At 46.0% G+C, this 69,561-nt stretch overlaps 6 protein-coding genes and 1 long non-coding RNA gene across 10 annotated transcripts; 4 read left to right on the top strand and 3 right to left on the bottom strand.

Annotated features, from left to right (window-relative positions):
• Nucleotides 1-1,587: 1,587 nt before the first annotated feature.
• On the top strand, nt 1,588-6,017 carry LOC120711473 (DEAD-box ATP-dependent RNA helicase 42-like). Of its 4 annotated transcripts, XR_005690300.1 has the most exons (4): nt 1,588-4,934; nt 5,122-5,382; nt 5,533-5,587; nt 5,687-6,017. XR_005690300.1 is itself a non-coding variant. In XM_039997017.1 (2 exons), exon 1 carries the CDS (start codon nt 1,689-1,691, stop codon nt 4,884-4,886), a length of 3,198 nt encoding a protein of 1,065 aa, XP_039852951.1. In that variant the 5' UTR covers nt 1,588-1,688; the 3' UTR covers nt 4,887-4,934; nt 5,122-6,013. The 4 variants fall into 4 exon arrangements, 1 of the variants encoding a protein (XP_039852951.1); XR_005690298.1 differs by having other exon boundaries at nt 5,533-6,017; XR_005690299.1 differs by having other exon boundaries at nt 5,122-5,587; nt 5,687-6,013.
• A 14,372-nt stretch (nt 6,018-20,389) lies between these two features.
• Nucleotides 20,390-22,827, bottom strand: LOC120713879. Its single transcript, XR_005691310.1, has 2 exons — nt 21,257-22,827; nt 20,390-21,172 (listed from the first exon to the last, which is right to left on the bottom strand). It is a non-coding gene; the product is annotated as an uncharacterized LOC120713879 (long non-coding RNA).
• A 946-nt stretch (nt 22,828-23,773) lies between these two features.
• On the top strand, nt 23,774-27,328 carry LOC120711472 (zinc finger CCCH domain-containing protein 56-like). The gene is made up of 3 exons (XM_039997016.1): nt 23,774-23,992; nt 24,328-25,281; nt 26,764-27,328. The coding sequence occupies exons 2-3, from the start codon at nt 24,477-24,479 to the stop codon at nt 27,045-27,047; spliced, it is 1,089 nt and encodes a 362-aa protein (XP_039852950.1). The 5' UTR covers nt 23,774-23,992; nt 24,328-24,476; the 3' UTR covers nt 27,048-27,328.
• Nucleotides 27,329-34,879: 7,551 nt separating this feature from the next.
• Nucleotides 34,880-36,609, top strand: LOC120713878 (AT-hook motif nuclear-localized protein 23-like). Its single transcript, XM_039999846.1, has 2 exons — nt 34,880-35,325; nt 35,416-36,609. The coding sequence occupies exon 2, from the start codon at nt 35,420-35,422 to the stop codon at nt 36,284-36,286; it is 867 nt and encodes a 288-aa protein (XP_039855780.1). The 5' UTR covers nt 34,880-35,325; nt 35,416-35,419; the 3' UTR covers nt 36,287-36,609.
• A 7,088-nt stretch (nt 36,610-43,697) lies between these two features.
• Nucleotides 43,698-49,585, bottom strand: LOC120713182 (vegetative cell wall protein gp1-like). The gene is made up of 5 exons (XM_039999187.1): nt 49,531-49,585; nt 45,149-45,224; nt 44,488-45,044; nt 44,155-44,317; nt 43,698-43,975 (listed from the first exon to the last, which is right to left on the bottom strand). Exons 1-4 carry the CDS (start codon nt 49,583-49,585, stop codon nt 44,211-44,213), a joined length of 795 nt encoding a protein of 264 aa, XP_039855121.1. The 3' UTR covers nt 43,698-43,975; nt 44,155-44,210.
• Nucleotides 49,586-56,232: 6,647 nt separating this feature from the next.
• LOC120711471 (protein LSD1) lies at nt 56,233-59,192 on the top strand. The gene is made up of 6 exons (XM_039997014.1): nt 56,233-56,394; nt 56,989-57,149; nt 57,538-57,651; nt 58,031-58,144; nt 58,598-58,707; nt 58,847-59,192. Exons 2-6 carry the CDS (start codon nt 57,092-57,094, stop codon nt 58,880-58,882), a joined length of 432 nt encoding a protein of 143 aa, XP_039852948.1. The 5' UTR covers nt 56,233-56,394; nt 56,989-57,091; the 3' UTR covers nt 58,883-59,192.
• An 825-nt stretch (nt 59,193-60,017) lies between these two features.
• Nucleotides 60,018-63,814, bottom strand: LOC120711470 (tobamovirus multiplication protein 2A-like). The gene is made up of 6 exons (XM_039997013.1): nt 63,248-63,814; nt 62,432-62,525; nt 61,856-61,936; nt 61,669-61,773; nt 60,552-60,755; nt 60,018-60,460 (listed from the first exon to the last, which is right to left on the bottom strand). Exons 1-6 carry the CDS (start codon nt 63,499-63,501, stop codon nt 60,374-60,376), a joined length of 825 nt encoding a protein of 274 aa, XP_039852947.1. The 5' UTR covers nt 63,502-63,814; the 3' UTR covers nt 60,018-60,373.
• Nucleotides 63,815-69,561: the final 5,747 nt, after the last annotated feature.

Genomic DNA, 69,561 nt, shown 5'->3' with positions numbered 1-69,561 from the left:
CAAACAAGGCCTTTAGGTGTTTAAAGTGTGCTGACAAGATAGTTAAGTTCTTCAAAAGGTGCTTAATGATGTGATAACGCTCTTTCTTTTTAAGCATGGGAACTCGTTGTTAAGCACCTTGCATTGTCAATTCGTTGTTAAGGAGCCATAAAAAATTCGTTGTTAAGCATGGGAACTTGTTGTTTTAGTTCTAATTGTACTATTTTCTGATTGGGCTCAATTCAACGCACCGATTCTTGTACCACATCACAAACGTTGCCGTTTTTCTGCCATAAATTCAAAGCCTAACGGCCCAAGCTTGTCCACCAGGCCCAGACGTTGACTTGCTGGTTCACAGCAGCAGGGAAGCCCAAAAGCCCAACATGAGGTAATCCAAATTAAGTTGCTAAGTTTTGAAGCTAACACGCATGCTCTCCATGTTAATAGTCATTTACAAAGGGATTAATCAATTTTGAGAACTCGTAACAAGGTTTGCAAGTTTAGTAACGGGTCAAAGATAAAGCTGTAACTTTATACACGAAGAGTGGATATTTTTGCTACATATCTAAATGTATTTATATTCTGTTCTAACAGGCCTTTTTGTCATAGCTGCACCGTGTTCCAGCAAAATTTGTCAAGGATATGTCTGCAAAATTTGTGCACTTGAACTCTATCTTCTAAAAAAGGCTACGCATTTGAGCCAAAGCAAGACAATGCATTGTTCAGACCTCAATGATACGTTTGAACATTCAGTACCAGAGATTAGAAGACACCATGGCAATATGGCATAAACAACTTCCAGACGAAAGCCTTTTATCATCCATTGTTTAGCACCATTCAAAGATTCAGAATTCTTCATCTGCATAGGCCTGTTTAACTTTCTATTTGTGTACACCACTCGAATCCGACACACAAAGGTCATGTTTGGTTTAGTGTCATAGAGTTTCTAAAACGAGAAATTTTTCATGCATGAAACTCAGAATGAAGTCTATTTACAAAAAATTTTTAGAGATAGGTGTAATTTTTCGCGATGAATCTAATAACAGTAATTAATCGATGATTGGTTACAGTAATCATCCTTTATTCATACAATCAAAGATCTCATTATATTCGTCAGTGTTCCTAGCGCAGGAATTTTGGAGTTGACTGTCTTTTTTTATACTCTAAACACTTCTGGACGACCAAACGACAGGGAGAATTGAGAGGTTTCTTCTGACAGACTCCAGACCGAACTCGGCGGCCTTATTTGGTTAGGTAGTACAAGTAGTCCTAAAAAAAGAATTTATACATGGAGGTCTAAACGAAGTCTATTTGTAAATTTTTTTCATAAATAGGTGTAACTTTGCACGACGAATCTAATGACAGTAATTAATCCGTAATTGGCTACAGTAATGCTACAGTAACCATTCTTTAATCGTGCGGTCAAAGACCTCATTAGATTCGTCTCGCGAAGTAGTGCAGAATTGTGGAGCTAGTTTTGCAAACTGCCTTCATTTAATACCCGTAATTAATAGTCAAATTTTCGTAATACAGCCCGATGCCGGTTTCCGCGGCCGAATTACTAGTGCCAAAATAAATCGTTTTAAGCAAAATTCCAGATCTATCCTTGACAAGTGGGGAAAAAATCGCAGCACGAAACGAAGCTCGCCACCACCAAATCCGGGTCTAGGGTTTCCGCCTCCCGAACCTTCCGCTCGCCGCCGGCCGCCATGGGCTCCGGCGACGACGAGCGCTCCAGCTCCAAGCACCACCACCGCGACAAGGAAAAGGACCGCGACCGCGAGCGCTCCTCCTCCCGCCACCACCGTGACAAGGACCGGGACCGGGACCGCGAGCGCGAGCGCTCGTCCTCGCGGCACCACCGCGAGGATGGCGACCGGGACCGGGACCGCGACCGCCACCGGGAGAAGGACCGGGATCGCGAGGAGCGCAAGGAGCGGGAGCGGGAGGAGCGCAAGGCGCGGGAGCGGGAGAAGGAGCGGGCGCGGGAGGAGAAGGAGAAGGAGCGGGCGCGGCGGCGCGAGGAGAGGGACCGCGAGGATCGGGACCGGTCGTCCAGGCGGCGCGGGGACGCGGACGGCGAGGACGACGAGGACCGCGACCGCGACCGCAAGCGCCGCCGCCGGTCCTCGCATCACCACCACCACCGCGATGCGGAGCCGGAGGCGGCGTCGCCCCGGGAGGAGGAGGCGGTGGACGACGAGGAGGCGGAGCGGCGGCGGCAGCGGAAGAAGGAGGAGGACATGGAGGCCGAGCAGCAGCGGCTGGATGATGAGATGGAGCGCCGCCGCCGGCGCGTCAAGGAGTGGCAGGAGAAGCGCCGCGAGCAGCAGCAGCAGGAGCAGGACGGTGGTGGCGCTGGCGGCACTTCCGCCGCCGCGACGGCTGAGGCTGATGGCGCCAAGGAGGGTAAGAAGTGGACCTTGGATGGGGAGGAATCTGATGAGGAAGGGGATAATGAGGGTGGCAAGAAGGCAGAGGAGAACGGAGGATCTGGTGACATGGATGTGGATTTGCCGAATGGGGGCGGCGATGCCAATGGCGGTGCTGGTATGGAGGAGGATGAGATTGATCCGCTCGATGCCTTCATGAACTCCATGGTGCTGCCGGAGGTTAAGAAGCTGGAGAGTGCTGCTGCAGCAATGGATACTGCTCCTGCCGCAGGTGTGGATGATAAGAATGGTAAGAACACCAAGGATGCTGTTAGTAATGGGGATAAAAAGGGGCCAAGGAGAGCGATGGGGAGAATAATGCAAGGGGATGATTCAGAGTCGGATTATGATGATGCTGACGATGAGGGGGCCGGAGAGGATGATGAGGATGATGAGGAGTTCATAAAGCGTGTAAAGAAAACAAAGGCAGAGAAGCTGGCAATTGTTGACCATTCGAAGATTGACTACCAACCGTTCCGGAAGAATTTCTATATTGAGGTGAAGGACATTACCAGGATGACATCTGAGGAAGTGGTGGCCTATAGGAAGGAGTTGGAGCTCAACGTGCATGGAAAAGACGTGCCCAAGCCAATAAAGACATGGGTGCAGAGTGGGATGACAAGCAAGCTCCTTGACACCATCAAGAAGCTTGGTTTCGAGAAACCAATGCCTATCCAGGCACAAGCGCTGCCGATAATAATGAGTGGTCGTGATTGTATAGGAATTGCAAAGACTGGATCTGGCAAGACTATAGCGTTCGTTCTTCCAATGCTGAGGCATGTCAAGGACCAGCCGCCTGTTGTTCCTGGAGATGGCCCTATCGGGCTTATTATGGCTCCTACCAGAGAGCTTGTGGTGCAGATACATTCAGACATTAAGAAGTTCTCTAAGGTGCTTGGCATCAACTGTGTTGCAATCTATGGAGGTTCAGGGGTTGCACAGCAGATTAGCGAATTGAAGAGGGGTGCTGAAATTGTTGTTTGTACACCGGGAAGGATGATTGATATCCTTTGCACTAGCAGCGGAAAAATAACCAACCTTCGCCGAGTTACCTTCTTGGTGATGGATGAAGCTGATAGGATGTTCGATATGGGTTTTGAGCCTCAGATTACTCGGATTGTTCAGAACACTCGGCCAGATAGGCAGACAGTACTTTTCTCTGCCACATTTCCACGGCAGGTGGAGATATTGGCACGCAAGGTGCTAACTAAGCCTGTTGAAATTCAGGTGGGTGGGAGAAGTGTCGTGAACAAAGATATCACACAACTGGTTGAGGTGCGACCAGACAGTGACAGGTTCTTCAGGCTGTTGGAGTTGCTTGGTGAATGGTATGTTAAGGGAAAAATTCTTGTTTTTGTTCACTCACAAGATAAATGTGATTCCCTACTAAAAGACCTGTTCCAGCATGGGTATCCATGTCTGTCTCTTCATGGTGGTAAAGATCAAACTGACCGTGAATCAACTATGGCTGATTTCAAGAGCAATGTCTGCAGCTTACTGATTGCTACAAGTGTCGCTGCTAGGGGTTTAGATGTGAAAGAACTTGAGCTGGTTGTCAATTATGATGTCCCTAACCATTATGAGGACTATGTTCATCGTGTTGGGCGAACGGGGCGTGCTGGTAGAAAAGGTTTTGCTGTGACTTTTATTTCTGAGGAAGAGGAGCGGTATGCACCAGACCTTGTTAAGGCCTTGGAGCTCTCTCAACAAGCTGTTCCAGAAGATCTGAAAGCTCTAGCAGATCGGTTTATGGCGAAGGTGAAGCAGGGCACAGAGCAGGCCCATGGTACAGGTTATGGTGGTAGTGGTTTTAAGTTTAATGAGGAAGAGGATGAAGCCAGAAAGACGGCAAAGAAGGCTCAGGCAAGGGAATATGGATACGAAGAAGACAAGTCTGATTCAGATTCTGATGAGGAAGGCGGGGTGCGTAAGGCGGGAGGTGACCTGGCAGCACAAGCTATTGCCAATGCTCATGCAGCTGCTGCTTTGGTTGCAAACAAGGCTGCAAGCAATGCTAACCAGCAAGTATCAGGAACTGCGGCAGTGCCCTTGATTCCTTTACTTGCTGCAACTAACCAACAAAATGATGAAGCCACAGCTCGTGCACTTCAGGCTGCAATGAACTTACAACAAAATCTGGCGAGGATACAGGCTCATGCAGTTCCAGAACACTATGAGGCTGAACTTGAGATCAACGATTTCCCACAGAATGCTCGCTGGAAGATCACTCACAAAGAGACATTGGCTCCTATTCAGGACTGGACTGGTGCTGCTATCACTACAAGGGGAACATATATTCCTCAAGGAAAAATTGTTGGTGCAAATGAGCGCAAACTGTACCTGTTTATTGAGGGCCCGACAGAGTCATCTGTGAAGAAGGCAAAAGCAGAACTGAAACGTGTCCTTGAGGATTGTGCCAACCAAGCTCTGAATCTTCCTGGATCTGCTCAAACTGGAAAGTATTCTGTTATTTGAGTTGCTGAGCAGACAATGGAATGACTGTGTAGGGACTTTCTTTAGAAGGTATGCATGATATTGATACCATTTTCAATAGGCTGAGTATTTAGCTACTCTCATAGTACCCTCTTATCTTACCTAACTGATACATTTCTCATTTGTCTAATATTGACTCAGACATTATTCTGTTCAATGCTATTTTTGCCTCTGTAGTTATGTACTGATGGTTTTCTGGATTTTTTTTTCTTTGCAGCTTATAAATGGGCACACCACAAATGCATTGATGGACTGCTACTTCCAATGTTCGAGTTGTCTACAGCATATAATTTTCTTTGCTAATTTTTTTATATGGCAGCTAATGGTTACTTGCTATCACATGGTTATTATGTAATCGTTGGGGTGTTTCAGCAACTTCTACTGACAGGTTTTGGTTACCTTTGAACAGAAGGCTTAGAACACTGGCAGTGGCTGGCCTGCTAGTGCCGTAACGCCAAGGAAGGCACTCAGCTTTCTGGTGCGGTTTTGAAAGTGATGGTTGTGTTATGGATACTGTTATTATTTTTCCCCTTGAAAACTGATCTTATTGTTTGCTTGCTTATGGATGCTATCCCCATTTTATGAGAGATAATACAAAGGTTGTGTGACTATGGTCTAATTAATCCAGGTGTCCATATTGATTTGCGTGTTGGGAAGCTGGGAAGCTATAGTTTTCTCTGTTGGTTTGGCTCTGTGAACCCTTTATTACTTGTGTGCTCTGATTCAAGTGTTTTCGTTTTGTATTTAAAAAGGTGCCGTGATGTTCTTGTTTTGGTCTTCAGATGCTGTGTTGTTACCACTGCAAGCGGAGGATCAGCTTAGGTATGTTTGTGAGCTGCTGCAGGTCGTGGCGATGGTGGTGGCTGATGCTGCTGGACTTCTGGCTTATATGATTACACTGACGTAGCATTTTTCCTTTTGGATCGTATCTTATGAAAGTTATTAGATGAAGGGTAACATTTGGTTTGTTTTCTGGAGCTTGAGAAAATGTGGATAACTTGGGGCCAATCTTACCATTTTATCGTGCTATAATGTGCTCGTGTGCTTGTGTAGAATATGAAATGATATGCTATGCTTGATTCCAGATAAGTGATGGTACATTACTTTCATCCATGACCAGTGCATCCGGGGAGTACCATTTCAGCAGTTCCATCAGATGTTTGCGGAAGTGTGTTTGCTGTGTTGCTCGTTGTGCTTCAATCTGCTAATGGTGTGAGAACCGCACCATACCCAAACCAAATTGTTTCTTTTTCTACTCACCAATCAAATCTCACCTGACCAAACTACATATCTCAAAAACCAAATCAAACCGATGTAGCGGTCTTTTTGAACCAAAACCAAACTGAACCGTAAACATTAGCTGGTTTCTACCGGAGAAATGATCGTGGTGCTGGTTGCTGCTCCTCGGTTCTCTCATTCTATTTCCTGGTATAACATCACGTTCCTCAAGAACCTGCGGGACACTCCTCCGCGAGTGGACCAGGACCAGCCCAGCTACAACCCCATCGTCCCTCTCACCACCGACACGTCGAACTGCTTCCGGGACCACACCACCACGTGACTCGTCTGCGATGGCCTGTGGAGGTTCTTACAACAGAGCACCGCGTGAGTTCTGACCTTCAGCTCGCTAAAGCCCAGTAAAGCCCAGACCAAACCGATCTAAACCAAATTTTCTAGCAAACCAAACCCAACCGAACTATTTAAAAAATCTCCCCATTTCCCACCAAACTAATAGCATACCAAGTGAAGCACAAACCGTTGGAACTGGTTCCACCCCAGACCATTAGCAGGTTGAGTTGTGCTTGGGGGTGGTAAAGGCTCTTAAAATTTGATTAGATAATCTAAGGTCTAAGGCTCTAGTCTTATACTATTTTGAGCTAAAAAAATATAAGGTCTAAGTTGGATTGTGAAGATACCACTAAGAGCTATGGTCCGTATTGAATGGGAATGAGTTAGCTCGAGTAGATAAGTATGCACCCAATTTTGCTGTTTCTTTGTCGTGTCGTATAATGTGCTGGTCCGCAATAGTAAGGATGTGAAATGGTGTTACTGAATCCTGATGGTACGCTTCGGGTGATCCTGAAGCGGAGCCTGTGGAGTATTGTTTCATCTGTTGATATGATCTTGCCGAAGCTATGTATGTTTGCCGTGCCGCTGCTGCTCTTTAAGTCTGAACTGTGTACTGTTATGAGAACAGACAAACAGCCGTCAGAGGCTGACTGGCCAGGGCCGCCCTCGAGAACCCAACGATACGCCATAAGGGCACATGGTCTGCCCCTCATCCTTGGCCTCCCCGTCTCAGCTCCATCACCGTCGGGCATAAGTGTTCGGCAGGCTGGAGCTAGAGTGGTGTGAGAGAAAGTAGGCTGGAGTTGGAGTGGTATGAGAAAAACACTGTTACCTGGCTGGTGGCCGGAGGCTGGAGTGGTGTGAGAGGGAATTACTATAGGGCTGGAGCCCTACCCACAAGCGGAGGAAGGCAATTGCAGGTATACCTGGGCATTTCTCGGGTCGGGTCGGGTTCGGGTCGGGCCGAAAAAAACCCGGTAGAAAAACTCATGGCCCGAACCCGCCCGTGGCCCGGCGAAAACACTAAAATGTTGGCCCGAGCCCGCCCGCAGCTCGACCCGACGGCCCGCGGGCCGACCCGCTGACCCGACGGTCACCCTAAAATGAGGGTATTAATGACTTCCTGTTTTTCCTTTTCAAACATAGCCATGACATCCCTTTTTATAGTGTAACGACCAACATGCTTATACTGAGGACAAGCTAAGCTAAGCATATTTTTAAATCCATATTCTTCTACTACTGTGAAGGGATGTGCACCTCCAAGCAAAAACATGGTTACTCCTGTTCTAACAGCATCCAAATCAACCTTATAGTTTTTAAGTGCTATTGATCCATCATCATCCTTCTCAGTTTTCAAGAAATAGGCTGCAGGGTGTCTTTTTGACCGGGCCGTCGGGCCGGCCCGCGGGTTTAATTTTCAGCCCGCACCCGACCCGAATTTTTCACCGGGCTGAAATCATGGCCCGGACCCGCCCGCCGTGTTCCTCGGGCCGGGTCGGGTCGGGTTTTTTTCGGGCGGGTCGGTCCGGGTTCTTCGGGTCGGGCGGCCCATGCCCAGGTCTAATTGCAGGTTCCGTTCCGCCGATGTTGGGCCGCAAGCCCAACCGAAATACCTGAAGCAGACCCATGGGCCGAGACCAACACTAATCAATCAGCTGGAAAGTGGATGGGCTGTGGGACAAACAGATTCCGAGTAGGAGGTGGGACAAACAGATTCCGAGTGGAGGCGGGTTTTTTTATTTTTTATTTTCGTTTTTTACAAAAATATATTTTCGTGTTCGAAATTTACATGAATATACCCCGGCCGCCCCGTTGCCGGGCGACAGGGGCTTATCCGCAAAAAAAGTCGATAAAAAATTGCGCCGAGGTCTCTAGAGGACCGGCCGCCCGGCAGCGGGGCGGCCAGCCCTCCAGGCCGCCCGGCAGGGGGCAGCGGGCCCTGGCCGCCCGCCTGCAGGGCGACCGGTCCCCCAACCATATATAAGGTGTTGGCTGCCCCTCACTCCTTCATTTGGCTCACTAAAAATCCAGAAAAAAAAGAGAGGGACAGGAGGGGTGAGGGAGAGGCAAAGCGGCGAAGCTCTGCCGGATTTTCAAGCCAGCGACTGTAGGTAACTAAAATTTTCTACATTTTATAAATAGATTATGTTGTAATTATTTTTTTGAAACAGTAGATTAGCAATCAGTTTAATTATTGTTAGGAGTGATTAGTGGTACATTTAGGTGCAGTTACTTATAGTGATTAGCGTTGATATAGTACATTTAGTGTTAGATTTAGTATTAGAAAATACTAGAACATTGTTAGAGAAGTATTAGAAAATCAAAAAAATTGCAATATAATAATAGAAAATTGTAGAAAATTGTAGAGAATTATAGAAACTATTTTGTTGAAACAGTAGATTAGCAATCAGTTTAATTATTATTAGGACTGATTAGTGGTACATTTAGTTGTAGTTACTTGTAGTGATTAGCGTTGATATAGTACATTAGCAATCTAATTAATTAATGTTAGTAGTGATTATTGCCAGATAAAATATTAGAAAGTACTAGAAAATTGTTAGAGAATTATTAGAAAGTCTTAAAAATTGCAAGATAATATTAGAAAATTTATAAAATGTTAGAAAATATTAGAAATTATTATAAAATATTAGAAAATATTAGAAATTATTATAAATTGTTAGAAAATCTTAGAAATTATTTAGGAAATATAAGGAACTATTAAAAATATTTAGATGTGTGTGATTGTATTGTATTGTTTTGATCTTACGTGGTAGGTATGGCCGGGGTTACTCCTGCGTTGCTGGACCCAACAATAGACTCGGGTCACCGGTCATTCTTTGCGAAGGTTCAGCACCAAGAACTAAACGTGCTGCGTCCACGTCCACCTGTAGAGTTGGTTCCTGTAGACCCACGATGGGTGCCCAGGTGATATGTCGTCTATTTTCTGTTTTTATCCGTTATACATTTCGTTATATAATATATTAACATTTGTGCACTGTATGATGCAGGCTGAGCGAGGCAGGTCTTCTCACTGTGACTCGTCTTGCTGAGAGTGCTTTGGTGAAGCTAGACAGGTCTCTACTTTCGGCTCTCGTTGACAGATGGAGACCTGAGACACACACGTTCCACCTCCCTTGTGGGGAGATGGCACCGATCCTGCAGGACGTTGCGATGTTGCTTGGTCTTTCTATCACCAGAGACGCTGTCGGGCCCCGCGTGGTACCTTCTACGTGGCTGGAGGATCTTGAGGAACGTTTTGCAGGTGTTGCCACCACGATTGATCCTGAAGATTTCAATGAGCATCCACAGTCGAAAGGCCCTTCCAAGTCATGGCTCCTACAGTTTCAGGTACAATTTCGTACAAAACGATGTGTTGATGTATATTATGGCTTTGAAATACCTCATGTGTTTCTTATTCTCAATGTTCGTACTTCATTGCAACCGGATCTGTTGGCAGCCGATGCTGATGAGTACAGCGTGACTAGATCACTCGAGGCATAACTGCTGTGGTTGTTTGGGTACATCATGTTCAACAACTCACACGGCCACTGTGTGGATAAGGTGCTTCTGCCCTACGCACAGGAGATCGCCGATGCAGATGAGGATGCCATACCCTTATATAGTTGGGGTTCAGCGGTTCTTGCATGCACATATCGTGGACTCTGCAAGGCATCACGGCAGAATGATAGGAATGTTGTAGTAACGTGGTGCCCAATTCTGCTACAGCTTTGGTCTTACGAGAGGATTGTTATCGGGCGTCCCATGATTGACCAGTCACCGTACAAACCGGATATGTACGGTGACACGGAGGACGACAGACCCACCATGGGAACTCTCTGGTACTCTCGACAGGTATGGACCCAATAAAAATTTATATTCTATGCATACTATGGTCATACATTGTTCCCTCAATACCTTTCTTATGGACACATAATTTTTATTTTTGCAGAAAACATGGGCACATGTACAGACTCGGCGGTCTTATCCTGAGTTTGTTGCCGAATTTGATCGATTGACCCCAGAAGACATTGTGTGGGAGCCAAAATACAGAGAACCGTGGCCAAAATGCAGATATGATGAGGACTACTTAGTGCAGATGTGCACCGACGGGATGGATGACGGTCGGCGTTTCTTCAAATGCCCACATGCATGGGTAATACTTGGTTGTTTTATTTCTTTATCCTTATTGAGACACCTTACATGAAATTTATTTTGCAGTCTTCAGATGCTCCAGAAAACTGTGGTTTTACCAGGTGGGTCGATCCTGCACCAATTGATTCAGTTCAGGAGTTCATCGAGTACCTCCAGATAAAGATCTTTGATTTGGAATGCAAGATGAACCATTACGAGGAAGTGAGCGAGGGTAACAAAGACGACGAAGATGATGATACCAGCAATGCTGCCGCTTCACAGGATGAACCATGCACTATTCCTTACTGCAACTGCCCTTGTCACAAGAAGAAGGGCCCTGCCCCTCCGGCACCACCGCCTGCACCACCTGCAATGGGTGGATACTGCGGAGAAGGCTCAACGCAGTTTGCTACGTGGGGGTACGGCTACTAGGACTACCTAGTGCTAGTGACCTGCTGCATCGTTGTGTTTGTTGTATTTTTTAAAAATACCTAAGACATGTTAGCTTAGTTTAGAATCTGTTTACCGTAGTTGCAACGGGTTCTGCCATGCCACTGCATGTCTGATGTGTGTTTCATTAACGTTGTATTATAATGTAATTCCTATGGTTTACATTGTGTAATGCAGTTTTTAGTTTTTAATTCTTACCGTTATATTTGATGTGCGGTTCACAATATTCTAGTCTCCTGAAAAGGTCCGAAAATATTAAAGGCAAGTTCGAAGATTCACTAGATTGCTTGTGCGTGCATGGCACCTCGGCGCCGTGATCTGTGGCGCCAAAATGTGTTATCTCGGCGCCACATATTACGGCGCCGACCCCAGGGTCTATTTCTGCAAAAAGTTACAAAAAAAAACACATATGTGAAATTCTTTCGCGAAAAGGGCTAAATTGTAAAAATTACGGCCGGTCGCCCCGCAGCCGGGCGGCTAGAGCCGGCCGCCCCGCTGCCGGGCGACCGGCCCCCAGGGACCTGCGCGCAATTTTCTCCGCGAATTTTTTTTTTCAAAAATGCCCCTGCCGCCCCGCTGCCGGGCGGTCAGGTCCCGGCCGCCCGACAGCAAGGCGGCCGGGGTATATTCCTGTAAATTACAAATCGAAAATATATTTTTGTAAAAAACGAAAGTAAAAAATAAAAAAATAAAAAAACCGCCCGAGTGGAGCTCGGATAGTCTCAGAGGAATCCGAGGGTGGTCTCGTGCCGTTTGAAATCCGAGTCCGATCCCTTTGCCTCCCCGTCTTCATAAATCAGGGCAGGCAGCCGCAGGGCAGGGCGCGGACATGGAGTGTGGCTGACGAGCATTTTAAGAAGGCATGAGCCTTTCAATCTTTTCCGCTTGGGACCTCGTCCCATGGCGGAGGGGCTGGTCGTCAAGAACCATGGACTAGCCGCTTTGATCAAGCTTTGCCGCCGTAAGTGCACCCCGTGCTTCACTCTGTTCATCTGCATCCAGCCAACAGGATTTTTGTCTCACACCAAATATGCACCAGTCACCAGCACCAGCCAGCCAGCAGTATTTTTCTCTCACAATAAATTAGCACCAGCCACAGCCAGCCGAACACAGCCCTTGCCTTTCATCGCTCACTCCCATCCCATCTGAATTACTACCAGGTTCCAGTCTATGATGATCGTGGAATTGGGGGTGGTCTTTGGTTGTAATCGGAGATTTACAGCCGTGAAATGACTGACTGAAAACACAAAAAGAGCATTCCACGCACATCTTTTGTATACAAGGAACTCTACTCTGCAATCTTTAACAATTGGGGGGTGGTCTGCTAATCAATCTTGGGCAACTTATGCAGCATGTCACCTTCATCGCATATCTGCAAACCCAGACATAATCCATCCAAGAACTCGACCACTGCTAGAGATCAGTAGGTAATTCATTATTAAAACGATAAGCATCCTTTCTTGTCCACCAGATAGTCCATCAAAGAGCTGCTATCTGAACTAGACGCTTGTTTTTTTTTCCTTATAGCATTATCAGCTAACCCTTGTACAACATCTTGCATGAATGACAGTCTATTGAACTTCACCTCGGACAAACTTAGCTAGTAAAGGGCAAGAAAGAACAAATGATGGACAGTTTCATCACATGTTGCCACACAAACTGCATTTTCAATCACCTTTCTACCATATTCTAATCAAATTATCCCTAGTTAGGATACTGTTCTGATGCATAATTAAATAAATACATTTGTTTGGGAAGTTTTTGAGGGAAAGCTTAATCTTGGCAAATGGCAATGCTCTTCGAGGGCATGCATGCCTTGATACTGCATCGTCAATTCTTATCTTTGTCTCACATTGGGGGCAGTTCTACTTGCCCAATTTTTATTCTGCTGGACTGCTGGTGATACAATCATGTCTCTTTCCATTGTTCCAAACCCTCCACTCCATCCTGAAGCCATCACGACTAACTCTGTCTTCTGCTGTTCCTTTGCAGATCCTCATGCAGGGGTTCATGATTGCTCTGTATGTCATGTACGCACAGTCCCTTCTGGTTCTGGAGAGGAATGACTTACCAGCAGCACTGGGGATAATTGCTTTTATGACGGTTTACTTCGCGGTGATCTGGCGATTCATACCATATTACAAGGTCGTCTTTCTCAAGGAGTATGCAATGGGCCCCCCCTGATGTGGATACCGGCAGTGAAATCGCATCCGAAAAGATGTCAACCCTCGTGTAATTAGTGTCCATTTCAGAAAATTCTTGGGTATGGTGCTGCTGCTGCTCTGCAGGGAAAAAAAAAAGCCTCGAGGCCGGGTTTCTGCGCTACAAACTGTTAAATCTGTAGCTCAGCTGCAGCGGCGAAACTTTGGTTTAGTAGTAGTATAAAAGAGGGAACGCCGAGTTAGTAATGTAGGTGCCCTCGGTAGTACCATGGCAGAATTTATTGTAGTAGTGTTCTGCCTTGACAGCAATGTTCCGTATGGTCTTGGAAAAAAGAAGAAATAATGTTCATGTGTATGTGCTTTGTTTGCTGTTGATTTCGTATCTATCCATAATGCATCCATCCATTCATTGGATTCCTTGTTATTTGTCTATACTACTTTAGATTTTTTGTTTCTGCACTAGAGTAACTATGTTCATAAGGTTTGGTTACAACGTTCCTGCTGGGGTTACCAGCTTACTCAAGTCCGCGCATTACAAAGCTTGACACCAACACAGGACGAAACAAAAGAAAAACAGCTTAAATCTCAGCGTCTAACTCTCCACGGCTTGTTCCAACGCCATGGACTCGCACCCACTCCATCAAACTTGATCTTGTTGTCTCCAGGCCCGGTCTGTCCTTCTCAGGAAGTAGTCCCCTCCACTTCTGCGAAAAGAAATCAATTTTGTGTAGAACGTCAGTCAGAGAAGCCGGAAATTTGTGTTCAATGGCCATTTTGTTCCTGTTGGTCCAAAGAGCCCAGGCAACAATGGCAAATTGAAAGAGCTTGAGATGATAGTCTTGGCAACGCAGAGGAATCCAGGATGCAAGAAAATCTGTTATATTTCGAGGCATTCTATCCCACCCAAGAGCCTCTTTAAAGCACCCCCAAACAAATTTGGCCACCACGCAGCCGAAAAGAATGTGGTTAGCGTCTTCTTTAACCAAGCACACTATACATCGCTCGTCCCCCCTCCAATGCCTTTTCTTCAGCGTTGCCCCCGACTGTAGTCTGTCTTGGAATGCCAGCCAAAGAAATTTTTTTAGCTTAAGTGGCATCCTGCTTTTCCAGAGTTTCTTCACCCTCTTATTGTTGAGCCCACTAAAAGAGAGAAATCTATACATGGACTTAGTGGTGTAGGCCCCCGTTTTTTGTAACCTCCAGATCACTTGATCTATGTGATGTGAGAGCTGAACCTCATCTAGAGTGGACATCAAGCTCTCCCATTCTGAGAGTTCATCTTGTCCAAAGGAGCGTTTAAAACCGATGTCCCACTCACCATTTACCCAATAATCCCCCACCAGGGCTTAAATCCATCTAGAGTGCACTAGAGTAACTATTGTTAGGGCCACTCACATACTCGAGTTACAGCTGAACCTCGTCATGTGCCACCCATCCTGGTCTCCATCTGAATTTTATCCATCCCATTGTTACCAGTACCAGCCTAGCAACATGCATGCTTGTCATTATCTAAAAAAAACATGCATGCTTGTCTCACGGGTTTCTGAACCCTTCATCTGGCTCAGGATTTTCCATGGAGAGACAGCGATTCTCCCATTTAGAGTGCCAGTACCTGGTCACCAAGCCTTGCAGAGTCCTGTTGCTGGGAAGAGTTGTGCTTAGTGATGAATTTTGTGGTGTGACAAGGGCAGATCATGCTGTTCATGCTCTACTTGATTGTGTTTTGACAGGGGCAGAACGGTCACGTACTGCCAGCCCGCTGCTTACAATGGAACTTCGGTTCTAAACACTCTTGTCAGATCATACGCTGTTTTGTCGATGGAATATGGAAGGGAAGCAGCTGCCTTAGATCCCCAAATTTTTACGGTGCTACAGTAACTTTGAATGTTTGACTACAAATTAGGAGTACTAGTCTATCAACCCATACTTCCGCACGGGCTAGTTAGAGATATCTAATAATTATCTATCTCACACTCTCTTTAATCAATTAAATATTCTAATTCAGTACTCCAAAGATACATATTTATCATTATGTAATTGTAATAAATGTGATAGGTTTAGTTACTACTCCCTCCTTCCCCGTTTATAAGGCATACACGTATATCAAGATTCAAACCTTCTCATCTTTGACCAATAATTTGACTATTAAATTTTTATTTTTATAATGCAAATTTCATATGATTGGATTCATAATCAAACATAGTTTACAATGATTATAAGTTTATAATCAAAAGTGATATAATATATGATAAATAAATGGTCAAAGTGTTGTTTAGAAGACCGTGTCATGTTCCACCATGCCTTATAAACGGGGAAGGAGGGAGTAACAATTTTTTCTCACTTCACATCACACTTCCATATATGTTTGATATGTGTTTAATTGAATATTTTGTTTGAGCTATATGAACAACATGAAAATTAGTATTCTTATTTCTTTTCTTATACATGAATATATGATGACAAACACATTATGGTTAGTATATTTATATAAATATATTGATAATGATAAGAATAGTAATTTAGAATTTTATATTGATGCACTTTAAGATTTTATTATAATAACATAATTTTTTATCTAGATTTGGGGTTCATTCTAACTTTTTATTATGTTATCATTGGATAATATATATAAAAATTTAGGGGGTTATTTGATATTATTTTTTAATGGCATAAGTGGGTAATTTATATGAACGTTAGGGGGTTATTTTAGATTAGTTCTTTATAATGGCAGATGTGGGTAATTTAGATACATATTTAGGGGTTACTTTAGTCTATTTTTATAATGGCAAATGTGGGTAATTTATTAAAAAAGATAACAGATTCAATGGCTACTATGATTAGAGTTGCCGAATTGATGGCCGGATGTTTCTGATTTTTGTGAGAATTTGTAGGATTTCTCTGTTTGTTTAGACTGTCCACTTAAGATCCTAGGTGGCTTCACCTAAAGGCTTCAAAAGGAGCCTCCAATTAGTAATAGTAAGATTAAATGTGGATAACTGATAAAACCCATTCCACCCCGGGTGTAATTGCAAGACGAATCTTTTAAGTCATGTTTAGTTTCCAAAAATTCTTCTACAGTACCCATCACATCGAATCTTCGGACATATGCATAAAGCATTAAATGCAGTTGAAAAAATAACTCATTACACAGTTTAACTGTAAATGACGAGACAATTCTTTTAAGCTTAATTAGTTGACATGTAAATGATAAGACAAATCTTTTAAACTTAATTAGCCTATAATTAAATATTAATTATTAAATAACAACGAAAGGTGTTATAGTATCAAAATCCAAAAAATTTCACGCACAAAAGAAAGCTGGGGGGGTGGGCGGTTGTTCAAGAGGGGCGGCTGCCCCGGGCCCAGATTCCAAGGGCCCCACCCCATGTATTCATACAAGCCTTAGGAAGCCACGCAGTCACATATAAGTTATGCAAGTTAGCTGGCTAAGCAGTTCCAACTTCAAAGTATGGGTAGATGAAATGCCCTTTCCTGAACTCCAATCGTCCTTTCCTATTGCCCTGCTGGCCGTCGGAGAATCGAGATCGCAAAGCGCCGAGCATTCGAGCGCGGCAAGCCGCAAGCACCGCCGCCGCGATGACTATACTGCAAAAATAATTTTTAGGGATAGATAAAAACATATTTTTAGGAGCGGATGCGGTATCCGCTTCTAGTTCTCGCAGCTAAAAATGTCATTTTCAGAAACGAGTAATGCACCCGCCCCTAAACATGATCTTTAGGGGCGGATTATGGCATGACCCGTCCCTAAAAATCGATTTCTAGGGGCGGGTCATGCCGTGGCCCGCTCCTACAAATCCTTGTCTAGAAAATTAAAAAAAATCAAAAACAACAAAAAAAATTTATCCTAGCCAACTAGCCATCACTACTAGTACTGTAGTGTCAAGCTATGATTTTTATCACTTGGGATTCGAACCGCCAACCTCGTGCGTACGTTTCTTACCACTATACTACACAACTATTTGTGACTCTATGGGGTATACTATTTTTTTATATTAACTCGGGAATTGATTTGTAGGGGCAGGTGACGCCATCACCCATCCCTAAAAATATTTTCTATTTTATCTGAAAATTCATTTAATTATTTACATATAGCAAAATAAAATAAAAAATGTGAAACTTCTACACTATGCTTATTGTGAACTATAGAAGAAAAAAATATGTCCAGTATATTTTAGTGTATATAAATGTTAAAATTGTGGAAAATTAAGGTATGACTTGAGTTATATGAAATTTAGCTATTAGAGAACTTATAATTTTTTTTACCACTAGATGGCCTTAAATGAAAAGGTTATCGACTACAAAGTTTTAGATCTCGTCATTTTCTATAATTTTGATATAAAGTTTGACTTCATCCGAGATCATATAAAAAAATTATAAATTTTTTTGCGTGGAACCATTTGTAGGGACGGGCCATGCCATCACCCGTCCCTAAAAATTCATTTGTAGGACGGGTGAGGCCATGACCCTCCCCTACAAATGTCACTATTTTTAGGGGAGGTTCATGGCATCATCAACCCCTAGAAATGCACTTTTTAGAGTTGGGTGACGCCATGAGCCGCCGCTGAAAATAACATTCATTTTTAGGGGCGGGAGAGGGAGTGACCCACCCTAAAAATGCTTTTTTAGGGGCGGGTCGGATGATACAGTAACCTCGCTTCATTTGTAGCAACGGGTGCAATTTTGATCTGTTTCTGAAAAAAAATCGAGATGTTCCTACGAATCGTTTTTTGTAGTAGTGAGCTTCCACGATAGTCGCTACATGTCGGCACCACGCGCGATGGCTGGGCGGTCAGGAAGCTAGGACGCACTAGGAAGGTTGGCGTGCTAACGCCGTGCCTGTTGGGAAAGCGTGGATTGTCTGCGTAGTCGCAATGTATAATGCCTTCTGATTGTATTTGAGTGTATTCGTTTTAAAAACACGTCAATTCAAGCAAAAAGAAAAAGAAAGGGGAAAGCTATCACTCACATGAGCGATTTGAGCCATCTCCTCACTCGAATTTTTTTCTCTTCAAATCCTCCCTTCCTCCCTTTCTTCTCCAACTCCGGCGAGCAACTTTGGCGAGGTTAGGATTCGGGGTTGCTGGGGGGTGCCGCTGCCCACTGCTGTCGGTGTTCCGACCCGGGGGCCTGAATCCCAACTAGTAAATGCTGCGTGTTTCCTCGTCCCAGATGATGATGCAAGAGGCAACACAGTAACGCACGGTTTTATCCTGGTTCCGGCCGCGGGGCCGTACGTCCAGCAAAGGGGGTGTGCGAGGGCACTGTATTATCTTGCACCCGGAGTGCTTGTAGTAGGGGATACAAGCAAAGCGAGAGAGGGAGGGAAGCTCCCAAGTCTCTGCTAGGAGTGGAGTCGGTTGAGGTGAGTGCTCAGTAGTGCTGAGGCCTTTCTGAGGGAGAAAAACCGGAGAACCTGCTGCCCACCCCGCCTAAGGAAGCCCACCTCCTCCTTTTATAGTCACAAGGAAGAGCGGTGCACATGAGTGGGGATATGGAAGTCATCGTTTCCCCTTAAATCGCGGGGGTATTGTGGTCGAACACTATAGAAAGTGTACTGTGGGAAGGCGGCGCGCGTCGTTGTCGTCCTGGGTTCCGTCCTTGGTCCCGCGAAGATTGCGCCGGTCGTCCTGCAGTGTCCCGGCGGTAGTAATGGCGTGGGACGGTCCCGGACCCCCTGGTCGGAGTGTGAGCGTGCACACTAGAAGGTCCGGGAGCGCGTGGAAGTCCCGGACCCCACAAAGGGGAGGTCCGGGGTCCTGCCCGTGCGTGCAGAGTGCCCCTCTCGGAAGGACACGTGACATCGCCGGACCCCTTCCCCAGCAGGAGGTGAGTCCGGATGGTTGATGTCGGCAGAACAGCAACGGGGGCGGCGCCAGCTTGTCTTGTCCCGCATTGAATGCCCACATTGTTGCTACAGCGATCGGGGTGGCGGAGCGGTGACCGGGGTCAGTGGATGGGGCGCCGGTCACATCCACTGTGGGAGTGACAGTCTGACGCTGCCCGTCCTTTGAGTCGTGGCGGAGTGGCTGGCCTTTAATGCCTTCATACGGCGGTCGGTTGGGCGGTGGGGCCGTTTGTCCCTTGTGCCGAGAGACGGCCTCGTGCGAGGCAGAGATTGGTCACCCGCTCAAGGGTGGATTCGCTACCCTCGAGCGAGGCGGAGATTGGTCACCCGCTCGAGGGTGGATTCGCTACCCTCGAGCGAGGCGGAGATTGGTCACCCGCTCGAGGGTGGATTCGCTACCCTCGAGCGAGGCGGAGATTGGTCACCCGCTCGAAGGTAGATTCGCTACCCTCGAGCGAGGCGGAGATTGCCCTGCGGGCCCGAGAGGGACCTTCAAGCGAGGCGGAGGTCGTTCCACTGGCTCGAGGGGGACATGAATGGCCGCACGCTGGGCTTCTTTGAGTCCTTTCCTTTCTTCCGAATAGGAAGCAGGCCGTGGGCCTTCGTGGGCCCAGTTGTCTTAACAGGTATTCGTGTTTTAAAAGCGATCTTAGTACCACAATTAGGGTGTCCCTAATTGTGGCACCCGACAACTGCCGGCCTTAGAAGGAGGGTCGGCGGCGGCAGGCCGGCCTGGCGGTGGTGGTGGGCGCGGGGCGGTGAGGCTGGCGGCGGTGGCGCCACTGGCCCGGGCGGTAGAGGAAGGCGGTCGGGCCGGTGCCTGGGCGGGGGGGGGGGGGGGGGGGGGCGACGACAGCGGGAGGCGGCGGCGGGAGGCGGCAGTGGGAGGGGCTGGCGCGGCGGCCGGCGAGGGTGGGCTAGGGCGGCGCCAGAGCTCCGGCGCCGCCCTAGCCCGCCCACGCCGGAGGGGTGGCGGCGGGTCTAGGCGGCGGGTGGGCGGCCGACGCTAGAACGGCAGGAGCGCTGGGGAAGAAAGGATGTCAGGAGGTAGAAGATGAAGGATAGGTGTTGGATTTTGATCCAACGGTGAAAAAAATCGAGTCAGCAGTGCAAGCATTTCACTCGGGTGACGGATAGACACTCCCAGAAGAAAAGGCAAGGCCAGCCGGTATGAAACAGTCTTATAACGATGGCCTAATGGCCAGTTATTCAGATCGGCAAAGGCTAAAGAAAAATGTATCAATTGAGTAAATTGTAAAAAATTATGTGATTACAAAGCATAGACAAAATGTTATGTAGACCATGAATTAGTAGCATCTCGTGTTGGAAAGCAAGAGGTTTTAACATATTACAATCTTCTTTGTGATAATACAATTGAATGCTCACTTCAACAGCATAGTTTCTACATAATGCAAATGACATCTTTCACCTCTTTAAAATCTAATCATATATAAAAGGGTTTCAGTCCACCACAGCTGCGAAAACCAAACAACCAAGAACTAACAATAGATCGCATATATGGTGGAAGGTAGAGATGAATAAGTTTTACTGTAGGGCTTCTTCATACAATTCCTGTATACGGCTGCTCCATGCAATTTCTGTATGTGCCTTCATGTTCTTTTATCGACAGACCACAGCCTATAGAGTCAGCAGCTTGAGCAGGACCTTGAACACATCGTGCATATGTAGCTTCTTACCTCCTTGTAAAACAATGTCTTAAAATTCAGTTACCTAATCATCAGTTTTTTTTATGAGTAACCACATTATACTTCACATAGGTTCATACCTAAAACCCTGAAACTGAATACCTAGGAGGCAACGTATCTGGAGTATGGACTGTTGACTCCTATCTATGCTTTCGTCTCCCATCCCAGCAACAATGACCAAACAAAAACAAAGAAAATTAAATATGAAGCAATATAGGAATGCATTAACTGATAAAATAATTATAGTTAAATATGTTGATTAGGCTACCAAATTTGATTAGATAGTGGTGCCGTCAAACTTTTAGAAACACCAGAGACAACTTACCTCCTAACTTCCATTATATTTTCTGAACACTGCTTCCTGGAAAGTTCTCCAACAAAAACCTGAGAACAGATGCAAACTCTGAGTGCTTGGTGCTCATATAAATAGAGACATTACATTAAAATGGTAGATAACTATTCCCGTACATGTTTTGTTGTCGGTGTGTAGAAGAATAAACCATATTGAACTGGACATCTCTGCTTATCCCGGAAAGAATTTATAATTTTGTGTGAACCACAACGCTTGTGAGGTATACAGATACAGAATACAAAGTATTGCAGGGCATTGAACCGAAACCTCCTAAACAAATAATCGTAGGAGATTGAGCAAATAGTCCCCATTCTGATATTTTTCAAGGAAAAAAATACTATGTTTAGGCAATTAAATTAATGGTAGAAAAAGTTTCTCAATGGTAGAAAAGAAATGTTGGAAGAAATCATACGAATAATGGTGAACATATAACAATATAATAAGCTATATTGTAGGATGATAGAAATACTTCATATCTGACATATTTATATAGCCTGTTAACATGCATATGGGATTTGGCCTTTCATGTTTCATTTACTTGCTCCACCAACACCATCTCTGAATTGAGTCATTCATGCTGTTTGGATTTCAGTGCAACCTGACATACAAAATACTAAAAATCGAAGTTCAAAAAAACTCACTTTATCACCAGAGAAGGGAACGTGCTTAACAGCAATATAAAGTGTAGAAAATGCAGCATCAATATTAGGCAACCTGTTAGGCACTTGGCATGGAGCAAAACATAGCAGAACAAAAAAATTGCATTCTCGTGACTTGACATGGAGAGAGAGAGAGAGAGCTGAGTTTGGCTTCCCCACAGACACAGGCCAGCAGCGGTAGCCCCCCAACTCCGGCGAGGGCGGCCACGGCGGCCGGCTGCTGCAGTGCTTCCCTTTGTCAGCCATCGGCTCGGGGAGTACCAGCACAACCGCAGTAAGAGGCCATGGGTCCCAGCCGAGCCTCAAGACCCCGAAGCAGGGAGCTCCGCGGCGGCCCCTTCGGCCACGGCACGGCCACAGTGGCGCGCCGCGTTCCGGCCACTCCGGCCATGGAACGACTCCGAAAACTGCTTATACCTCTCCTATGCACCTCCTCACATCCTGTAGACCACACAACACTGATCCCCATAGCCACAATGGCCTTGCTCACCGGCGTGCTTGACGGCTCGGCTCGGTGGCGCCCGAGAAGGAAGAACACGGTGAGAAGGTGATTGTGGCGAAAGTTTAGCTCACAAGCGACTCAAATGGGTTGTTGAGCTGCTGTGCATGGCGTATGTGAAAGGAATTGAAGAAAGAGTGAATGACGGCGAGGAATTTTTGGCCGGAGAAGGAGCTCGGCAAAAGGTGAAACAATTGACGCAGAGGAGATAAATGATCAGGGAAGAGTTTTATGCTAATTTCTCACCAATCTTTCCACTACCAGGCCGTCAACCACGGGAGCGTGTGCCCGCACGTGCCCTGCGCCTATGGGGAGCTTGGTTGCACCTTTGCCGGCTGGCCGCCGGAGCTAGTCAAAACCTCGATGCCCCGCCGCACTCCTGGCCCGTGGGCAGTCCGGGTGGCTGACGCGTGTTGGCGTGTTCATCCTCGCCGTGGCCGACCGCGCCGCGTGCACTGTGCTGGTGCCGGTGTTGTGCGTACGAGCACCCGGCGCAGCCGCAACGGGGCAGGAGACGTCGTGCGATGGAGAAGCTGTGGAAGCGAGGCTAACCAGGCGGTGATGATTTGGTCCGCGGACAAGTAAGACGCGTCGGCCTCCCGCAGTCCTCGCGTGGGATTCTGTTCACAGCGTGTAAGATGGACGCGCCCCAAATTTAAGTCTCGCCTGGAGCCCCTGAAATCTCAGGACCGAGCCTGATTGGACCATGATTAGATAATGTCGTGCTACAGTAAACAATCTCTAATGATGGATTAATTAGACTTAATAGATTCGTCTCGTAATTTTTCGTCCATCCGTGTAATTAGTTTTATAATGAAATCATATTTAGTCCTTCTAATCTTCGATTGAAATTGTTACAATTTTGTTCAAATTTTTATAGGATCTAAGAGCAACTCCAGCCGAGCCCTTAAATGGGACTCTATCTCTTGTTTTAGTCTCCCAATAGAAAAAACATCTCCAACCGGGCCCCTATACGAGCCCCCATTTTGGGGAGGCCACTAAATTTTGGTCCAGAGTCCCTAGAACTGGAGACCCTCTAAATTTAGTCACCCTGCTGGAGTTTGAAGCCCCTAAATTTTTATAGGCTGGCTCCTAAAAGCAATATAGGGGCTCAAATTTAGTCTCTCCGTTGGAGTTGCTCTAAACGCACCAATCCTGAGGAAGCGACCGGACCCATCATACATAGCCCATGCTGCTGGCAGCGCAAATGGGCTGATTTCACGTGGAAGAGATCTCCACAGGAATTTGGGTAAAAAAATTCTAGTAGATAGAATTTGTAGCCCGAATCAAAGAAATGGCCCAACAAGCGAACCCTAAGCCCAGTTCCGGCTCCCAGGAGATCACCGCCTGCTCCCCAACCACTCCCCCGACCAACCCTGACGGCCGCGCCTGGCTCCTGCCCCGCCTCTCCCCGACGGCAGCGCGGCCCCGCCTCCGCCCGCCGCCCGCGCGCCGCCGCCGCCGCCCTGCGCGCCGCACCCTCCCGCCGGCCGCCGCCCTGCCGCCCCTTCGCGCAGCGCGTCTGCGCCTTGCGCGGCCGGCGGCTCCACCCGCCGCCCTGCGCGCCGCGCGGCTACGGCTTGCGGCCTGCGGGCGCGTCTGCTCGCTTGGTCCAGCCTGCGCCTTGCTGCGGCCGGCCCGTCGCCTCCCGCCGCCGTCGCCCACTGCAGCTCTCCGTCCGTCGCTACTGATTGGTACTGCTACTCTCTCTCTCTTTGCTCCAATTGCAATCAGCAGACTAGGGAATTAGTGATTATTTGGTGAGTTGTTGCGTGTTACGTGAAAATTTAGTTGTGAGCTTTTCTGGAATCATGAAGCCAAGACAAATAAGCCCTTTTTAATTATTTTATTGAATTGAACTCTGTTTTAGTCATGGTTAATACTTTTTAATTATTTTAATCATGAACTGAAACATTGCTCTGTTACCAAAATAATATGTTGAATTGAACTTGTTGTGAGACCTTTTCAGTTATCTTATTGCAAATTTGGTTATTATGTACTTGATTTTGCTTTGAATTTTTTTGGCTAGGCCTACCCTAGTTTCAATTCCTGGGTCCGCCATCCTACGTCGATCTGTGGTCCAACTAGGTTCTTCTTCTCCGCCCTCTCCGAGCGGGCGCGCTCACGTTGAAGGGTAGGGTTTGGGCCCCAACATTTGGAGGGAGGACAGTTGCTGGGATGGACTACACCAACGCCATCCACATCATCCCGGACGCTGCCGGCCCCGACGCCTGGGCAAATGCGGCGCCGTCAGCAGGTGGGGACTCCGCCATCTGGGCCACCGAGGACGACTACCGCCAGTGGAACAATGACCCCGGCTACGGTGACCGGAACCCCTCCTCGCGGGCGGGGAGCGAGCAGCCGCCGCCGGGCAAGAAGTCGCGCGGCGGGGCAGGGGGCAGTGGTGCAGGAGGCGGCGGTGACGGCGGGGGCAGCAACAGCACGAGCAAGTCCCGCGCCATCGGCAAGATGTTCTTCAAGACCAAGCTCTGCTGCAAGTTCCGGGCCGGGACCTGCCCCTACATCACCAACTGCAACTTCGCGCACGGCATGGAGGAGCTCCGCAAGCCGCCGCCCAACTGGCAGGAGATCGTGGCCGCGCACGAGGAGGCCACTGAGCAGCGGGAGGAGCACCAGATCCCCATCATGACCTCCGGCAGCGTCGTGGCTGGGGACGGTGGTGGAGGTGGCTCGCAGGGGGGCAGGGCGTACAAGGGCCGCCACTGCAAGAAGTTCTACACTGAGGAGGGCTGCCCCTACGGCGACGCTTGTACATTCCTGCATGATGAGCAGTCCAAGGCGCGGGAGAGCGTGGCCATCAGTCTCTCCCCCACGGTTGGCAGTGGGGGATACAATCCTTCCACTGTCACCGTGGGAATGGTGCAGAAGCCGTCCAACTGGAAGACGAGGATCTGTAACAAGTGGGAGATGACTGGGTACTGCCCGTTCGGGAGCAAGTGCCACTTTGCTCATGGAGCAGCTGGTGAGTCTCGGGTTTCATATGTGCCTTTAATCATTATAGTTTGTTATACTTCCTGCTTCATCCATATAGGGTCTAATGTATTCAGTTATGATTCAACCTGTGCCAAAACTGAATATGCCCACTCTTTGTATCTTTCAAGTAGGTAGTTTGTGAATGATACATCATTATATTATTTCTTCTAGTTGAAAGTTCAAACATTGGAGTCTATAATGTTAGCCGTCTCCATTTCATCCCTGACCCTGTTTAGGATCCTAGGTTTGGTAGGTTGCAACATTGATAGTGTTTTCATCGCTGACCCTGTTTAGGATCCTAGGTTTGGTAGGTTGCAATATTGATCTCTGTTTTCAAGGCGTCGCCTAGGCGACAAGGCGGTGGCGGCTCGCCTTGCTTAAGGTCTCGCCTTAGCCCGCCTTAGCGATAAGGCGGTGGTGGATCGCCTCGCCTCGCTTTACCGCTTTAAAAACATAGATATTGATAAGTCTTTCATGATTAGCAACAATATATAGTAGCACAATTTTGAAATATTGTTTTATCGGAATATTTTTCTGTCTTGTGTCATGGGAAGTAGATTTGGTTTCCAATACAATTGTAAATTACTAGAAATCTTTTGGTGTTGTAAGATGTTTATGTTTTATGATGTAAACGATGCTGGCACATGTGGTTTTTTCATGGATCATACTCTGATTTGAACTTTCGTTTCGTAAATTATTTTTCAGCCATTTATGATTGGAACTTGGAAATGTATGCTATGCTTTTCATGTGCTAGTGAATTTCTAGAGGAAATCTATTGTGCGTATGAGATGTTTAGGGTTTATTAGTAAACCTTGCTGGTAAGTGTAGACAGGTAGTGTCTTCTCCAGTTCCGATGAGGTTTGAGATGTTTTCAAGCTTTGTGATTCCTTATTGAGGCTGTATCATTGTTCAGAATATAGCTCTCTACTTTTGTCTCTTCAAATAATGAGTACATTATGTTGAGTTGGGTGCCAGCATGAAAAAAAATCCTTTCCAATGAAGCTTTTTATTACTGGAAATAGCGTGACTTGGTACTTCAAGTTGTACAATTTAACATGACCATTTCATATCTCGTGCCAAGTTTTCATCTTAGATTCAGTCAATGAGCTGTTGGGTGCTGTTCAGAGAATGTCACTTGCCCGCGTACCTCTGTTTTTTATGGTTTGTGTTTGTGCTGCCTGAGAATCAGCTACAGACATCTGAATTTCTGTTGCAGTCTTTATCTTGCACTACCTTAGGATCAGCTATGGATATTTGATATTTCTGTTGCAGTCTTTATCTTGCATAACATTTCCATTTCATGTATATGGCTGAGGTGACCATTTGTTAGTAAGAGACTAGTGTTCATTGCAATACTGAAATTACTGTCAGGTGCCTGACTGGTGTTTGGATCATGTGCTTATTCTCTTATTTGTAAACCCCAAATTCTTGATGTATTTTTGTCTTAACATGCTGCATCTATAATTGCAGAACTTCACAAGTATGGTGGGGGACTTGTCGACATAGTCAGCAGGGATGCCGCGTCCACTCCCGACTCGAAGCAAGCTGGTGCTTCTGCAAAAGCTCCTGCAGATTCTGCTGCTGCATCCACCGCGATGCCCCCTCACGCAGACGTGTACCATCTAGGCATCCAGTCGCAGCGTTCCACCATCGTCAGCCAGAGGTCGGGGCACGTGCAAAGACCCATTCAGAAGTGGAAGGGTCCTGACAAGATCAGCAGGATCTATGGTGATTGGATAGACGAGAATGAGTAGGAAGGCAAGCCCTCGCTTAGTACCTGGCTGCCTTCACCTCAGCTGGTGCAAGCCGCTTAGAAGCTGTAGATGGCACTGCAAACCCTAGTCCCAGAAGAATGTGCAGTGTTGGTATGAATATTATGTTGCTGCAGGTCATGTTGTCTCTGTTGTATGCATGCTTAAGAGAAGATCAACTCTAAGACCTATATTGGGAAGGAAAACTGCAAGAACATAGCATGGTGGTTGTTTAGTTGAACTCAAGTCTTCGTTGCTATGATTGTGCAACCTTTGTGCTGGTAGTCATGGACTCATGTTCTTGGGCTGTTGTCGGGCCAAATAGCCAAGCCTAACTCTTTGGGCTATTGGGCTGAGGCTTCAAGAAGATCCAGCAGCACATGTCCAGATTTTGCTGCAAGATGACTTGGATGCTGGCTGATGCTTCATGATAAACCGAAGATACTTTCCTAAAAAGATGTACCATAAACTAGAGATAATCTTTTGTACATGTGACGTCTTAGTTTTATTTTGCCCGTATCTACAAAAACATAATTGATGATCTGTTGGGTGGGTCGGAGGAATGTTGCAAACATTTTTCCTTTGCACATTGGAATCTTTGGCGTGCTTGGCACGAGCATATTGGAAACTTAACAACCTAGTTGGAACAGAGCAGCACATGTACCAATAGATAGACTGCTTCGAATCATCTTATCGGATAAACATAGGTGCACGCAATTTGTGACGTTGCACTAAAGAAATGGCGAAAAGAGCGCACTTGTCCCGGACACTCCATTGGAGAAAACAGAAAACAATTCAAAGTGCCGGATTGAAAGATTGTTAAGTACTACTAGTCTCTATGTGTACCCTGTGTTCCCAATGCGATAGAATATTACATGCAAATAAAGATTTAGTCAGGAATAAAAAAGCCATAAGCCAATCATATGATTTGCATTTTATTCGGTCATGTCGAGTAAACTACAAGACAAAATCTACTGAGAAGAGAAATAAAGTAACTGATTTTTCTCGAGGATAAAGAATGACTGGGGGAGACGAGAAAAAGCTGTCTAGCTAATGATGCATGCGTGGGAATTAACCAAACTAAACCAGGTCCTAGAATTTAACTAGTTACTGAGAGGAGAGAAAGTAACTGATTTTTTTTTTACGCGGGTAAAGAATGACCAGCAGGAGATCAGAGGTGAGGAAAGTACTCTGATGATGCATACGTGGAATTAACCAAACCAAACCAGGTCCTAAAAAGGGTAGTAAATTCGATGAACCGGTTCCTTTCCTTTTTTTTCATCATCTTTTGCTCGCAGAGAGCGACCCGTTTCGTAGGCGCCACGTAGGCGTCGATCGTGAAATGTGCAGAACAGTATTGTATGTGGGCCTCATTGAAAAAAAAAGTATTGTATGGTGGCCGATGGCGTCGTCCGAATTGACTAGCTAGGCAGGAATGCAGGAATGCAGCAAGGCAGGCAGCCATGGCCATGGATGGCGAGACCACCACAGCTGCTGCATCTCGGTCGTGCAATCCGACGTATAGGAGAGCTGCACGTCTTGTTTTTTTCTCAGAATACGTATAGGAGAGCTGCACGTCTTGTTCATATGAACAGGAAAAAAGTTGGCGTAGAAGAAGACGAGCGAGCCTCGTGCATAGCGTGAGCACGACGCGTAGAGGGGCTCGGTGGCCGGCGATGAGCATCTCATCACAGCTGCTACTGCTAGCACCGACGGCGGCGGCGAGAGCTTGCTGGGCGGAGGAGAGAGCGAGGTCCGGTCAACAGGGGGACGGAGATCCCACGTGGGCTCCGCGGCGACGTGGCACGCGATGGTTGGCCGCAGGGGCAGGACAGATCGGATCTTGTGAAGGACGACCGCGCGCTCTCCAACCAAGTTCCATTCCTTTTTCCTTTTTTTTTGTGCTCTTGGAGTTTCTCAACATTTCGACCTGTTCACATGTTTATAGTCATATATTTCAGATATTGAATAGGAGTATCTTTTTCATAAAAAATAGTGTAATAATGCTTATTTTTTCCAGACCACGTCTAATATTTTATTTATGTAACAAAATCCAATGATTATTATGTTTTTTTGTTGTATGTATAGTACTAGTTAGCTATAATATTTACAAGATGCATGCTACGCACTTGAAAAATAATTGTGCAGGAGACAATCGTAAGCATCAGGCGACACATATGCTCATCAGCCGGCGCATCAGGAAATGCGTGCAAATCCTTGCTAGCTAGCTAATAATTCATAGGGCCTCCTCCCAAATTGGCATTGTACATTAAACTACAAATTAGCCAACATTATATCAGTAATTAATACGTACGGTGAATTCAGTTGGCGGTTAATTCTCCATAAAAAAAAGGAAAGAGAAACTTGTCCATATATAGATAAGCTGGCGAGATAAAATATAAGATCGATAAACAAAAACCTCGATCCGGGAAAGCAATCTTGCTCGGAGAATATTTATAGATTCTTAAGCAAGCAATAATGCCTGTCCTGTTGTCATGTCCAGCAGTAGTGGCGCATATCTAGGTCATATTCCACACCGCCTTTCCCCGCAAAGTGCAAGCATGCAGAGTTCTTTCCAGGATTGCATGTTCAGTTTTTTACTCGCTCACACGCAAGCAACGAAGCAAGAGATCGATCGAGCTGTAGAAATTACATTCCAGGATCTCGCGTAGATCAGGCGTGTGTTATCACTGAACCCGATAGCACGTATGCACACCCGTTCCCTTCCAGAAAAAGAAAAAAGCATGGCTGCTCAGCTCGATTTGGTATGGAGGAGATTGACGGCGACTGCAAGATGAGCAAGCTGCTGCTACATACTGGAACAACAGTAGAAAGCATGACTTGCGGTCGGCCCATCAGGCGAGAGGCCGCCGGAGTGCGTGTACTACGTCGCAGACGGCGACGGCGCCCGGCGCGGGAGGAAGGGTTGAAGCGGACCGCACATGGCAAGCACGACGGCATGGCGGCCGTGGGTAGTGCCTGCGGCTAGCTAGCCTACCTGCCGCGCGCGCTTTGACCGCGCGCACCGGCGCCGCATGCACATGTCCGCACGGCATCGGCATGGGCGACGGCCCGGCCCCGCCGGGGGGATCGAGTGGCACGCACGCGCGCGCGGCCATGCCGTTGCCGGGCTTGACGCCGGCCATGGCCAGCCTGCTGCTGCTTGACCGGTGGCGATTGGACGGGTGGGCCTGGGTGGCGCCCGGGATCTGCGGGGGCTCTTCGCGAGATCATTGCAGGGTGCAGGCTGGCCTGGCCCTGCTGCGCTGCACAGCACAGGGAGCTGAGCTGAGAGAGGTAGGCGAGTCCCGAGGAGGGAGGGGATGGAGGAGAGTGATGGGCGCCCTCGTGGTCGACACCCGCTGCAGGCCTACGTGCCCCCGATCCCCCGCGCGCCCGCACGCACACCCACATGCGCCGGTGCCACACGTATGCCGGCCGGATCGCACAAGCGCCCACCCGCACGCCCCGGGACTGCCACTGCCTGTCATAATCATGCATGCATGCATCCATCCATCCATCCATCCATCCCAAAAGTTTACAGAAAATAATAATCCCTATACTAATTTGATCACGAGGAAACTACTAAATATTGCACTACTCACACTTGGCCTAAACAATGTAATCTTGCACCTCGAGATGCCTAACTAATTGGGTGAGGTAAGACACGGAGCCATCAACATACAAAGATGCAGGAACCGTTGACACACACAACAATCATGTACACACATAGTTTTGTTTATTTGTGCCCTAATTAATAAAGAACTTTGAGGACGCACCGTGCCAGGGAATTCAGAAACTTTAATTTTCTGTCACCTCCAAAACACGCCTGACCTGTTCGTTCCCATGATTTTGTTGATCGAACCACCACTGATGATGGTGACCCAACCATATGTATACAGCTTAATTTTGTTCTTTCAAGCTTATCTTAATTTTAAATTCGTCATCTACTTATTCAACTCAGGTGTCCGCACTAAGTGACAACCTGTATGTGTATGTGTTTCCCTCTTTTCTTCCGCTGATGTTTGCTCACCGAATTAAGTTACAACGAAATTGTACACGTCTCATATGACGACCCTCGAGCTGGCCTTTGGACATGTACAAAAAAAAAATTCTATATCCATCTTGTCACGGTCTACAACTTGGGCCTTGTTTAGATGCGAAAACTTTTGGATGTAAAGTACTATATCACGTTCATTTGTATTTGGTAATTATTATCCCGTCATGGGTTAATTAGACAAAAGATTCATCTCGCAAATTATAGACAAACTGTGTAATTAGTTATTTTGTTTAGTTACATTTAATACTTCATGCATGCGTTGAAACATTCGATGTGATGGAGAATCTTGTAAAGTTTTAAAATTTTGAAGGCAACTAAACAGGCCGTGTTTGGTTCGCCGTGTAAAATTTTTCGCGAAATCTTTTTGGCCCTTTGACCACTAATTTAGAGTATCAAATGAAGTCTATTTACAAAACCACCTCCACAACCCCTCGTGTAAATCGCGAGACGAATCTAATGAGGCATTTGACCGCGCGATTAGAGGATGGGTACTGTAGCATCAATGTAGCTAATCATCAATTAATTACCGTCATTAGATTCGTCTCGAAAAGTTACACTCATCTCTGAAAAGGTTTTGCAAATAGACTTCATTTAGTACTCCATGCGGGCATTCGTTTTTGTGTGTAAATTTGATGTGACGCTTAGCCAAACACGGCCCTTGATCAATAAGGTGAAAACGACACGTTGGGTGTGTATAAAAACTATGACCAACTACCATTTCCCTTTCTTTTTTTGTTGTTGTTGTGATTAGGTAGCTACTAGGGGCGGTTGGTCAACTTGGACAGCCAATTAATCAACCCACATGTTGCGTTGCACACAAACTTTATTCATCAATTCAATCAGCAAGTACATAATGCACGCATATACAAAAGCAGGTACGGTCTCTCTCACTCGGATGGCTTTAATTTGGTTTCCGTTAGTAATAGTAGACTTAAAGGTGATTGTAGGTTTTGATTTCATTGTGGGGGAGTAAATTAAAGATCTAGAGAATCTTAGTATGATCTAGGTCACTTTACCTTTTCTTTTCTTTTGCCACACAATCATTTCCGGTGTGTTTAGCTAGATTGGGTTAGTTGTATCAAGCAAAAAAAAGTATCTTTGTAATTATTATATATAATAAGTCAATTGTTAATAAAAAACCTAAATGGCATAAATAAGGTTGAGTTACTTTGTCACTGTCCATCGTATGCTTATATTTAGATTTTAATAATTCGGAATAAAATTGAAACTAGTAATTTCTAGTTGTATCCTTTGAGCATCTGCATGGAATTCAGTGACATATTTTTGGGAGATGATGTTCTAGAATTGTATTACCAAATTAAAGCTATATATAAGACACTAGCAGAAGGGAAAAAAGATGCTTGGTAGTAAAACCAGTTGATTGTATGTAGGGATCGGATCAGATCGGATCGGAGCTCACACCTAGCACTCCAATACCAATTTATTGGGAACATATTATGTTGACGTGTTGAATGTCATACTGATGATTTGTCTATAGATCAATTGAACATTTGAGTAATTCTAAATGACCGAGTTTTTATTTTATTTGTAGAATATCTGAAGAAACTTTGGAATTTGTGTGTACCACTGCTCATATATGAATTGCAACATGACCTCCATCCATCATACAGGAACTGATGAATCTCTATGGCAGAATTTAAATTTTCCCTATGAACCTGGATCATTAACAAAAATACAAATTTTTCAGTATAATTAATTAATAATACATATGAAAAAAAGTAAAATATCAGCATAGAAATCATGCTGCATAACAAGTACTCGAGCCAATCTGGAACTTTGCAGTTCCTGCCATAATTCGTTCAAAATTTATTTGCACAATTGAGATCATAATTCAATGTAATGGTCTATGGTCCATGAAACCGATATAAGCTAGCTTATTATGGTAGCACAATTTAGCAAGGTAGATTGAATATTGAGATTCTAACAATAACATAGGATTATAGCTGCAGGTAGCACGAGCTAGCACGATAAGCACCACCCTCTACCGTGGATTTGCTTTTATCAAAAGTAGCCTTCTTTGACAAAACAAAAAAACAAGGTAGTTCAGCAGTAGTAGTTCTCCATGGACACAGGTATAAATAAAATATTCTTGATGTTAACAAAGACCTGACTGAAAAAACTTAGTTTCCCTGTAGATGTCCTATCATTGATTTGAACGATAGGATACAAGTAACATGACTCAAGGATGCAGGGAAGATGTTGAATATTCATCACCCATCAAGTGCGGACAAAATCTTACATTGATATCAACAAAGTAGTGTAAGCATATATTTTCCTAGTAGAACTCCATTTTTAATGTATCTTTGGGTATTAATAAAGACTGCTTTAAGTTGTAAACAACTCCATCTATGCTGATATATATACATATTCCCTTTTCTAGATTAATTAGTTAGCAGGATCCATCTCTGCTTTTGTTTCTTTTTTTTTTGAAAGGCAACCATCTTTGCATTGAAACAAAAAAAAAACCTGATGATGATGCTTTCTCACGAATCAGCATGTCCTCATATATCTGTCACTCTAGTAACTACCCATACGTGCCCATCAACCGGTTGACCAAACTAAAATTAATTTTGAAGAATCAGAGATCATCATTGGACTAAATTACAGATTCGTGTGTTTTTCTTCTCATTCTGACATCTTGACTTCTTGTCGATCATGTTGAATGTCCATCATGTGTCAGTTAATAGTTCATTAGACCATTAGCTGTGCATACATTCAATTTTAATTATGGTGTGGATTTTTAAGAGGGTAGCAACGTGCTCCATTAATACGTTCTACGTGGCTGCCCGAGTTACTACTTGCTAGGATGGTCTCAAAAAAAAAAAGTTGCTTGCTAGGCGGCATTGTAAATACCACATTTGCAGATACGTACATTAACAGTTTTAGTAGCTTCATTTCATATTAGAATGGTCATGATAAACCATAACTTAGATCATTACATGTTATTTAGTAATTAGCAAACTAATAATGCTGTGCAGAAACCTCTGCTCAAGCCGGCAAACAGTAATTCAGAACCCAGGGAAAGACAATCATGCATATACTGAGGTACTGCATATAGAACAAATAAATGTGGTGATGGTCAAAATGCCTAGCTGCCCCCATCCTCCACTAATCAGCAAGAAAATAACAGTGTGTATGACCTAGCTAGCTATAAAACCCGGCCTAAACCTAACCTGACCTCTCCTAATTGGCAAGAAATCATGGAGGGTAGCCAAGACAACCATATTCCAAGCTGGACTAGCTAGACAGGAGTGGCACTTTGGAATCGTTCATTCAAGCCACCCATGCAGCTGTGCTCAAGGCATTGAGTGTAGTCCCACATGCCCCCCACTTAAACCAAAAATTGTCTCAATGCACACACCCAAATGCCTCAGCTCAGCACTTTGGTCTAGGGCTAGTATAATATGCTCAACTTGCACCATTAAACTAATCACCCCACTTGCGTGCATAAGCATCAACGTTAAGTTGTATCATCCTTCTCTCTCAAGAAAATTAAAGCTGAGCACGCTCCTATATATGCACGCCACTTCCACGCACGGCCCGTGAGTGGCAGACACGCGGGCCCCAGGACGCTCTAGACCCCACATGTCATTGCCTCTCGCTAGCCGGGGCACCTTGCATTGCATTGCCCATCACCCTTCTCTCTCTAGCCCCTGAATTATTATATTTCCTCCTCCCATCAACTCCAAAGACCAGCACTAACCTATCCCTTTCTCATCTTCCTTTGCCATCACTTCCTCTCTCTTGCCCCCATTGGGTTCCAGGCATCCATCTTCCCCTTGCCTCCTTCGTCCTGCACCTCCATTGCCCAATCTCTTTCTTGCCCGGCCCTTTTCTCCCCCGGCCGGCCTCCCCTAGCTTTCCCCTCCCAAAATGTATGCCCACAAATCCACATGAACAAGCACCATCAGCAAGCAAGATGAATTAACTAAGGGGAAATCAAAAGAAACACCAAGCAGCAGCTGCTGCACAGCTTCAGCTAGCTCCTTTTTCTTCTCTCTCCCACATCCCAAAAACCATTCTTTACTCTCCTCCAAGAAAACAAGCGCCACACAAACCCTAAAGAAACATAGTCGAGCAGCGTCGGCCTCTCATTAGATCCCCCTCGCCTTCTTCCCCGTCGTCTCTACTATTCTCATACATAATCATCATCACCAGCACCCACATCTTCTCCTGCGTCGCCAATTATTAATATTATCGGTACTGTTATGTAGCCATTATTTTTACTTGAGCTTATTTGCTACTACTATACTCCTTACTGACTTATAATTAGCTCTTCTCCTACCCTAGAAAGATGGCAGGCCTGGATTTGGGCACCAGCTCCTACCTGAACCACCACCACCAGCCCCTCCATCTCCACCACGATGACGGCGGCGTGGCGGGCTCCGACGACGGCCAGGACTCGCTATCGCCGGGATCGGGGGGTGGAGGCCCGCCGAGCACGGCCGGAGGCGCCGGCATCGGGGGCGGCGAGGTCGTCGCGCGCCGCCCGCGCGGCCGCCCGCCGGGGTCCAAGAACAAGCCCAAGCCGCCCGTGATCATCACCAGGGAGAGCGCCAACGCGCTCCGGGCGCACATCCTCGAGGTCGCCGCCGGCTGCGACGTCTTCGAGGCGCTCACCGCCTACGCGCGCCGCCGCCAGCGCGGGGTCTGCGTGCTCTCGGCGGCCGGCACCGTTGCCAACGTCACGCTGCGCCAACCGCAGTCGTCTCAGACCGGCCCGGCCTCGCCAGCGGTGGCCACGCTCCACGGCAGGTTCGATATACTCTCCCTCGCAGGCTCCTTCCTCCCGCCCCCGGCACCGCCGGGGGCCACCAGCCTCGCGGCGTTCCTGGCCGGCGGCCAGGGGCAGGTTGTCGGCGGCAGCGTGGCCGGCGCGCTCATCGCCGCCGGGCCGGTGGTCGTCGTGGCTGCGTCGTTCAGCAACGTCGCCTATGAGAGGCTGCCGCTCGAGGAAGGCGACGACGTGCCCCCTCCAGCACCGTCGGGGAGCGACCAGCCCGGCATGCCGTTCGGGGGTGACCCCGCAGAGGCGGCGGCGGCAGCCGGCGGGCTTCCCTTCTTCAACCTGCCGATGGGGATGCCGCCAATGCCGATGGATGGGAGCGGCGGCTGGCCTGGCACCCCCGGTGGCATTGTCGGGAGGCCGCCCTTCTCTTGACGACGGATCCAATAATCCGGCCGGTGAGGTGCGTCGGCAAACGTGAGGACTTCATGGATATGTGTACAACAACAACAACCAAGTAGCATCTCTTTGTCTCAGCCCTCTCCATCGTTCATTCCCTACTTCTTGTTCTTCTCTATCTGCTTGTGCCATTGTTGTGATCTCTGTCTGATGTTTTTGGTGTTAACCTGTATGGGACTTGTTGATTGTGTTAATTCTTGATCAGTCGAGTGTCTCTGCTGTTAATTGGAACCAAGTGTTGTGATCGAGGACATGCACTCATAAATTGATTAAAATTATTAGTGCTGGTGTTTATGTCCTGGAATCGATGTTCGAGGCTAATTAATTTTCGTAGAATAATGTTGCAGGGCACATGAATTCTTACTGTGTCGGGACATCAAAGCTTTGTTTTGTTGTCAGTCGATTACATCACCTCTTTATTTGCAAAAACTATGTGTTGTTGATTTGTTTGTTTTTCTTTTCTTATCAGTAGTTCAGTACCTTCTGTCTCATGTTTCTTAGTTGCTTACATCTTTATAATAATGTTTGAGATCAATAGGTTTGCTCTTTTTTTCCCCTTGCAATAGATCCAGAGATAATAATGCATATATAGTACTAGACAGCATTCAAATTTGTTTCTTTACTTTGCTTGATTATTGTGTGCACAATTTTACTGTTTCTTTCGCTACCAGCTTATACTACTGCTATGTTGCAAGTACAGTACTTTATCAACTTTCACATGCCAATTACATTAACCTGGATACATGCATGATTGGAGGAAAGGATATGTTAGTTAGAATTAGTTATTTGTGAAGTATGCAACAAGGAAAAGAAAGATGCCCCATTTATTTATTAATGGATTCAATCTTTAGCTTAGATTGGGTGTGACCATTGCTTCGTTTTCTTGGTCAAAAGAGAAAGGTAGGGTACACATCTGCTAGATTAACTAAAGAAGCAAAATGATTTCAGTTCATAACACTAATGTGTATATAGTAAAAAGAAGAAACAATTGTTGAAGAATATGTTGAAATACATCAACAAATTTGTAGCTCAAGGACAGAACATGATATGGTGGTACATATGTAAGAAATTAAGAACGAAGGCGCTACTCGGAATCGATATATCCCAGAGTTCTGCAGAATAATTGTTAGTAGTTTATTTCTCAGCCTTCATACGATTGATTTGAAGTTCCTGCATGCATTGCAAACAGATATTATCCAAAAGAGAAGCGAGAATGCAATTAGGAACTTATGCAAATGCAATATATCATGAGATACACATGTGGGAGTAGCTACAAGCGAGTGTAGAAAGGAATTTTTCTATATATATATCCTATTAAGTATAAAATCTCATCTATAGTAGATTTTATTTTATTTTAACTGGCCTATTCCCTGAAATTTACAGCCTAGCTAAGAAATGAGGGAAAAGACGTGCAAAAATAACAAAGATTATTAGAAAACACAGAAAAAATACATTGTAATGTAGGCTCCTTTCTTGAACCCAATTTCCACCAAATTCCTGGTTTTCCAAGTTGACCTTGCTAACTTCCATGCCTGCAAATCCATGAGACGGCATTATTCTGGCTCAGAAACTTGCATTGCTAGCGCATCCAGATTAAAGATTGTGAAGAGGTATTTAGACTTTTCTGGTCATCAGGTACGGTGCTGCTCTTTTCCTGTAATCGCAATAATTACCGTGTTCGGCGGCTAGCTTCCGGGCAGCAGCAGCAGCCAGCAGCAGCCTAAGCAGTAAGCCGAACGGCAGCAGCAGCCGCGAGCAGCCCGGAAGCTAGCCGCAACACGGTGAATATTTGCCATGAGCTAGGGCCCATGAAGGGAATTAAAATGTGTACAAAATGCACACTGCACGGTTGCTAGGATTATATCATATCACTTCATGCGAAGTACAAATACACATGATGATTGCTAGAGGCTTCGATAGAAGTCTTTATGACTGATTCTTTTGAAGCCATGAAATGGCCGTTTTGGAATCTTGCCCTATCCCAAAATGGGTTACATGACCAGTTGACCACTATGCACCTCTCTCTCTCTCTCTCTCTCTCTCTCTCTCTCTCTCTCTCTCTCTCTCTCTCTCTCTCTCTCTCTCTCTCTCTCTCTCTCTCTCTCTCCCCCCCCCCATCACTTCACTTCACTGGTATCAATTCATTCCTTCGCCGTTCTTTTTGTGCGTGTCTGATCATGCAAGTTTGTTACAGGAGCACAGGGCAGCTGGCCTTTTCTGCGCCCTTTGGGAACTGCATGCATGCTAGCTATTCTGCTATTCTGATGGGTGCATTTATGCTAGCTAGCATAAAAATCGCCTCAAATTCGATCGAATTATGTATGCTATTGTTTTCCATCCATCATATAAATCGACTCTCAACACCATGTTTGCAATGTGATTGCGACTGATATCTGTCCTATGGCTTGTCATTTCATGCACATTTACTTCGCCTTTATCTAGCTGCTAGTATCTGTTGCATAATAGCTAGATTAGTAGTCGTTAATTACACGCTATATTCATAGATTCTGTTGAACTCATCTGGTCAAAAAGATTATGCAAACAACTGTTATCTGATTCATTCTAGGTACAGTGTACCGAAAGGTAACAGTAAGATCGACATAAAAAAATTGACCAAAAATGTCACATCACCAGTTTCTCGCTTTGGGAACTAACCGAGATCAGCCCGTTGTTCCATGTATGTGCGCATGCAGCGGCCGATGCCCACGAATTAGTGGACAAGCAATGCTGTGCTTGATTAGTGAAAGTAAGTGCTTACAGTGCGCTACACATGTGCCTACAATTGGGTAGACAGCGACACGCGACACTTATTGGTAATTTAATCGCACGTCTCCTGTTAACGCTACTAAAAAAATAATTTGTAGAAACGCTTTGATTGTTTTGGGACAGGTCAAAATGTATCCCATTACTACAATAGAGTGGGATTACTGTAGCTTTTGACCCGCCCCTGCAAATGACCCATTAGTAGGGCCAGGTGATGGCCACCTGCCCCCTAAAAAGAGCATTTCTAGGGGCGGGTGATGTCAACACCCGCCCCTAAAAATGGTGTCATTTTTTGGTGTGGATGATGGCCTCGTCCGTCTCTAAAAATGTATTTTTAGAGACAAGTGATGGCAATGGTCCCATGCAAAAAAAATTCATAACTTTTTCATATTATCCCGAATGAAGTCAAATGTTATATCAAAGTTGTAAAGATTGACGAGATCTAAAACTTTGTATCTAAAAATTGTAATAGCTCGACACTATAAGGCTAGTGGTGGTGGCTAGTTGGCTGAAATATATATATTTTTTATTTTGCTATTTTTATTTTTTTAAATTTTTTTATTTTCTAGACATGTATTTGTAGGGGAAGATCATGCCCCTAAAGATCATTTTCTGGGCGCGTTACCCACCTTAGAAATAGTATTTTTAAGCTACGGGTACTAGGGCGGGTACCCCACCCGCCTGTAAAAATCTTTTATGTAGTAGTGTCATCCAGTAAGCATGCTTGCAAGGTCACTCGAGCTTTTTCAGTCCATTTGGTTTCATTCAAAAAAATGAACTCCAACTAAGTTTGGAGCATGCCTCAAATGTATATTTACACTTTTAATTTGTATATTACTAGTAAATATATATGTGTGTTGCTACGACTGAAAACTAATGTATCATATTGTAATGTTAAACATGATTCAGTAAGATCGCCGATTGCCTACACAACACCGCCAACTTTGTCTTCCACTCCGTATCGTGACCACAGAGGCGTTGATTATCCGAATTCCAATTGATGGATCAAAAAATCATTGTTTGTTTCAAAAATAAGTAGAGATATACTATGCCCCCCAAGCTCACAACTTATTCAGTTAGCTCCAAAGATTTGTGTAGTTTAATACACACATGCATGACTTTAAATAAAAAAATACAGATACTGTGAATTTCAGCATCAGCTAGCCTTAGACACACTCCCTCCGACCTCCATCCCAAAAAAGTCTTTCTAGAATTCAAAATTTATCCCAAAAATAAATCATCTTACCCTATTTAGAGAGTGTATGTGTATGCAATAATCAATTAGTGCCAATATGGATAATAAATAGAGACAAATATGGTCATTGTACCTTTTATCCAAGAATTCGTAGAATAACTTATTTTGGAACGGAGTGAGAATATATTAAGCAATGCAATTTGGGCATGATCTTATAGTTGACTTCATGTCCTCCATTGTTCTATCCCATCAATTTGATTGCAGAGTTATATTAGGCAACTTAAAATTTAATTCAATGGCATGCATATATATCCGCCAATTTATGGTTTTGTTGTAAACTTTTGTATTTAGAGCCTGTTGGATACATTATATTTTAGTCACCTGGCTAAAGTTTAGTCAGGTGACTTAACTTTAGTCACCCCTTTTGAATAGAGGGACTAAAAGAGAGGACCAAAGATGAGAGAGAGAACCAGGCATGTGGTCTAAGGAAGAGAGAGATCAGATCACTTTAGTCACTTTTAGCAAGCTCCCTATGACTAATGGACTAGAGAAGTTTTAGTCTCTTTTAGCCACCCGTGTTTGGGAAATAGGTGACTAAAAAAAGTTAAAAGGGAATGACTGATTTTAGTCACCCTCATGGAGATACGGGCACACATGCTTGCTTCATTTTGTTCCTCCTCTTTTTGTAACTCTTTGGCAAGCTTCCTCGGAAAATAATTAAAATATAATGGTAATTTAAAATCAAGCATAAGCATTGGATCTAGACAACAGAAAAAAAGTTGGTTCCAAAGTCCAAACACATCCTAACTATAATGTCGCCGGGCAATTCTATTCTCTTTCCATTTTGGGGTGGGGGGATTAACTCCAATTCTTCTCCTTTGTTCCCCCTTTTAAGAAGAAACTTGATTCTTCTTGACCTCTGCCGTTTTAGATTCTTTGGCTACTAGCTTTGTGCCCGTGCGTTGCTACGGAAAAATCACCAACAAGCGGCTTCGGGATGGAATCATCGGAGGCGTGGGAGTGGGAAGCAGCGCAGGCAGGAGAGGGCGGTCGAGATTGATCGGACATCGATCGAGTGGCTGAGAACCGAAGTTGGCAGACACATATAGACCAGGTCAAACTTCGCACCAAAAAGCTATCCTACTTCCTTTTTTATTGTGGTAGAGATTGTAGACCATAATTTATTCCATTCTTTCAAGATCATTGCATTTTACAGTTAAGGAACATTGGGTTCAACCAAACCAAGAAATGGTATGTGCGTGTATTTGAAAAACAGGAATGATTCCCACCCATATCAGTGAAATTCATAAGAATGAGAAAAAAAATTGATAGATATATGCCTACTGTGCCAACTAATGTTTTTTCTAAAGCTAAAGCAGGGAGCACTACTGATTCATTTAAGAAATCAAAGCAAAATTACATGGAGTCTATTACAAATAAGAGATAAATACTCACTTGTAATACTCATGGAAACTAAGAAAGCTAAGGCTTGCAATAGACCGCAACTCGCAGTAGCACTTCATCTTTCACTAAGGTAAACAGCTGCACAACCGGAAGTGATTTGTTTCAGTATAAAGCAAAATTGATGGTGTATTATAATCATCAAGCACAAAGCAAGATCTCCGTGGATAGACAAACTACCACTCCAAAAGGTGGCCTGCTAGCTTGCCGAAGTACTTAAGCACACCCTACAGCCTGCCCAGCAATATGAATGAAACAGCACGTATAGAAACACAAAATGCGAAGAATTAGATAACTGTGACTGTAGCTTTCAAGTTAGATATGAGCAAATAGGTTATTGTATCAGGAATAGTACAAGAACAGGAGGCTTCAGAACTTATCAATGCAAGAAAATGGTTGTTCATGATAGTTCCTAAAAGTTTTACACCCAAATAAATTGTTAGATGTAATCAAGAACCAACAATTCATATACTAAGCTATATTGTTAGGTGTTACAATTTATTAAGTGTATATTGTTACATCTAAAAGTTATCACAACAGTCACTAAAGTAGGACTACTGAAACATAAGATAGCAATGCAAATATATGAAGTTTTAGAGCCAAATAAAGCAATTCCAGGGGAAGAACTTCCTGTGATGGAACAAGTGCAGTGTAGACTAAGCCTGCCTCCATAAGTTCACCAAGCACAAGAATGCATCTTCCGCAATCTGAACCTTCCAGGCAATGAGAAAACACTTTCAGGGACATCCAAAAAATGTTTCATCAGTAGAGAAATGACAGTCAATTTGTCCTAACCCAAAAATTCCATCAACTGCCCTATCATCCTTCATCAGGTCTCCTAACTGTAAGCGCCTGTAGGTGCTTGCTTCTTCCTTTTTTATTCAGCCACCGTTTTCTATTGTGCTTGCTTCTTGGAAAATACATGCAGAAAAGTGCCACCTAGATTTCTTGTCATGGCCAAGATTGACATTATTCTCCGCTCAAATTTTCACTTGTCAAGGAGTAGTGGTCATGTTAGCCTTCCCGAAACAAGAGGTATAAATTACATGATAACAATGCTGGTGTTTAAAATATAGGATTTTCTTATACAGCTATATTCATGGACATGTCCTACACATTCCTGATCGGTATAATCCTTCATCATCCATCATTGGTTTAATGTGCTCTGACTTAATTTTGTCTGAACCAAGAACCATGTGCTTTCTGATTTCAAAAAATGAAGTGAAATGCAGTAAAAAAATTATGTGGTTGGTGGCAGAAAAGAACACACCTCCTCGCCTTCTGCTCCTCAAAATCCTTTGTTTTGTACACCACTTTTACCCCACTTGCAGCATCAGGAATATAAAGGCACTCAAATTAGCACTGGGACAAGAATGGAGAACAGAAACGCACTCAGAATAAAATGTCACCCACAGGAATGAACTCGAGGACTCCGACGACATTGGGTTCGGCCGCCCTCCGCTCAACGAAGAGCAGAAATTGCGCAACGCCAACGACCTTGTGATAGAAGAGTCAGCGCAGGATCTGCTCAAGCCCCGCGCAGGTGCTCGTCTGCACGCGCACCTTGGGCTGGAGGCTTAGGTCCGCGCCCGAGTCGGAGGGGAAGGACCAGCCGCAGGGATAGGAGGAGGGTCCGGAGGCACCAGCGAGGACGTCGCTGCAGTCGGACGATGGGAGGGAGGGACGGGTGGGCGGGCTCGGCCATGCTGGGGAAGGCGTGCGGGGGCCAACGCGCGGTCGGGTCGACGTTGCCACCGCGCCACTGTAGCACGAAGGTCAGCGCTTCCTCCAGCCGTCGGTGTTGGCCAGGTAGATGACCATCGCTCAGTAGCTGGAACGCACATGCATAAGCAAAGCGATGAGAAACTCAAATGACAACTCAGTTGCGCAAATTCACGAGAACAGATCAAAGTCGAACAACTGAAAAGAAACCACTTCAAGAACTCGAGCAGAGGGGTTAGTGCACAGTTAGAACAAAAGCTAGAACGGCAGGAAATAAATCTAACAAGCACGAATACAAAAGAAACTAATTTTTGTTTTGCTTTTCTGATTTTAGATAAAGCAGGAAAAACAAGTAAGCCTAACACTTGTAAATAAATCTAGTGAGAGGAAAGATAAACTACAGATGAATAACAACCCTAGAACAAGATGAACTACTCAACAAGGGCCTAAACCAAATCTAGCAAAATCATCAGACAAAGAAAAGTTGTGTGAAACATTTCACCAAACACCTTCCGGGCGAGATAATGCTGATGAAGAACAAGTTCGATTGGAGCTGGGATGTCCCGCACACACACACACACACACGCTCGGTGGAGACCTGCAAAACAAATCAAAAGCCAAGCATTCACGAGCCCAAAAATCCCAAGGTCAAGATGTTAATTTGTTAGTGCTTGCTGTCCTTCCCTTCGTGTGCCGTTCTTGACTCTGCTCTTGTTGCAGCTGCTGGTGGCCGGCCGTGTGAGCCTCCAGGCCGGTGGATCAGGTGCCGCTAGCACCTTGCCTGCCGCTGCAGGACTTGAGCTGGACCTGCAGCACGCACGTCCAGGCCTGGGCGCCAGGAGCCAAGGCGCCAAGCCATCCACCTGCTGGGGAAGGCGTGCGTCGGAGAGCGAATCGGGAACGGCCATTAGTTTGTACTCAAGGGAGCAAATTCATCACGAGCCAATTGGCGCCGATTGCGAGGCCAGAGGAGAGTCGACCCGGCTTGGCTGAGGACAGGAGGAAGGAGGATCAGGGAGAAGCGAGGCAGACTCACCAAAGAGAACGGGCGACGGACGAGCAGCCGCCGGGAGAAGTCCCGGTGCGGTGCGCCGGAGGGGAGGGAGGCGTGCTGCCCAGCAGCCGCCGGGAGAAGTCGAGGTGCGGTGCGCCGGAGGGGAGGGAGGCGTGCTGCCCTGGTCCGGCCGGCGGTCGGTGTCGCGCGCCGTGCGGATGGCGCAGCGGGCGGGGTCGAGCGGCGCCGCGTCCAGCGCCTCCGGCACGTCCGTCGAGAGGTCCCGGGACGGATCGGCGTTGCCGGGGTCGACGGCGCGGCGGCCGGGGCGCGGCGGGCGGGACGGAGCGGGGGTGCGCCCGGACCTCGGCGCCCGGGACGGAGGGGAGGGAGACGTGCGGCCGGATCTCTCGACGGCGGCGGAGGCGGCGGCGGGGACCTCCGTGCGCGCGGCAGGGACGGACGGGCGCGCTGCAGGGACGGTTTTCTTTCCTGGCACAGCGGCAGGGATGGGCGCGCGGAGGGGACGGTTTTCTTTCCTCGGAGGCGGAGAGGCGGACAGCAGGGGGCAGAAGACACATATGAGAGGCAGACACTGCCTGTTCGGCTGGTGCACCACCCTTCAGCCCTACGGTATTTTTCTCTTACATCTCCAGCACTAGCCTCTAGCCACCAGTCAAGTAACAGTATTTTTCTTTCACACCACTCCATCTCCAGCCCGCCGAACGTGAGGTGCACTTCGTGCTTTTTAGGTAGTAGAGATATGGTTTTGCTTGTTCCTGATTTGTGTAACAGAATCATTCAAATTAAATCGGTTTAAATGCGCTAACTATCATTTTAATGGTTAATCAAGTTAACACGCATTTAAAACGGTGTAATCCAGTTGTCTGTCGGGTTAAGCATAAAAAACACTGGAAATCTCGTACGAAGACGAGCACAGATGATTACAAGCAGATAAAAATTCTCAAATTTAATTTATAATATAGTGTTTTACAAATTGAGTTTAACATAAAATATTAGAGTTCAAAATACAGCGGGATTTAAATAGAAATTTAATTTAAAAATAACGATAATTATGAAGACGTGAGGACGTCACATCGAGCCCACTGATGTGAATCCTGATTAGTTCCAACCAGCAGTAAATACCTGAAAACAGGATAACAACAAACCCTGAGTATACTAATACTCAGCAAGGCTTACCCGACTATGAGTATATTTAGCCCACTATCTAGACATACAAAAATTTTTGGCTCTGGAGTTTATTTTGCTGAAAAGGCTATTAATAATGGATCCTTACTTTCAAATTTTAGTTTAGGTTTAGTTTAATAGATAACAACTAGATTTGCCTGAACACCTAAACACACATGGGTGATCAGATTAATTCTACAAAACCAACAGAAACAATATTCCATCTTCACCTTTCCATTCTTATTCCACTTCTTTACTTCGATGTGACGCAGTGACCAAGGTTCTCTTAACCGAGAGAGACGGCGAATCGATCCGATTTAACCTTACAAGGTGGACCTAACTCACACGACACATGCAAACCATGCCGGGCCACACGCATCAACTGTTTCCATCATCACCCCGACATCTGAATCGCGCCTGCCAAAACTCGGGTGAAGAGCCCCTCACGGTGAACTCCCAGAGAATCCGGAGGCGACATACACTCCAACACCCGCCATCATCCCACTTCCAGAGTAGCGGGTCACGATTCAAAGTATCGTTGTAATTTAGGTAATTAGCTTACCGGTATCGACTACTTTCTACTTCCGGCATGTGGTTAGTACTGTTCAAACTTGGTCAGTAGGGCCAACAACGGTACTGTCCTCAAACGACACAGGCAGAGCCTACTTTCCATCCATTCCATATCCAGAACCAAACTCATCTCCGCCCGGTCTCCATTTCTATTTCCTCATTGATTCATTCTCAAGCCACATTGTCATAAGTAACAAAAACCTATAGCCCGCGAGTGACAGGAATCACTCGACTTCTACCGAATTTTAGTTATTGATTCATTCTCAAGCCACGTTGCCATAAGTAATAAAAACATATAGCTCGCGAGTGACAGGAATCACTCGACTTCTACCGAATTCTAGTTAAACATGGCAATACTAACGACACCTGTATACTAATATAGACTCATAGGTACCTAGGAAGAAACATGCATATTAGGATTCTATACAATTCCTAAAAATGTAAAATGGTTGGTGCTACACCACAAGAGTTCATTCAATTTATTTTAGCCTGAAGTGTTTTCTACTAAAAAGTATTACTAGCTTGTTTAGAAAAGGCTAAGCAAAGACACAAAGCAAGAAAGAGCAATTATGACAATTTATTTAACCAACAAGTTACAAAAGCCTTTCTACTAGTCTAAGCAAAACTACACAACAAAGTGGTTAAACCACTCACTCGGAGCTCTATCATAGAGATAGTAAGCACAGCAAGCATGGTACACGAATTAATTTAAGTCTAACTATTGCAAGCAGTAGAACCGAGTTGTTTGAAAAATAAATCATATTTTGATCCTAATTCAGGAACATGAAAGGTAAATTGAACCAAGCGATACAAAGCAAACCACATATAATCTTAAATGAGTTAACATAATTTAAATATGATCAACAAAATTTTCTAAATTTAACACGAAACAAAGCATTTCCTAGTAACCGCATACAAGGAAAACTAACACTAGGAACCAAAAAAAATAAAAACTTAACTTGCAATCATAAAATGGTAACTAAATTTTACCAGCATGATAAGCTACTGAGAAGGAGTGTAAAAACAATTAACCAACATTTATTGATAACATAAAGTATTTATTTTATCCTCAACAAGACAAATAGAACCAAAAATAAATTTACAAACATGCACATAGCTTCTGGATCTAAAATTTTTACAGTGAACTAAACATGCAAAGAGTAAGCTACTGCATAAATTTCATAAATTTTAGAGGAACAGAACAACCGATATTAAATAAACAAGCTTAAGCACAAACCAAAATTTTAGCAGGGGCAAAACTGACATTTAACATGTATGAGAATTTTTTCTCTAAAGATCTTGATTTAAGCAAACTAACAAAATTTACTTTGCAATTTTAGCATTTTTCTGTGATTTATTATGTATTTTTAAAAATTTTAGTCAAATTAATGATTTTTGAAAAACCCTAAACCCTAAACAGTGGCTGACAGCTGGGCCCCATATGTCAGTGGGAGCCCAGCCCAGCCCCCTGCTCGTGCAGGCAGGCACGGTGGGGCGGCGTTCCCCGGCGGTGGCGGCCGGCCGGCGATGCATCGGGCCAGGGGGGCAAGGCGGCCCCGAGGCGCGCATCGGGGGCGCGCGGGGCGGCCCCGAGGCAGACGAGCGGCGGGGCAGAGCAGGCGCGGTGGCGCGGCTGTGCCCCGGCGGCGGCGGAATCGGAGGGGAAGGGGGTCGGGGAGGACGAGTAGGTCGCGGGGAAGCTCACTGTGGCCTTGATTTGGGTGGAGGGAGGCCGGAAGGTGGGGCTCGACGGGAGGGGCGGAGTTACAAAAGTTGTAGAGAATGAAAAGATCTACAAAATTGCTCTTGGGCAAAAGTTGATCTGAGCCATGATTTGAGAAATACAACAGGCCAAACCGAGGTCAAAGCTGAGTTGTAATTTAGTTCAAAAGGAATTCAAACCGAGGTTTGACTGGATTTTTATTGAAATTTAGAAAGTAACTCAATCTTCAAAAATTTTGGGTTAAACATACTTAGCAGAAATTGGCACAAACATAATTATCTTTGATCGCATGTAATGACATGAAATTCAATTATAATTATACATGCGCAATTAATGTTAATAACAACGCTTAAGCTACGATTAGCCACCAAAGCACGATATTAACACCTAGGGTGTTACAATTTGATCTTACGTTCGATGCTGGACAGTACAAGTGGTTGCCCCCCACTCTCTCTCTCTCCAGTTTTTTTTAGAACACCGGGTTTATATTCATAAATATTTTTTGGTGGTTACATCCAGATTCTTACAAAGACACCCTCGAAAGAAAATGAAGTTACAACCCAGTCCTTGTAAGTTCCTCCCGGTTCTCCTCGCTGCCGGCGATCGGAGCATATCGCTTGAAGCCGACCTCCTCCCAGACGAAGAAGCAAAGAGTTTTGATGCCGTCTTGAGTAGCAGATCGAGATCAACCTGCTTTGAACCCACTGAACGACCCGGCTGAAGAAAAAGATGACACAAGGCCATCATCTAGCCTGACTGAGGAATCTGACGCCGCATGAAATGCCATACACCCCAACACACCGGACGACGAATCACCCCGGAGGGTAGCAGAACCACCAAAAAAGGTGGGAAATAGAACCCAACCCGGCATCTCTATGAGTTGGTAGACAAACCTAGTGCCTTCGTCGCCAGCCGAGGCAGTGAATCTGCCAGGGATAATGAAGAGGCCCGATCTGGGTCCATCCTCTTCACATCGACGCCGCCGCCCGCTGGAACCGCTCCATGAACCGCCGTCGAAGAACACGCCGTCGGTGATGCCAACACAGACGTCAGCATTACCTTCGATGCAGACATCGACGCCATCACAGAGGAGCAAAAGAACCGGTGCGCGTCTCACCGCCGCCACCGGGAAGACCTAACCTCCTAATAAGCTAAACTATATAGAAGAGAACACAGATCCGCCGCCGATTCGCCCCAATCCTCCCTCCTCCGATGCCGCCGAGAGCGTCAGAGGTGAGGAATGGTCGAATCGGCGGAGGAGACGAGAAATCGCCTAGTCTCGCCGCTGGAAGCTGCAGGAAGGGGAAAGAAGACCCCTCTCGCGATGCTGAGTTTACGATCGACCGTAACTTCCGTCTCTAGCGGTCGATTTTTTCCTTACCCTTCCCCGCACATTTCTCCTTCCCCGTTCCCTCTTCCTTTCCCTCCCACTCTCTCTACAGATCGGGATCCCGACCGTGCCGCTGCCGGCGCGCCTCCCCGCCGATGCCGCCGCTCCCCTTCCTCCCCAGTGCCGCGCTCCCTTCCCTCCCCTGAGTCTGCTCCCCTTCCTCCCTAGAGCCGCCGCACCTCCCCCGCGGCCACCGCCGCCTCCATCGTTGGACCGCCTCCATGGGACGCCGCGCGCTCCCTCGCCGGCGCCGCCACCGCCGCCTCCATCGTTGGACCGCCTCCATGGGACGCCGCGCGCTCCCTCGCCGGCGGCGGCGCCGGATCCGCCTCCCTGGGCCGCCGCGCGCTTGCCCGCCGTCGCCGCCGCCGGATCCGGCTCCCTGCGCTGTGCGGCGGGGGATGGGCGGCGCGGTGCACCGCCGACGGGCCGGCAGCGTCGGCGGGGAGGTAGGTTTTTTATTTTTTTATTTTTTTGATTTAACAAATTTTTTTACCGACCAAAATTTTACCCAAACTTTTTTCTTTTTGATTTTGATGCAAATTTTTTTATTCTAAATATTTTTTTTGGATGCAAAATTTTTTCTATTCTAGATGCCAAATTTCTCTTTACAAAATTTCTCAATTTTTGTCTCTCAAATTTTTGTTTCTAACTTTTTCTCATAAAAAAATTTTCTCTCTCCAAATTTTCTCTTAGAAATTTTTTTCTAAAATCGGAAAACGACAAAAAAATTACTAAAAATAGAAAAAAATTGCTGTCGAAAAATCGACCGTATGGACTCCTTCCGTACGGTTAACTGTAAAATAGCCACACCCGACTCCTGTCTCTCTCTCTCCAGTTGGGGGCTACCGTAAAGCTACAGAAATGAGCCCCTAAATTGGGCTAAATACATATGGGTCGTAACATCCGTATTGTTTTCCCAGCAGAGCCTTTGTTGAACTTTGATAAGCCCAAAATTCGAGCCCGGCCCAAATTGAACTGAATTTAATTGAATTGTGTGTGTGAGAGAGAGAGAGTAGCTCACAGAAACAGAAGAGTCCGAGCAGAGAGAGAGTAGCTCACAGAAACAGAAGAGTCCGAGCATTTCAGTTTCAGTGGATGGTGGTCCATGGGCCACGGCCATGGCATCTCATAGATATGTGGGCATGTGGAGTGAGACAGACGTAGTAGGCGACGAAGGGCCTTTTTGTTTGGGCACGACCCCGCCTGGATTGGATATGGCACTGGCCATATCCTTCAATTTGCAAAGGAAAAATGGAATGGTCCCTCACGCCCTATTTTGGTGCCTAACCGGCTAACCGATTCATCCAGAGCCGTCACGTGTGCTTGCAAATGCCCTCTCCTCCTCACTCTGTCTTTTTTTTTTTCAGAAAACAAAATCATAACAATACAAGTAAGATCTACACTGCATGTTTAACTAGCATGCATAAGCAAGAAACAAGCATCAATCCAGTGATTTATATGAACGCTAGCTTGATCAGGGAATGCTGTCTCGATTGAGAGTCTAGGTGTAATTTAACTTTAACTTATTAGCTGTTTTTCTACAGCTTACCGCGATCGATCCTGAAGCATTTCTACCTAGCCTTCTCTGAACCATATGTTCAGATTACCCCGCAGAGGGAAGCAGGGCGCGGCAGAGTGTAGCTTTCAGGGGGTCAGCATCGTCCTTTCTCACTCAAGGATTTGGAGAGGAGCTCCCAAGTTGATAGAATTAAGCAGCTCTCATACTCAGCCCTTGGAAAAATCTGAAGTGAAGACGATTTGGGCCTAATTAAAGCCCGTCTTATGAGCATCCAGCTGGACAGATGCATACTAGAAACATTTTCCGAGCATAAACCATGTCTTATATCACGCCCCTTAACTGTAAAAAAAAGAAGTAGAAACCTACCTGTAGCAGTTTCAGACTTTCAGTTGCACATCTTGTGACTAACACTAGTGTACCGCATGTCTTCTGAACTTGCAATAACCGTCCCAATTCCAGGTGCTTCGATCTTCTTTGATCTGCTTGTAACAATTCAGCAGCGAAATCTGTGCTGCTCCTTTGATTTGCTTATAACAGTTCAGCACAAAATCTGAAGACGAACGCTGTCAAACTGGAGGCCAAGAAGATGAAAACCAAGCTGCTGGCACGGCAGGTCAGCAGCACCTAATTGGTGGCCTCTGTTTCATAGTGCTCCAAGCTGCCCCGGTCCCCTGGCTCAAAAATCTTGGACCCGTCTAGCACAGCCATTAACAGGGCAGAGTCACCAGCGGTCACTGGCTAGTCATGGAGTCACTCCACCTCGCCCCTGATGAGTCCCTGACAGGGACTCCGCCACTCCATCATCTTCCCTGCCAAACTGCCAGTGTAACAGCAGCACACGAACCTCTCGCCTCCACACGGCCCCGCCAATGGCGATGGATCGTGTGGCTGTCGATCGCCGGCGCCGGGCCGGGGACCGGAAGGCGACACGGCCGGGGATTCGGACGGAGCGGAGTGTGCCGGCCACAGCATGGTCCCCCCCCACCCCCTGCACTGCACGGCCATCTGAGCAAGAACAATGCTGCATGAAACGTAGTTTTGTTCTTGTGTGTTGTGCGCGCGCGTGCTCGTCACGTATATTTTTTCTTTCAATTGTGTTCATTCATCTCGAGCATCAAAGGACTGAACTGAAAGGGAATTAAGCCGAGACACAGCCAGATCCTGTGCTTTGCCATCCCTCCAATGGCAGCAGGTACAGTTGCGACTGTTCATTTCAGTACCAGCCTTCAGATGCTTCAAGAGTCAAGACGTAATGTTCAGAATTCAGAAGAGGTTGTCCTTAAAAAGAGACATTGAGAGGCTGTTGTTTTGACTAGTGGCCAGCTTAGCATGTCGATCATCGCTGTGTGTATACTGTATAGCGGTGACCGGTGAGCTGAATATAGTCGCGACATCACAACCCATCCAGGCACACTCATGGATGGGTGCCAATTTGCCACGACACGCTTGATCCATTTTTAATTTTACTACGTCTTTTCTAAGCATCATTTCAATCATGCAATGACTAAACAAAAATGGTTGAATTGAATTTTCCTGCACTGAGACCCTGAATGAATCTATCCTCTCTTTTTTTTTCTCATTCGTTCTTGCTTAGGTGTGACAACAGTCTGATGTAACCCGAGATTTAGCCGGACGCAATTCATGGCGAATGTTGACGCGCTGGCTCTCGTTCTCATCCCAATCTAAACAGGGGCCTTTCGCCGGCCGTTTTGACCACACAACGGAAGAGCCGCGCCTTGGCCGATATTTTCGCCGGCGTCCAGCAAATCTGGAATTAGTGGCCCAGATTACAGCGATTAACCCCTCGTTTATCGGCCTCTCCCTTCTGCATTTCATCACTTCTGAAAAAAGTGGAAAAGCTTCACATTCTGTGTGCGCCGCCCTCTGATTTGGGCGTGATTTGACATCACCCGCCCGAATCATCTCTTCATTTTGCTGAAACTGGGACCGTGGCCTCCACGTGTTTGGCTCATAGGTTCATCAATCATGAAGCACTCTAATCTACACCGAATCCTTCAGCAGTCAGTGTCAAACTTTTGAGAAAATTCATCTCCTTTGATTCGAAAGCTTATCTGACAAAACTATATCTGCCCATACGAACCAGTGGTTTAATGATACTATGTGTATCACTATCTGAAACCGTGTGAGGAGAAGAAAGTAATTATCCGGAAAGGTAAACGGATGAGCTCTGCATCTGCTGCTTTCAGTTTTCACTGTCAGGTCTCAGGGTGCTGACAGGGACCTGACCTGGAGGCTGTAGCACCCACGAGCCACAGCCAGCCTACCAAACGCGTCGCAACAGGTGTCTGCATCCGCCATTAACCAGCTCGTACAGCAAGCACCTATGGCTTGGTAGACGATGAGGATGACGAAGGCAATGACGATGATTATCACATGGTTAAGCACCCACAGACCCTTTCAAAGAAATGAGGAAATGGAAAAAATAATTTCATAAAAGGAAGAAGAAGAAAAGATCAATCAGTGGCAGGCACTCAGGCAGGCAGGCAATCTGATGTCCCTGTCTGCATCTCATCTCCAGCCTTTACACTGTTCCTGGTGTGTGGAGACAGACACAGTGGCCTGGCTGTGGAGAGTTTGACATTTGCCTGCAGAGTTTCAGGCACAAGAAAGTCTTGCTCATCAAAGGAGCTCGAGGGGAGGGGACTGTGCTGAGACAGCAATGGATTGGCTTCTATGGCCTGGGCCTTATCCCATTATCCACTCTGGGAGTGGGTGGTTAGCTGGGGCAGGCATGTCATTCTGTCCCTGAGCAAACAAACCAAGCCCTTCCACTGTGATGTGTGCTGCTTTCACATGACCCTGAAAAGAGGGCACCTTGAACAGTGACAGCAGTCAATAGCAGTCCCATGCTGATTATGCTATATCAAAAGAGAAAAAGGTGAATTTGTTAAAAAAGATGCAAATTAGGAGCGTACATTTGGAGAATAATTCACACAACTTTCGGTATTCATAGACCTAAAAGTATTATGGATATGTTCGGGTCTTGGTTACTTGGAATTAAAGGGGACATAAAAAATTGCTTTATATGGGGTTGGCGTTTTATGTTGGGCCATCTGGCCTTGCAGAAATGATATTGTTTTTCATAATGTTAAAAAGCAAACGGGTTTCAAATTATTTTTAGGGCCACACAATTGATAAGGACTTGAGCGATACTTCACAAGGAGGAAGATCGGGACACCATCTCAACAGTGTGTCGGGCCTTGGAATCAACCGCTATGGTGATTTTCGCGAGGCATGGGTGGCAGTTTAGAAATAACTTTTGCTTTTAAAACTGTTTTCTTATCTTTGTTTGGATGTGGTGTTGTTTACTTTGTAATATGGGCTGGATATAATTTGCAATATAGAGGTTGGGATATGACTATTCCATTATCTAAAAAACATTTGGAATGCAGAAATCTCACTTAAATTCAAACACGGTTGCCTTTTTAAACATTGAAAACATCATTTGAAACATCATTTCTTCCAAAAACATCAACACTCGCATTAGTCATGAAAATTCCTTTATTACAAATGAAGTCTTAATTTTTTTTGATTTCGTCTTCCTTTGACCGTAGACATTCACTTGTGAATGTTCAAAGCTGGGGTAATCCTTTCTCTGAAAAAAACATCTCTTGTTCCTGCTTCCCATTTTTCAGGATGGTGCGGACGGATATTCTTATGATTTCACGATGGCGAGATGCTGTGTAGATACAGAGGGTCTCCCAATAATTCAGATGTGGGGGCCCAAGAGATCATGGGGATCTACCAATGGAGACGTGCCCGTTGGCATCCACTCGCCCCTTCTTTGTCTCAGTTACCGCAGCATGAGCAAATGGACAAAAAGCAGTGAGGACTCACCCCGGCCTGCAACAGATTCAACTCCATTTCAACTCTATCCGGCTTAACTAGAATGTTCAACCAGCCTAGGGATCCACATGCTTTGCATGTATGGTATGCATAATTGTAGATCTTTTCTTATCATGCTTTAGAGTATGCCAAAGAACCAGACCTAACAAAGTATTTCAATTTCAAGAACACAAACTTTCCGTCACTAATTCCATAGCAATATTATATTATGTATGCGAAACCAAATTCAGAAAAGCACAGATGATTAGATATAGTTTATGGGAAATTTTACAATGCATGGGAGGTGTTGGTAGACGTTTTATGGGTCTATGATTTGTGAGCTCAATACGAGAGAAGGCGTTGAGAGGCGTCAACGAGGAGGCATCGGGAGACGTTAGTTTATAAGTAGCATTCGGTCGAAGTTGATACCGTGACACCATCACCATACGACCACTAACGGAAGCAGCTTGATCATGAACCTAAACCCCTAAAACCCTTACAGCTAGAGTCATTCTTCAACGTCGAAGAAGTAAAAGGCTGTCTGAAAACACAAATGCTGAACAAATCTGACAAACCAAAATTCTCGCGAGAAATATTGAAAGCATGATTTATTTTTCCTGCATGAATTGCATAAATTTTCCTAAAAAGCTGCACTGTGATCGTGGAGAAGTGGGTAGCCCATCATGCCAATGGACGGCGAGGACAGTTCGTGTGCCCTCCACACCACACCACTTTTACTGTGTGATAACGTGTGTGGCCCCAGAATTTTTTGGACGAGCCTCGTGACTTGTCTGGTGCGCACGTGGCATCTCCTCAGCCACTACATACACCCTCCAACGTGAAGTCCTAGCGTTGGCAGCTAATCTCATCTCACTGCAAGAGTGGGCCACACAATGCAAGGATTGGCAAATTCGAGTTTTTTTTTTGTGACCATCAACCTGAAATCTTCGATGCTTAGGAGGTTTATTTTTCCAAAAAGTGCTTTTTTTACAAAAGAATATCGTAAACACGCGGGTGTGCTAATCATTCAACAAAGAATTGATGTTAAACCTTTTTTTCCTTTTCTAATTGTATCTCATTTTTCTCTTTGCGGCTTTGCCTAGTCATCATTTTGAAACGGTGGGCTGGAACTTGGGACCGATTGATTTGATGTCGTTCTCAAGTTAGTTGAACTATGCTTTAGTGTTTCGCCATGTACCAATCTTGTGGAAACTGTGGCATCATTGGTGACTAGGATACTTGGAGAAGGCAAATTGATGACAAGTTTCACCCCTCATTTATTATGAAAATATAGATCTTCTTTTATGCCTTTTGATATAACAGTGGTCTTTACTACAATGAACCGTTGAGTCATATAGGTTACCAAAATTTAGTTTCAAAATTTTATACACTTTTGTCGAGGAAGCATTTGTTTCTTAAGAACTGCACACTACACAAATGGATTAACATTAAAAAAAATGGAAATAAATTCAGACGCTACATTTTATTTTGAGCACACAAAAAAAAAGTTCATGTAAGCCGAGAGAAGCTTTTAGATACCTTTTCGGCCACCCATGATATGCTCTGTCTTCTTTTCTTCTCCCCTATAAATTTGTCTCCCTCTCTAGAGAGAGAGAGAGAGAGAGAGAGCGAGGAAGGGAGGTATAGAGAGAGATGTGCTAACCCATGAACTGCTCTTATGCACGCGACAGCCATACGCATTGCTATTAGGTGCTGCTTCCCTTCCTGCTCTTCGTTTTCCTTCTTCCCTCCTTGCTCTTGTTCTTTAATGATTGGTTGGCAACTGCATCTTAGGATTTGTTTTTTTCTTCCTTTTTTTATTTGCCCTGTTCCGGTGTTGTTGGTGATTCTTTACCTGTTTTCTGTGTGGGATGGCAAGCTTTCCTTTGTTCTTTTGGGCCACTGGATTAGTTGTGACTTCTTTAACCCCTTGCCTTATCCTGAACTTGTTCTGCTCATTTTCTATCAGGCCAGCAATGGCAAACGGTTTTCATGAATGTTGTGGTTGCTCATGGACATCCAAAACAGGAGATTTAATCTCTTCAAACTAGCAAGATTTCCTCAAGTTTGGTTGCCTTCTCAAAATAGCCTTTGGCCGAGCTGGTGGATTGTGGAGCTGTTCTTTTTGCCTGCTATTTTGTTCATATAACTGAAGCAATTTCTGTTCTCCAAAGAAATCCTCTAGTTTCTTGTTGCTAGTAAAGCACTATTAGTGTATATTTTGTTTGCAACTTCTACTGATTTCAGAGTTCACCGCTGAAGACTTTCTTGCCCTCTCATCTGCGCTTCCTGCACTTTTCCCAGGGCTTCATGCAGGGCAAAGCAGCCGGTTTCCGACGCCTGATAGCCGCCGGAATCTGCGAGATCTCCACGAGCAGCGTCCTCGGATAAGGCAGCCGGCACGGCAATGCCGGTTCCCCTTGCCCCGTATCCAACTCCTCCGGTGCCATTCACACCCCCCAATGGTAAATTTTTTTTGCCCCCAATTACCACTGCAGATATACAGAAGATAATTTTCTCTTTGCATGTCAGAAATGTTGTTCGGTACCAAGGAAATGTTAGAAAAAAGGTATTTCTTTTACCAAGCCCTGTATGCCATACAGTTGATACGCTGCCTGATTTGGGCTAGAACTTGCAATTCCTGGTTCAGAACTTGCAGCAGTTCTTTCTGCCTTGTGAGTTTTTCTTATATTATTATGGAACCAAAAATAACTGCCGGAACCAACTGTAGATGTTCATCTGCTGACTAGGATGTTACAATGCATGAAAGGGGCCTTTTTTGAAACAGAGATTTTGATTATTAGGTAGCTGTAAATTCACATACTGAAGTGTCCTTTGTCCTGCAATTTTCAGGGGCCCAAAGCCAGCTTGTCTGCACCGGGTGCCGGAATCTTCTCATGTATCCAGCTGGTGCGACGTCTGTCTGCTGTGCAGTTTGCAGCACCGTCACCGCCGTGCCGGCTCCAGGTACGCGCTCGAACATTTTGGTTTGATGAATCTGCGAGTAACGCGGCATCTGAACATTGAGCTACATTTGTGCTGAATTATTGTCATACTGCCCATTCTTTCTGTTCTTTTTATCAGGATAAGAAGTGCCATTTGCTGTATCAATAAAATTTTGCAGCTTGCAAACTGTATAGGCATAGGGGATGAAAGTTTTATTCAGTACAGAGATCTAGTTGCAGGTTTCATGATAGTTTAGGGAGATCAAACGACAAACCTTTGCCCATTGAAGTTTTACAGTTTTCTGAAAATTTGGTGATGCAGTAATACTGTAATAGGATTTTGGCTGCTGGCCTCAAATACATCTTTTGTGGAGTAAATTTGCCACCTGAATTTTGTGCAGGAACTGAGATGGCACAGTTAGTTTGCGGAGGATGCCACACTCTCCTGATGTACATACGTGGGGCGACAAGTGTACAATGTTCTTGCTGCCACACTGTTAACCTTGCTATGGAAGGTAGTACACCAATGAAACTACTATATATTTCTTCTCTTAGTTGCAACAAGTATATTCCGTGGCTCTGGTACCTGTTTGCAAAATCCTTCTTCTCAAAAGAATATATTCTGTGGTCGAAAACTCTTGCAATCAGCCAATAACATTTTAACATCACAAATTTGGCCGATCTGGAAGTCCCATTCACTAAAATAGATTATTATGCAGAAATCTGAAAAGTTTGACAGGGATATCCTAGAATCACTGAAGTTGAATTGAATGAATATCTCATACATCTATTTTAGTCTGCCAAACCTTTTCTGAAAAATGCACAAAGATTTTAGTCCCATTCATCAAGTTGTGAACTCTCATAAGCAGAGAAATTATATCAGTTGTTTAGAGTTCAGAAAGATAAAGAATTCTTGACTAATTCTAAACGTTGCAAGTGATGAATGGTTCCCTTATTTTCTGTCTCAGCGAATCAAGTCGCGCATGTAAATTGCGGGAACTGCCGTATGCTGCTTATGTACCAGTATGGTGCTAGATCTGTGAAATGTGCAGTCTGCAATTTTGTGACATCAGTTGGGGTAAGTATTCATCAGAGTGCTCTTAACTGTACATATTGTATAACACTAACATCATTTCAGTTCTATTGCCACTGTAAAGCAACTTGTATTGCTCATATCATGATATTTAGTAATTAAACCCAGTTTTCGCTCCCCTCAGGCCTCACCTGGTGCAGAGCAGAAGCCCAGCAGCTGATGTTCCTGAAAATACTGAGATCACATATGAAGGCAGCTTCTGAAAAGGATGCTTTGAGTGCACATGTATAGAGTTCTTCCCTGAAGCAATTTTTCCCCCTCCTTTATCTCTCTTCTTCCCATCCATTCTGCGTTCCTTCGATGGACCTGGCGAGCCCGCGGAATAGAGTTTTGGGAAATAACTAGTGCTCAACTTCGTCGACTTGTCTGTAAAACTGAATGAGACATATACATAAACCTATGGTGTTTTCTGTGTTTCTGAATTTCTGAATGTTCCTTTTAACTGCATTTGATTCAAATCTAACTTTTTTCCTCCATTTTCTGAAGACCATTTTCGTACTATGGTTTATGGCTGTTGCCAATTCTTGAAGAACGGGTGCATGAACAAGCATTGACACTGCTGTCTCTATCTGAAACTTCTTTAGGCGACATGCAAACATGGCACCACAATCAGAGGAACACTGTTGCTTGCTGGGACACAGGACTAATCAGCTGCTGGGCACCGTCCCTCTAGTTATTATTACCCAACTACAACTGCAGTTGCAGGCTTGGTAGTTGGTACCAGCAACAGCAAGCAGTGATGCCATATGGCTCCATTCAGCTCTGCAGTTACGGCAGAGGTCGGTGAATCATTCAGCTCTATCAGTCTGTGTTCACTGATCCACTTATTGACACTAATGCCTTGTCACAGTACAGAGAAATTAATGCAAAAGTTCACAGGACAAGACACACTGATAAAAGCAGAATCATAGTCTCATAATAGATGGGGTTCAGTCGAGTCAGCAGTACAGTAGCAGCAGTTGACGAACAAACGGCACAAGGTCTATCATGAATACTAACCCCTAAACCTAAACCTTCTCTCGAGGAACAGACGGCACAAAGCCTCGATTTAAATCCTAATCTCTGCCGTCTATCAACACGAAATCAGACGCTCATAGTCAGATCTTGATCTGTAAGGCGACTAGGTTCTGTGGATCTTATTTCAATGATCTTTGACAGGGAACATCTCACTTTTTGGACCATATTAATAGAATATGCTCTGTCGCCACATCCAAGCTCAATTATTGCAAGAACAGAAGGCCCCGCATCTTCATTCGTATGTGCATAGAGATCTCTGGCAATGTGAAGTTTTGGCGTAACAAACATGTCTGGTTTATAAACATGGTGCATATAGTGAAAATCACTTCACAGACAGAAGTTTTATGCACATTGAAATATTTATTTTTTAAAAGATTACATTGAAACATTATCTGAAACACAAACTAGGTTCGGTACTTAACACAAAACCCTGACGGATTCAGTACCTATACCAGTAGAAGTATGGAGTTCTGACCCTGCAAACCAACGGACACAGGCAGGCAAAGGCAAAACTCTCGATATTCTACACAACATGGCAACCTTGAATAAACCAGGCACGCATTATCCAGGAGTCGATGTAATTGCCCAGTTGGATATAAACTTGGAATCACTAGTGCCTGATATCAACCAAGCCTCAGAGAATTGTACATCGGTTTCTTTGCTCTGCAGGAGATATCGTGGCTTGTTGAAACCTGTTTGGATCGAAGCTATCCGCCCCATACTGCCACAACAGAAGATACCGGTGTGAGCAACAAAACAAAGAGAACACACGAGTGCCATAAAAGCTATGCAGCTAGAAGAGAGGTTTGCACCTTTTCTCTCATCCTTTGGCTCCATGCATCGTTCCGGATTGGGCGGTAGTCGAGATTGGGCACCCTAGGATCAGCAGCAGCTTGCTGATGCTGATTTACCAGTGGCTGCCTTATTCCAGACCTCGGGCCGATGTACTCGTCATCACTGTCATAATCAGCTTGATTGCCTGACTGTACTATGATAGCCACAGTGAACAGCAATGCCTGCAAAAAGAACAAGAAACAGTTTGCTGCTTTTACTCCTGGCAATTGAAACATTGCATGCTGTGATACTATTACAGTTCTAAGAAACAAAATGGTGAGGTATAGCATGATAAGAATGCAAGAAATAATTTAACAGACACTAAATAGACATCCTTTAAGCAGAAATTTCAACTCTTTCCAAATACTATGTTCTAATCAGGTCCATTCAAGTCGTCTAACATAGTACTGTCAAATATATGTTTGATGCAGTTACCCATATAGGTCCATGTTCATATATACCAGACTTGAAACAATTTGATGTCAGTAACATGCTACCAAACATTAGAAAATATATGTTTAGGTTTTAGTGTGGTGACCATTGGTAAAACACACACCTATTTTTGCAACCTGAAAGAGACAATCCAAAAATTAGAAAGCATGGCATTTACTTTTATTTTCCCCTAAGACTAGAACCTATTAACCTATACCAATAAAAAAAACACCTGCAGAGAAGCAAACAGGAGTGAACTAAGAGAAGCAGCGTAAAGAGGATATTAAAATGTCAAGACTCAAGAGGGACCATCCTGTTTAAACTCTCTGAATAAGCATATCACTAGGATACACTTTTATAAGCTTCTTAAAACTGTCTTACCCGAAATAGCTCTAAAAGTAGATAGATAACACTGTTCTGAGCTGTAAAATCCCTACCACTTTTTCACAAAGGCAGGAGCTCTGCTTCATTTCATAATTCCCCTACTGCTAAAATTATTGTTGCCTATAATTGGATGATTGCCACGACATTGTGATACCAAATTTACAGCATGCACTCTATGTAGGTATGTAAAACAAACTTAATGCATGCGCAGAAGTGCTTTGACTCCTGAATGCTTTTATACAGAAATCCAACAATCCAAGGGATGGACAGCTATTTTACCTCAAATATAACAGCTCCAAGTGCAACCCATTTTGCAATTCTCCAATTCTCTTTTAGAAAGCTGTACATCATGTTAAAGTTACCAGTTTTGTCAACTGGGACCACCTGCAAAGTCCAAATGGGAAAGTAAGTTCAAGAAGAAAAATCACATGCAACAAAAGAGGGACTGATCGTAAAGTGTATACACCTCTTTCCAATTATGGTTGAAGAAAATGAAGCCTCCCGCAGCAAGCTCTACCAGTATGAACAAAATAATGAGGAATGAATACTGTTTGAAATGTCAAGGAAGCATGGTACGCCGTATGCAACCACAGAAAACAAGGTAGGATATGTTGGCATGTGGCTAATGGGCGAACTGCTATCAAAATCAGTAAATAGGGAACATCATAGCATCTGAAGCTACATATGAAACCTTTTGTGATTAATCAATCAGGCTTTTGAATGTCCAGTTGCATCTTGCGTAAAATGTCAGTCAAACAATATTCCTACACTTTGATGTGCCTTGAGGATTCATATCCATATTGATGATATATTATGGTTGATTTCTAAATGATCCGATCAATAGCATAAGATCTGCATTAGCAACAGGATGGGGAAAGTATACAGAAAAGGACAATTCTTTTCAATTTTGATTATCTATATATATTAGTTCATTGCTATTTACATATATTGGTATTAGTTAGTAGTACTATTCTTTCCATTTCTCCCCTGAGCATAATTACTTGATAGTTGACGAGACAGTAACAGCATTTGATTTGGATACAATGGACAAGCAGCATCCATTCCTAGCTCCGGCACAACCAAAGATCGATGTGATGAAGAGTACAACACCCACACCAATGAACGCAAAAATAAACCTGCAAAAGATTCAAAACAAAGTGTTAGAAAAGAGATGTGAAAGATGATACACAAAGCAGAACATCCTAATAATAGTGGAACTTCATACGTGACTATGGCATATACAATGTTTCGTAATCGTAATCCTACTTAAGTGATCCTATTACGATCAGAACATTATTATGAGGAGCAAAAATTAAAGCACACAAATTGGTAGCTCAACAACGGACTTGTTAACATTTCTTCTTTTGTCACAGTATATCAACTCCATAATGTTAAGACAACAGCACAGTATGTCAATTCCAGCAGAAAGTTAAAAGAACACTAATTGAAAAAAAAAATGATGGCGAATTCCCAATACAGTAAGGAAATAATATATTAGATCAAGGATAACCACTGAAAAAAATGCAGAAAAGGAAAGGAAGATCTGTACGTGGGGCTATAGTACTCCACCGCATACTGTACTATTATGTCAGATTATTGCCACGACTACGTGCAACTTTTTTTTTTTTTTGAGATCGACTACGTGCAACTTAGTGATTATCAAGCTGCAAGATTCCACATTTGTCTATACATAACATGCGGGAGTGTTAACTGTTAACTGCTAAGCATCTAAATACACACTAGCGGTAGTGTCCGCTGCGTTTCCTAAACAAATCACAGATGCGCCCTGAACACATGGAAGATCCTAGCTTTATACGTGGACAAGGAGAGCAGTGGAGATCGCTCGTCACGCACGCACCAGGCACTGGAGAGCTTCTTCGCGGTCCCGTCCGACAGGGCGGACGCATCGACCAGGAGCAGCAGCGGCCTCCCGAGCCGCACCAGCTCGCCGCTGGCAGCCACGGCCGCCGGCGCCGGCGCCGGCGCCGGCGGCACCACCTGCAGCCACATCACGAGCAGGTAGGCGCCGTAGCCCACCATGGCCAGCCCGACCGCCATGACGACGAGGTTGAGCAGCTTGAGGACGCACTCGAAGAAGCCCCGGCACGCCATGGCCGACGGGCAGCCGGAAGGCGGGCGCTCCTCTCCGCACGCACGGCAAGTCAGGAACCGCACCTCACGCCGGAATCTCGACGGCCCGGCCCCGGCGCATCAACGATGGCGGCAGCGGCGGGGGATTCGGCGGAAAGCAGGCGCCTTTGGGCGACCCCGGCTGCGGAACTCGGCGTTCTCGATCGATTCGGGGCAGCTGGCCTCGAGCAAGGGGAGGGGCGGATCGCGCCGAGAACAGGGGACTCCGTTGGGATGTTGGAAGTTTGGGGTGGATTCGGAGAAGAAGATGGAATTGCGTTGGGGGTGGGTGACCACGTGGCGCGCGTTTTTTATTTTCCTCGTAAGCCGCAAGGAAGAATTTATTAACCGTCCCATCAAAAAAGGAATTTATTAACCGGAAGTTACTGTAAATTACTCGAACTAGTACTCCCAGTCTCAAAATAATTGCACATATGTAATTTATCCGCTACTTTGACTTAATTATCATAAAAGACAAGAGATCCGAAATTTTCTAAAAAAAGAGATAAGACAATATCCGAATTCTTCTCACAAAAAATAAGACAGTATGTGGATTCTTATCATAAAAGACAAAAATTATTTTTGTAATTTCACACCATGTATTGGTTTGTGAGTTTGATCTTAAATGTGCAAATATTGTGGGATGGATGAAGTATTCTTTATATTTTTTGTGAAAAGGAGGACTTCTTTCCTTTGTTCCCCCCTTTGTTTCCAATTATTATACAACCCAAAATTCCAAAATGCTCGAGTTCAGGTCACGCAATCCGTCATCCCAAAATTCCAAATTTACAACATTCCGCAGATCGATTTAAACTACGGTTCTAAAGAAGACTAGAGACGTTTGACACGCTACCACTCCCGGTGACACGAACACGGCCATGGAATAGGATAGCTGTCCAGCACTGCAGTTGACGCGAGCTTTTTAGTTACCAAAAATTTTCACCCAAAAATTTTTGCCTCACCTTTAGACACATGTATGGAGCATTAAATATAGTTAAAAAATAAAACAAAGTGCACAGTTTAGATGTACACGACGAGACGAATCTTTTGAGCCTAATTAGTGCATGGTTAGCCATAAGTGCTACAGTAACCCACATGTGCTAATGATGCGGTCAAAGACCTCAAAAAATTCGTCTCGCGGTTTCCAAGCGAGTTCTGAAATTAGTTTTTTAATTAATGTCCGAAAATTTCTCCCGACATCTGATCAAACATTTGATGTGACCTTTGTACCAAAAATTTTCATCAACTAAACACCCGCACAGCGTCCAAACAGCGCGCAATTTCTCCCTACCCTCTTTTTTTTTTTGAGCGGTCTCCCTACCCTCTTTGGATGCACGCAGAGCAGTGCAGCTAAAAAAATAAGGAAATGAAATGTTCATGCCACGTCCCTGTCGCCACCACTGTTCTGTATTCTTCTGCTCGTCGTCAGTTTCGATTGCTGTTAGGGATTAGGGGTGAGATGGCGTGGGCGGCTCTAAAGAAAGCAAAAAAAAAAAAAGTTTGGCTGTTTAGTCAAGGCCTCCAGTTTCAGTACTGCAGACAATGCCATCTAATTAGGAGTAAACAAGTAGGCAAGTGACTGTGGAATCTGAAATACGGGAATGGACCGACATTACAATTTATACAACGAAGGATCTGTTTTGATCCACCAGCTAGTTTGTATATAGCTAATTTTTAGTTGGATGAATCTAAACGAAACTAGTTAATTCCTAGCTAAAACCCTACTGTAGATAGATGGGTGGATAGTAACTCAACCCGGCTAATTTTAGCTTGCCAGGTAATGAATTAGCGAGTGGATCCAAACATACGGTAAGTGACAACATACAGGTCTATAGCTAGATAATGAATCCCTACTACAACATACTGTCCTTAAACAAGAGATTGAGCTTAATGTCATTACATAATGGTTCAACACTAGCATAATCATCAAGTAGCAACATGTGGTTCCACTGATATATCAGTATTGCAGAGAAATGGCTGCAGAAACTACTACCCTCCTAAAATTCTCTGGCAAGGGAAGTATCCCACGATGCTGCCTCCTGTGACGCTTTGGTGCTCCAGAAGTCCCGCCAGAGCTCGGTGCTCCTCTTCGGCTGCAACTAATGTTTTTCTCTCACACCAAACCAGCACCAGCCATCATCATCAGTCAGACAGCAGTATTTTTTTTCATAACAAATCAGCATTAGCCACCGGCCACAGCCAGCCGAATAGAGTGAAGGGCAACAGCTCCAGTGTGTGCCAAAAATAAGTCGTGGGCAGCTTCAGTCGGACCACTCGTAAGTGCGAGAGATGAGTGAACTCCCGCAGGGCCACGCCCCCCTGCGGGCGACCCGCCGGCGGCCACCCACCGGCAACCCACCCCACCTGAGCGTCCCGTCGACGAGCCACCACGCACCCAGCCCGACCTCCACCTCAAGCCCTCCTCTCCGACGCCACCGCCGCTGCTTTGGCACGGGCCACCGCGCGCGCGGATTGCATCCGCCCTCGAGACGACGACCCGACCAGGTGCCGCTTTCCAAGATCTCCTTCTCCGTGACTTCTACTGCACTGCTGCTCCCTTCTCCTCCTCCCCCCTGCTCCTCTCTGGTTCACCCCCTGTCCATGCTCACCCTCCCTGTCCACCGCCCAAGTCACCAACATTCTGAACTTCAATCTCACCTCTCCTCCTGTCTTTCTCCATGCTGTGTCGCCTCAAGCTAGGGTGTTCCGCGTTCAGGTTGCGAGCTCCAACGTTGCGATTTGTCTCCCTCAAAGGCACTCTTAGCCTTGCCTCCTCCTCTGTCCGCATCCACTGCTCCACCATGGCGGCCTCCATGGCTGCGGACGCTCTCAGTCAGGTAGACAAAGCCTTTACTGCACGCCTGACGCCAGCACCAACCGAGCCACTTGCAGTTACTCCGCTGCCCCACAACAGCTCTACTTCCAACTCTCCTGTTCCCCCTTTCCCGGCTGCACCCTCTGACACGAACACCCAGAGAGATCCCAAAAGATATGTGTATCTCTTGGTGTTAAGTGGATCTGACCGCTCTGCTCCCCCCCTCTCCTTCCTCTTCCTTCTTCCCATACCAACTCCTGCACCACTATGTGCGACATGACCACCAGTAATGGCGACCTCGAGCCCAATCCCGCCCACACTCCTCCACCTCCATTAACGCCAACCACCAAGCCCAACCTGCTTGCGGCTTTATCTCCCCCGACACCCGCGAAGCCCGCTTCCTCTCACACAACCTTCAAACCTCCTCCCAACGCCTGCCTGCGCTGCCTCGCCTCCGACCACCGCATCAGCTCCTGTCGCGACCCTATTCGTTGCCGCCGCTGCGGCGCCTACGGCCACATGAAGAGCCGCTGCCGTGCCTCCCAATGGCCGCCTCGCCGCGCGACTCCGTGGCCCCGTCGCCCGATGGTCCTTGTCCCTGCTGGCCGCACCCCCGTCTCCGCCATCCCGTTCTAACCACAGGACAGCGATCGCCTCACCACCGCCCTTCCACCGAGCCCGCTCATCACCCCTCCGCCCTTCCCCTCTGCCTTTGACCCGCTACACCTCATCGCCTCCTCCAGCCGTTCACCAGCTGACTTCCAGCTTTCACCACCCCCCGCCCGCGTGTCCGCCACCCCACTGCCCACCCCTCTGCCGCCACCGCCCACCTCACGTCCCATCTCCCCCTCCCTGGAGATCCACACCACCTTCTCGTCCACACGCCCCCGCCCCCGCTCCGCTTCTGCTGCCGCTCAGGTGACTGGAAGCCGCTCGCCGCCCCCCTCCGCATCGCCGCCTCGCCTCCTCCAGCCAAACCCACCCAACCATCCCGCCGACGCACCTCTGAGCGATGCTTCCGACTACGGAGGTGACGAGTCTGTCAACTCCTTTGGCTCACTTGACCACCCACCCTCCCTCGCCGGCTCCGGCATTCTGGAAGATGACGTCCTCTGGATGCCGCCTGGCAACCTTGCCAGGATGCACTGCGCCGCCTACGTCTTCATCAACTCGGAGGCACCCACGGTCAACCCCGCCCCCTACATCCGCTCCGCCATCCTCACTGTCACCAACGCCGTGCACTTCCGCCTGTTCCCCTCCTCCCGCGGCTCTATGGGCATCCGCTTTCGCTCTCGGGCTGAACGTGACGCCATCGTCGACATGTCACCCATCATCCACGACGGCGGGCACATCTGGTTGGAGCGCTCAGAGGAAGGCGGGAACCGGTTCAACATCCACCCCCCGTGGCTTGCCGCGGTGGTGGCCACCGAGTTCCCAGACGAGCACTGGTCCCCGGGCGGGATCAGAGCTGCTTTCCACAAGCTTGGCAACGTTGTCGAAATCGACCCCGACTGCCTCCCCGACGACCCCAACGACCTGGAAGGCGAGCCTGCGGACTATTCCTCGGTCCGGGTTGTGCCGGAGCGCCACCACCCGGGGGACCTTCTGGACGACGTCTTCCTCGGCAACCCCGACCACCTGGGCACCTCCTTCCAGGTGCAAACCCTACGGTGTGGCTGCGCGTGGAGCAGCTCGACGACGTGGGCCGGCTGCGCCCTTTCTTCCGTCACCCCCCACCCCATGGTGGACCGGGCTTCTTCGGGCCCCCTGTTGCCTTCATCCCCGGGCCTCTCCTCGGCCCTCGGTTTGGTGGGCCTCCTGACGCCTTCCGTGGTTTCCACGTTGGGCCGGGCCGCCGAAACGGGATGGATGAAGTGGACTGCATCCTCCGCACAGCCTTCCGCCTGCTTGCTCTCTAGTCCACCCGCATGCCGCCGGTCATCCCTCTTCCAGCTCTGCTTGCTCGCATCGACGCCACCCACGCCCCTCCCCCCCCCCCTCGCTCCCCTTGCCCTTCCATGGCACCCCCAGGGAACACTCGTATGTCCGAGAGATGAGTGATCCGGCACCCCCACTGGTTGCCTGCGCCAAAGCGTTCCGGCAGGTAGCGAAGGTTTGAAAAAAAACAACAAAGAAACCCTCCTGCCATCTACCACAATTGCCGTTTTCTCATTTTGCTACTTGATCTACTGGAAGAAAACAGTTCTTTGTGTGCACGCGAGCGGCTGCTACGCTCCCACTGTCAAGACCGCCTCGCTTTGTTCGTCCAGCAGCGTGCTTCCTACTGGAAACAGCGGGGCAAGTACAAGGCCATCAAAGAAGGTGATGCCAACGCAAAATTCTTTCATGCCCGTGCTTCCCAGCGGATGCGCCGAAATAAAATCCAGATCATCGAAATGGATGGTGTGAAGCACGTCACTCATGCAGCAAAAGTTGCAGCCCTCTCTATGCATTTCACCAAGCTATTGGGTGAGACAGACAACACCTCATGGAGCTTCGACGTGTCACAGGTGTACGCCCATCGGCCGCTCGTCCATGGTCAGTCCCTTACTGCTCCTTTCACTGAGGAAGAAGCACAACTAGCAGTCTCCTCTATGAATGCGAACAGCGCACCTGGGCCGGATGGTTTGGGTCCGGGTTTTTACAGAGCTGCTTGGCACACTGTCAAGGGCGACGTGATGCGTTTCCTTGAAGCTTTCCACTCCGGCTCCACCCAGCTTGAAAGCATCAACAGAGCTCACATCGTCCTGCTGTCCAAGAAGACCGGCGCCACGGATCCCAGTGACTTCCGTCCGATATCCCTGCAGAACTGCCCTGTAAAGATTCTCACCAAAATTCTGACAAGCCGGCTTCAGCAATAGATTCAGTCACTTGTTGACACAGACCAAACCGGCTTCATCCGTGGACGATCCATCTCAGAAAACTTCGTCTATGCAACCGAGCTAGTCCAGTGCTGTCATCGTCGGAGGAAACCCACAATTGTGCTCAAACTGGATTTCGCCAAAGCATTCGACTCTGTCAATTGGAGCAGCCTGCTTCGAATCATGCAAGCGCGAGGATTCCCGCCTCTCTGGCAAAGTTGGATGCTTCAGATACGCCAAACCTCCCGCTCCGCCATCCTCGTCAATGGCTCCCCGGGTCCATGGATTACCTGCAAGCGCGGACTGAGGCAAGGAGATGCCCTGTCCCCCTACCTTTTCATTCTTGTTGCTGACCTGCTGCTATGC

The sequence above is a fragment of the Panicum virgatum genome, chromosome 6K (genome assembly GCF_016808335.1).
Source record: "Panicum virgatum strain AP13 chromosome 6K, P.virgatum_v5, whole genome shotgun sequence".
NCBI classification, from domain to species: domain Eukaryota; kingdom Viridiplantae; phylum Streptophyta; class Magnoliopsida; order Poales; family Poaceae; genus Panicum; species Panicum virgatum.
This window is presented reverse-complemented; position numbering and strand designations above follow the sequence as displayed.

What these genes read in the sequence shown, in the direction of transcription:
- LOC120713182 (XM_039999187.1), bottom strand. Translation starts at nt 49,585, where the DNA reads ATGGAGGCGGCGGTGGCGGCGCCGGCGAGGGAGCGCGCGGCGTCCCAT. An exon ending in CGCGGCGTCCCATGGAGGCG is followed by an intron (nt 45,225 to 49,530) that starts GTCCAACGATGG and finishes TACACAAATCAG; the next exon opens with GAACAAGCAAAACCATATCT. An exon ending in GGCGGGCTGGAGATGGAGTG is followed by an intron (nt 45,045 to 45,148) that starts GTGTGAAAGAAA and finishes CCAGCCGAACAG; the next exon opens with GCAGTGTCTGCCTCTCATAT.
- LOC120711471 (XM_039997014.1), top strand. Translation starts at nt 57,092, where the DNA reads ATGCCGGTTCCCCTTGCCCCGTATCCAACTCCTCCGGTGCCATTCACA. An exon ending in GCCATTCACACCCCCCAATG is followed by an intron (nt 57,150 to 57,537) that starts GTAAATTTTTTT and finishes TGCAATTTTCAG; the next exon opens with GGGCCCAAAGCCAGCTTGTC. An exon ending in ATTTTGTGACATCAGTTGGG is followed by an intron (nt 58,708 to 58,846) that starts GTAAGTATTCAT and finishes CGCTCCCCTCAG; the next exon opens with GCCTCACCTGGTGCAGAGCA.
- LOC120711473 (XM_039997017.1), top strand. Translation starts at nt 1,689, where the DNA reads ATGGGCTCCGGCGACGACGAGCGCTCCAGCTCCAAGCACCACCACCGC.
- LOC120713878 (XM_039999846.1), top strand. Translation starts at nt 35,420, where the DNA reads ATGGCAGGCCTGGATTTGGGCACCAGCTCCTACCTGAACCACCACCAC.
- LOC120711470 (XM_039997013.1), bottom strand. Translation starts at nt 63,501, where the DNA reads ATGGCGTGCCGGGGCTTCTTCGAGTGCGTCCTCAAGCTGCTCAACCTC. An exon ending in AAGAAGCTCTCCAGTGCCTG is followed by an intron (nt 62,526 to 63,247) that starts GTGCGTGCGTGA and finishes AATCTTTTGCAG; the next exon opens with GTTTATTTTTGCGTTCATTG. An exon ending in GCCAAAGGATGAGAGAAAAG is followed by an intron (nt 60,461 to 60,551) that starts GTGCAAACCTCT and finishes CTGTTGTGGCAG; the next exon opens with TATGGGGCGGATAGCTTCGA.
- LOC120711472 (XM_039997016.1), top strand. Translation starts at nt 24,477, where the DNA reads ATGGACTACACCAACGCCATCCACATCATCCCGGACGCTGCCGGCCCC. An exon ending in CTTTGCTCATGGAGCAGCTG is followed by an intron (nt 25,282 to 26,763) that starts GTGAGTCTCGGG and finishes CTATAATTGCAG; the next exon opens with AACTTCACAAGTATGGTGGG.